Source organism: Macaca fascicularis, chromosome 20, assembly GCF_037993035.2.
Source record: "Macaca fascicularis isolate 582-1 chromosome 20, T2T-MFA8v1.1".
Taxonomy (NCBI): domain Eukaryota; kingdom Metazoa; phylum Chordata; class Mammalia; order Primates; family Cercopithecidae; genus Macaca; species Macaca fascicularis.
Window position 1 is genome coordinate 65,515,995 of NC_088394.1, and position 60,948 is coordinate 65,576,942.

At 41.8% G+C, this 60,948-nt stretch overlaps 1 protein-coding gene across 2 annotated transcripts; it reads left to right on the forward strand.

Annotated features, from left to right (window-relative positions):
- The first annotated feature begins 19,014 nt into the window (after positions 1–19,014).
- Positions 19,015–60,037, forward strand: CYB5B (cytochrome b5 type B). Of its 2 annotated transcripts, XM_045383007.2 has the most exons (5): positions 19,015–19,254; positions 43,112–43,240; positions 44,075–44,104; positions 54,982–55,010; positions 58,653–60,037. In XM_045383007.2, exons 1-5 carry the CDS (start codon positions 19,081–19,083, stop codon positions 58,741–58,743), a joined length of 453 nt encoding a protein of 150 aa, XP_045238942.1. In that variant the 5' UTR covers positions 19,015–19,080; the 3' UTR covers positions 58,744–60,037. The 2 variants fall into 2 exon arrangements, with proteins under 2 accessions (XP_045238942.1, XP_045238943.1); XM_045383008.2 differs by lacking the exon at positions 54,982–55,010.
- The last annotated feature ends 911 nt before the right edge of the window (positions 60,038–60,948 follow it).

Here is a 60,948-nt window from a genome sequence, read left to right on the forward strand (position 1 = left end):
TCATTCGGTGTGGAGGGCCATCAACTACCATAATGCTCCAGCCTCCTCTTCAGTCCTTACTCCTGCACATAGGGAAAAGGAGAGCATTAGGAGAAACTGGGCATGAGTTGCCGTGTCTTCCTCTTCCTGGTATCTGAGGATCAAGAAGGGAGCACAAATTCTCTCCTTCCACATGGGAGGGTGCTCCGGTCCACTACTGCTTGGGACTGATGGGATAGTCTGTCTTATTAGGATACAAGGACACACTCAACCACATTCTCCAGCCTATAGCCTTTATCAGAAGATTATCCATCTTCTGACTTTTTTTGCCCTCTCAATTGACTTAGAGCCTGAGTAGGGAGGAAGTGTGAGATACATACATACATATATATATGTGTGTGTGTGTGTGTATATATTTTTTTTTTTTTTGAGACAGTGTCTCAGTCTGTCACCCAGGCTGGAGTAAAGTGGAGCCATCTTGGCTCACTGCAACCTCCACTTCCAGGGTTCAGGTGATCTTCCTGCCTCAGCCTTCCAAGTAGCTGGGACTACAGGCGTGCGCCACCACGTCTGGCTAACTTTTGTATTTTTAGTAGAGATGGGGTTTTGCCATGTTGGCCAGACTGAGTCTGCTATTTATTGAATCCCTTCTCAAAAGTTACCAAGAACCACCGACTTAGAGGATTAGGGACCTATAGATTCATCCTCTCACCTCTCCCCTTCCTTGCTGTGTTCCCAGCCCCAGGAGAAGAAGCTGTTCTCCTTGGGAATCCACAGAGATAGTGGAGTGCTAGAAGTAGCCTCAGAGGGAAATTACGAGAAAGGCAGAAAAGTTAGATTTACTTACAACTGCAGGTGAGAGGAAATGGATTATATCACATGGAGCGGGGCGGGGAACGACGGAGCAGTGATTTAATAGTGGACTTCATCAGAACCACGTGCAGGGTGTGGCATCCCTGGTATTTTTCCACAGCCTCACCCTGACCGGGACCACAGTCACATCTGTCCCCCATCTCACCCAACCCACTTGTATCCTTTTACGCCCACTTCTTGGAAAATAGATTGTTCCACTTCCACAAAGAGAAGCAGGAGTTTGGTGCATACACACCAGCTTAAATAACACAGTATTTTATTATTAATTTTTCATTATAAAAATAATATACAATCTTTGAAATAACTAAACAAAGATATAGAGAAGCATAGAAAAGTATAAAGATGAAAGTTAAAGTGAGCTCCAAGCCCTCAACTCTGAGATAGCTATTGTTAACCTTTGAGTTTATTACTGTTCAGCCTTTTTCCTATACATATTTTAAAATTTCTTCATATTCCTTAAAAATTTTATAAAAGTAGCTCAAATAATATAGAAGCACATGATGTAGAAGACGAAAATGGTTTATTCTGCTATTTCTCCTAATATTATGATGTAGTTACATTATTACATGGAATTTTTGTTGTTGTCACCACATCCTTTTCTCTTTCCTGGCCTCAGGAATGGTTGAAATACTGGCACACACGTCTGGGCGAGGTGGCTCATGCCTGTAATACCAGCACTTTGGGAGGCCGAGGTGGGAGGTGCTTGAGCTCAGGAGTTAAAGACCAGCCTCGGCAGCACAGTGAAACCCCATTACTACAAAAAATACAAAAAATTAGCCAGGTGTGTGGGTTCGTGTCCATAGTCCCAGCTATTCAGGAGGCTGAGGTAGGAGGATGGCTTGAGCCTGGGAGGTGGAGGTTGCCGTGAGTTGAGATCATGCCACTATACTTGCACTCCAGCCTGGGAGACAGAGACAGACCCTCTGTCAAAAAAAAAAAAAAAAAAAAAAAAAAAAGAAAAGAAAAGAAAAGAGAAAAGAAAAGAAAAGAAAGAAATGGCACTCATGTGAGAAGAAGGTACTCATATTGTGACATCCATTGTAGAGTTGAGGAACTGAGGCTCCCAGACTCAGCCACAGCAACACCCCACTCTTGGTTGGGTGGCCAGGATCCCTGGGGACAGGAACAATTTCCTTACTTAATAGGCAGCTTGGTTAAGAAAAGGCAGTAAGAGGCTGGGTGCGGTAGCTCATGGCTGTAATCCCAGCACTTTGAGAGGCCGAGGCAAGCGGCCGGGCGCGGTGGCTCAAGCCTGTAATCCCAGCACTTTGGGAGGCCGAGACGGGCGGATCACGAGGTCAGGAGATCGAGACCATCCTGGCTAACACGGTGAAACCCCGTCTCTACTAAAAAACACACACACAAAAAAACTAGCCGGGCGAGGTGGTGGGCGCCTGTAGTCCCAGCTACTCGGGAGGCTGAGGCCGGAGAATGGCGTAAACCCGGGAGGCGGAGCTTGCAGTGAGCTGAGATCGGCCACTGCACTCCAGCCTGGGTGACAGAGCGAGACTCCGTCTCAAAAAAAAAAAAAAAAGAGAGGCCGAGGCGGGCGGATCACAAGGTCAGGAGATCGAGAACATCCTGGCCAATATGGTGAAACCCCATCTCCACTAAAAATACAAAAATTAGCTGGGCATGGTGGCGCGTGCCTGTAATCCCAGCTACACGGGAGGCTGAGGCAGGAGAATCGCTTGTACCAGGGAGTTGAAGGTTGCAGTAAGCTGAGATCATGCCACTGCACTCCAGCCTGGTGACAGAGCAAGACTCCGTCTCAAAAAAAAAAAAAAGAAAAGAAAAAAAGAAAAGAAAAGAAAGAAAGAAAAGGTGATAAGAGAAGTGGCTTCCATAAGCCGGGGCCCTTGGCCTTTCTTTCTCTACCAGAAATACCCATCACATTTACCCATACTCACACTGGCCTCTCCAATTCAAAGGATTTGATTCTGGGAACATACAGCTGCAAGTGAACAAAGAGTCAAGGGAAAGTTCTTTATCAACAGAAGAATTATTTTATTCAACGTGTTTCCGTACAGAATTTGGGACAATATGGGGAAAGAATGAGAAGAAATAAAAGGCCAGTTACTTAGGCCACTTTTAATGAATCACCCCTCAATGTCATTAACCATCCTTAGTCAGGAAAAGCTTGAGTTTTTCCATGCCAAGAAAAACAGAGGGCAGGAAGAAACAAATTACGACCTTGTTTGTGTTTTGTGTCTCAACTGTTTGATTTATAGGACTTGATCCAGTGATTATGGATGAAAGAAAATATCCCAGTGTCCCAAACCTAACCTGAACTTAACCGGGGGTGAGTCTCATGTCCACTGCTCAAGTTAGCACAAAGTTAAAATGCTTTAAGAAGAAAGCATCGAGGTTTGGAGCTGCCTGTAGGCATTCTCAACCCAGCGGCAAGGCCAAATTCCTTTCCCACACTCCGACTTCAAAAAAACTCTGTTTAGAAGCTTTACCCCTTTTTCCTTATCCCAGAAGCTGAGCATTTATCTGTTTAGCAGATAGTTATCAAGCACCTACTGTGTGCAATGCATGACGTTGGACAGAGGACACAGAAAGCATACAGATCAATCAACACACAAATCAGAAAACGTCATGTAGGCTGGGTGCGGTGGCTCATGCCTATAATCCCAGCACTTTGGGAGGCCGAAGTGGGAGGATCACTTGAGGTGAGGAGTTTGAGACCAGCCTGGTCAACATGATGAAACCCCATCTCTACAAAAAATACAAAAATTATCCGAGCATGGTGGCAGGTGCCTGTGAAACTAGTTACTCGGGAGACTGAGGCAGGAGAATCGCTTGAACCTGGGAGGCAGAGGTTGCAATGAACTGAGATTATGCCACTGCACTCTAGCCTGGGCAACAGAGTGAGACTCCATCTCAAACAAAAAAAAGAAAAAGAAAAGACAAAGAAAAAGAAAAAAAGAAAGTGTCATGTAGCCATGAGCAAATGGAGAATAAAGAAAACAGAATGATGTGTTAGAGAGACACTGGGTAACCACTTAGGAGGAAGTGGTGAGCCATGATCTTAGGAAGGCAATGACATTTAAACTGACATTAGAATAAGGTCTGTATGTGAAGCAGGGGTTGGGGAGACCATTCCGGCAGAGGGAAAATCCTCCAAGACAGGCCTGTGCTTGACATATAGAAATTAAGCTATCCTGAGGCCGGGTGTGGTGGTTCATACCTGTCATCACAGCACTTTGGGAGGCTGAGGTAGGCGGATCACCCAAGAATTCAAGACCAGCCTGACCAACATGGTGAAACCCGGGCATGGTGGTACACGCCTGTAATCCCAGTTACTCAGGAGGCTGAGGCAGGAGAATTGCTTGAACCCAGAAGGCAGAGGTTGCGGTGAGCCGAGATCATGCCATTGTACTCCAGCCTGGGCAACGAGAGCAAAACTCCATCTCAAAAAATAAATAAACAAAAATAAAAAGAAATTAAGCCATTTTGGAGACACATATGCTGGCTACTGACAGCCACTCATGTCAGGCTCAGCGTAAGGGTGCAGGTGTCCTCACTTTCTGAAGGAGCTGTGCCCACCTTGACCAGAGCCCCGTGGGGCTCCACTGTACTCAAGGGATGGAGGGCTGCCCCTGACGCCCCAGCGTGGCTCACCATCCCAACACCCCTTGATAGCTGCTTGAATATTGCATTTTTATCCACCACCCAGGCCTTCTATCTTAAGCTGGTGTCTTGGAAGTTTGAAAGAAATGGAAGAAAAGGAGCGACATGACCGATTCTGTTTGGTGCTCCTACCTTGAGGCCTGGTTGGCATTTTCCGAGAGGAAAATACAGCAAAATTGTATTTTTTTTGGAGGAGGGTGGACGGGAGAGAGTGAGAAAAAGGAAATAAGGCTTCACATTTTCTATGATTTTCTAAAACTCTGCACGTTGACAGTGGTGGCGAAATAAACTAATCCCAAAGTTGTTTTTCTTTTTTTTTTTTTTGAGACGGAGTCTCGGCGCCCGGGCTGGAGTGCAGTGGCCGGATCTCAGCTCACTGCAAGCTCCGCCTCCCGGGTTTACGCCATTCTCCTGCCTCAGCCTCCCGAATAGCTGGGACTACAGGCGCCCGCCACCTCGCCCGGCTAGTTTTTTTTTGTATTTTTTTAGTAGAGACGGGGTTTCACCGTGTTAGCCAGGATGGTCTCGATTTCCTGACCTCGTGATCCGCCCGCCTCGGCCTCCCAAAGTGCTGGGATTACAGGCTTGAGCCACCGCGCCCGGCCCCAAAGTTGTTTTTCTATTGAGAAGAAAGTGGAGGTGGATTTCAACCTTTTCTCCCAGGGACAAAGTATAAAACACGGACACTAGAGAACAAGGTGAACCTCAGAAATCCTGAGAAGACTGCGAAGCTTACTTTCTTCCTCAGAAGGGAAGAGGGGGATGTTTCTAGCCCTCCCTGGAACCGAAAATGAAAAACACGAGTTGTGTGCGTTGAAAAGGAGACAAGGCCGTATCTGAATCATCGGCGTTACAATAGTGTGAACGTCATTATGGCAGCACTTCAAACAAAAGGCTATGAAGCTGTTGCGCAGAACTGCAGGTGCCATCGTGCTCACTAACGGTATGTGCTCCATGGGTATGGGCTTCAGCGGTATGGAAGCACTGAAGATGCTTCTCGAAACGCTGCACTGGATCTGTGCTCCAGAGTGGGACGGGGCCTGCTACAACCTTGACTCGAAACACAAGATGCCTGAGTGGATTGGGGGCGGGAGTGAGCTCCAGAAGTTAATTGCTTTTTCTTTTTCTTTTCCTTTTTTTTTTTTTTTTTTTTTGAGACAGGGTCTTGCTGTGTTGCTCAGGCTGGAGTGCAGAGGCATGAACACAGCTCACTGCAGCCTCAACCTCCTGGGTTCAAGTGATCTCAAGCAATCCTCCTGCCTCAGCCTCCTGAGTAGCTGGGACCATAGGCAACTGCCACATGCTTGGCTAATTTTTGAACTTTTTTGGGGTAGAGACGGGGTCTTATCATATTGCCCAGGCTGGTCTCGAACTCCTGGCCTCAAGTAATCCTCCTGCCTCAGCCTCCCAAAGTGCTGAGATTACAGGGGTAAGCCACCACACCAGCCAGGACATTTCTGAAACATTATTTGCAAGGAAAGGACTGTGACTTCCTGCTGGTGGTACCAGAAAAGGCGGAGACTCACCAGAGTTGGGGGATTGGTGTGTAACACGTTTCCGCCCAACCTCTCCCTTGCCTTGGCCCCTTCAGTCCTCTGTGATATGCTGGGTCCTCTACAGTGAGTGGTTTGCCTGTGCCACTTCCCCAAACAACTCATCACAACTCATCAGGTTTTTTCCCTTTGGATCTGACAGTGCAAAAGGTTAGATGTGTAGACTGTTACAGTCAGGCGCGGTGGCTCCCACCTGTAATCCCAGAACTTTGGGAGGCCGAGGTTACAAAGACCACTCAGTGTTTTGCTCCTGGTAAAGGAAGGTAGGCGCTCTGTGCACTCAAGACCAGTGTTCACAAACCCTTGTTTTGTTTTTTGTTTTTTTGTTTGGAGACAAGGTCTCGCTCTGTTGCCCAGGCTGGAGTGCAGTGTCGTGAACATGGCTCACTGCACCCTCAACCTCTTGGGCTCAAGCAATCTTCCTGCCACAGTTCCCGAAGGAGCTGGGCCCACTGGCGTGTGCCACCGCATTCAGCTAATTTTAAAAATGTTTGAAGAGATGGGATCTCTCTATGTTGCCCAGACTGGTCTCAAACTCCTGAGCTCAGGCGATCCTCCTGCCTCGGCCTCCCAAAGTGTTGGGATTACAGGTGTGAGTGACCGCACTTGGCCTAATTTTTTGTATTTAGTAGAGACGGGGTTTCACCATGTTGGTCAGGCTGGTCTCGAACTCCTGACCTCAGGTGATTCACTCACTTTGGCTTCCCAAAGTGCTGGGATTACAGGCATGAGCCACTGTGCCTGGCCAAAAAATGATATCTTAATAAAGCGATTTTTTTAAAGTACAGTAAATGACTAGGCGTGGTGGCTCATGCCTGTAATCCCAAGACTTTGGGAGGGTGAGGTCAGGAGTTAGAGACCAGCCTGACCAACATGGTGAAACCCGGTCTCTGCTAAAAATACAAAAGTTAGCCAGGCGTGGTGGTGTGTGCCTGTAGTACCAGTTACTTGGGAGGCTGAGGCAGGATAGAGATCCGCTTGAGGCTGGGAGGCAGAGGTCGCAGTGAGCCAAGACTGAGCCATTGCACTCTAGCCTGGGCGACAGTGTAAGACTCTGTCTCAAAAATAAAATAAAATAAAATAAAATAAAATAAAATAAAATAAAATAAAATGTAAAAGTTAATTTAATCACCATGGAGCTTTCTTGCTACTCATCCTTAACAGACTAGAAAAAGGCCATTGGCCAAAGACAACTGATGCATTTGGAGGACAAAACCAACCTACAGGAAACTTTGTGTTTATAGAAACATTACGACTTATCAAAGTGGCCTTTGCCCAACAGACTGTAGTAAAAATAGTGACAGTCATCTAATCTATGTGCTAGATTGTCTTTAACAAAAAGAATCTGGCCAGGCGCTGTGTCTCATGCCTGTAATCCCAGCACTTTGGAAGGCTGAGGCAGGAGGATTGCTTAAGCCTAGAAGTTTGAGACCAGCCTGGGCAACATAGGGAGACTCTGTCTCTACTAAAAATAAAAGAAATTAGCCGGGCATGGTGGCACATGCCTGTAGACCTAGCTACTTGGGAGGCTGAGGCAGGAGAATAACTTGAACCCAGGAGTTTGAGGTTCCAGTGAGCTATGACCATGCCAATGCACTCCAGGGCAAGAGACGGAGACCCTGTCTCAAAAAAAAAAAAAAAAAAAAAAGCCGGGTGCAGTGGCTCACGCCTGTAATCCCAGCACTTTGGGAGGCTGAAGTGGGTGGATCATGAGGTCAAGAGATCAAGACCATCCTGGCCAACATGGTGAAATCCCGTCTCTACTAAAAATGCAAAAATTACCTGGGCATGGTGGGGCACACCTGTAGTCCCAGCGACTCGGGAGGCTAAGGCTGGAGAATCGCTTGAACCTGGGAGGCAGAGATTGCAGTGAGCTGAGATCTTGGCATTGCACTCCAGCCTGGGCGACAGAGCAAGACCACGACTAAAAGGAAAAAAAACAAGAAGAATAAAAAAAGTAAAAAGAATCCCTTATATTATAAAGAGCTTCACAATTTTAAAGTCTTTTCACATCCATTTACTCAGTGGCTCTGCACCTGACAGGGATTGCAGCCTTTTAATATTTTTAAATCACTCTCCTTCCTCCTCTTCATGACTTTTCTATAACATCAAATACAGACTTCTAACACTATATCTAGGTTTCGTTTGTGATTTTAACAGCTTTATTGAGATATAACTCACATACTATACAATTCACCCATTTATCTCGTAAAATTGAATATTTTTAGTATAGTCACAGGGTTGTGCAATCATTATTACAATTTAATTTAATTTTATTATTTTGATACATAATAATTATGAATATTTATGAGATTCAATTTAATTTTAGAACATATTCATCTTTCCCAAAAGAAAACTCTTACCCACTAGCAGTCACTCCCCATTTCTCCCCAACTCTCTCTGTCCTAGGCAACCACTAAATCTACTTTCTTTTTCTAGAGATGTGCCTGTTTTAGAAATTTCCTATAAATAAAATTGTATAGAATATGATCTTTTGTAACTGGCTTATTTCACGTAGCATGATGTTTTCACCATGTTTTAGCATGTTATTTTTGTTGCTGAATACTATTCCATGTTTCTTTTTGTTTTTTGTTTTTTGTTTTGAGACGGAGTCTCGCTCTGTTGCCCAGGCTGGAGTGCAGTGGCGTGATCTTGGCTCACTGCAAGCTCCGCCTCCCAAGTTCACGCCTTTCTCCTGCCTCAGCCTCCCGAGTAGCTGGGACCACAGGTGCCCGCCACCGTGCCTGGCTAATTTTTTGTATTTTTAGTAAGATGGGCTAATTTTTGCTATTTTTAGTAGAGACGGGGTTTCACCATGTTAGCCAGGATGATCTCCATCTCCTGACCTCGTGATCCGCCTGCCTTGGCCTCCCAAAGTGCTGGGATTACAGGCGTGAGCCACTGCACCTGGCCTACTATTCCATTTTAAGGATACAACCATATTTTATTTATCCATGCATTAATTGATGGACATTTACATTGTTTCCACTTTTTGGCTATTATGAATAATGCTGCTAGGAATATTTGTGAGCCAGTTTTTTTTGTTTGTTTGTTTGTTTTTTGAGTCGGAATTTTGCTCTGTCACCCAGGCTGGCCAACATAGTGAGATCAGGAGTTGAGACCATCCTGGCCAACACAGTGAAATGCCACCTATACTAAAAATACAAAAATTAGGTGGGCGTGGTGGAGTGTGCCTGTAATCCCAGCTACTTGGGAGGCTGGGGCAGGAGAGTTGTTTGAACCTGGGAGGCCAAGGTTGCAGTGAGCTGAGACTGCATTCAACCTTAGCGACAGAGACTCTGTCTCAAAAAAATATATATAATAATAAATTAAAATAATAAACTAATAAAATGATATTGAGCCTGTAATCCCAGCACTTTGAGAGGCCAAGGCAGGCAGATCACTTGAGGCAAGGAGTTAGAGATCAGCCTGGCCAACATGGTGAAATCCCATCTCTACTAAAATTACAAAAATCAGCCGGGCATGGTGACTTGTGTCCGTAATCCCTGCTACTTGGGAGGCTGAGGCAGAAGCATCACTTGAACCTGGGAGGTGAAGGTTGCAGTGAGCCAAGATCGTGCCACTGCACTCCAGACTGGGTGATGGGGTGAGACTCTGTCTCGGTAAATAAATAAATAAATAAATAAATCGAATGAACTTGAAGAAAAATTTTAAGCGAATAAAGCAACAAATAAAACAATAAAACTTATCTATAATAAGCTATGCTTTATATAAAAAGGGAAGGGCTGTGGAAGGGATAAACAAAATACAAGTGAATTGTATTTATTACCTATTAAAAATAAAGTAGCAAACACTGGAAGGAAGAACAGCGAATGTTCTGAAGCCAGGAAAACCAACCCAGGGTGGAAAGCATCCTTGCCAATGGCTGTTTGCATCAGCCTATAGCTTCTTTCACTCCTAGAAGCTGGGCTGGGCTGGTGAGGGTCGGGCCTCACTGATATAAGACTGACAAGATGTTCTTGGGTGAAACTCCAGAAGAGGCCACCTAACGGGCCAGGAAGATCTGGCTGACTTGAGAGTGGGATCTACACCAGAATGCTGACAACCAAACACCCTCTGAGGCTATACCCTGGAGGATATAGGTTCCTAACTTTGCAAGGAAGTCTAACTTTCCTGAAGCCTCCCAAACACTGGATGACTCAGGCCTGGCCCTGGGAAGGGAAAGAGTGTTGGAGTGTTGGAGTGTGACAGCTTTAGAAGTTTGTCTTCCCTCTGGCAGGGGCAAAGAGTAGGTTGCCAGGGAACATAATATCTTGAGAAGGGCAAGAAAGATTGGAGGGCCATCTCATTGTATTTCATTCCTGGAAGAGGAAAAGGGAACATTCCTCTCCGCTGCCACCTCAAAAGGGTAAGAGAACACAGGGCATGCCTGATGACTGCAGAAACTGGGACAGCAACCTTGCTTCTTGCTCTGTTCTCAAAGAGCATGCACAATGTTTGCCTTGACCATTTCCTGTTTATACAAAAGCAGTAAAATGAGCTTACAAGGTAAATAACAACTCCAGGCCAAGCACGGTGGCTCATGCCTGTAATCCCAGCACTTTGGGAGGCCGAGGAGGGCGGATCACGAGGTCAGAAGATCGAGACCATCCTGGCTAACATGGTGAAACCCCATCTCTACTAAAAACACAAAAATATTAGCCAGTCATAGTGGTGGGCACCTGTAGTCCCAGCTACTTGGGAGGTTGAAGCAGAATGGCGTGAACCCGGGAGGCAGAGCTTGCAGTGAGCCGAGATTGTGCCACTGCACTCCAGCCTGGGGGACAGAGCAAGACCCCGTCTCAAAAAATAAATAAATAAATAAATAAAATAAAATAAATAAAAATAACAACTCCAGTGGAGCAGTGTCTCACATGCTAAGGTAGTGTTATCTGAGATAAATTACAGAATACACACTGATTATCATCCAGCCTGGGGAGAGGATTTTCTAACTTGTAAAAACAGCAATAGTAAAATGTTCATGTTAAAATTGTTTTATATGGTAAGTGCCATCTTCCTTGTGATTTTCCTTAAGAACTGGGTTTCATTTTTCAGCATCTAGAAAGAATAGCTCCCTAAATAGCCAGCATTTACTGGTGACTCTCTGTGATAGGCAGTGTGCTAAGAATTTTGTTTAATTCTCATGTCGCCATAATGCTTTACTGTAGCTACCCAGTAAATTTTTGTCAAAGAGCTTGAAAAAAATCTATCAAAGACCTTCAAGAAGAGAAAATTACAGACCAATACTCTTCATGAATATAAATGCAAAGATCCTTTTAAAATATTAGCAAATTGAATTCAATAAACAAGATTAGCATCATAACCAAAGTGGGATTTATCTCAGGAATGCAAAGATGGTTAAGTTTTTTTTTTTTTTGAGATGGAGTTGAAGGGGTGGCCTGCCCCTCCAAACCTGTGGGCGGTTCTTGTTAGGTGGAACAAGAGACTTGAGAAAAGAAATGAGACACAAAGTATAGAGAAAGAAAAAGTGGGCCCAGGGGACCGGTGCTCAGCATTCAGAGGACCCGCGCTGGCACTGGTCTCTGAGTTCCCTCAGTATTTATTGATCATTATCTTTACCATCTTAGAAAAGGCAAGTGGCAGGATAATAGGATCATCATAGGGAGAAGGTTAGCAGTAAGACATATGAATAAAGATCTCTGACATGAAGAAGTTTAAGGAAAAGTGCTGTGCCTTGATATGCACATGCAAACATCTCCATAAACCTTTTTAGTGCATAAAGAGCAGTATTGCCGCTAGCATGTCTCACCTTCAGCCCTAAGGCAGTTTTTTCCCATCTCAGTAAATAGAACATACAATCGGGTTTTACATCAAGATGTTCCATTGCCCAGGGATGGGCAGGAGACAGATGCTTTTCTCTATCTCAACTGCCAAGAGGCCTTCTTTCCTCTATTACTAGTTCTCCTCAGCACAGACCCTTCATGGGTGTCAGGCTGGGGGATGATCAGGTCTTTCCCTTCCCACGAGGCCATATTTCAGACTATCACGCGGGGAAAAACCTTGGACAATACCTAGCTTTCCTAGGCAGAGGTCCCTGCGACCTTCCGCAGTGTATGTGTCCCTGGGTACTTGAGATTAAGAGAACGGTGATGACTTTTCACAAGCATACTGCCTTCAGGCACTTGTTTAAAAAAGCACACCCTGCACAACCCAAATCCGTTAAACCTTGAGTCACCACAGCACATGTCTCTTGCAAGGACAGGGTTGGGGGTAGGGTCACAGATTAACAGCATCTCAAACACAGAACAAAATGGAGTCTCTTATGTCTACTTCTTTCTATATAGACACAGTAACAGTCTGATCTCTCTTTTCCCCACAGGAGTCTTGCTCTGTCACCCAGGCTGGAGTGCAATGGTACGATCTCAGCTCACTGCAACCTCCGCCTCTCAGGTTCAAGCGATTCTCCTGCCTCAGCCTCCCAAGTAGCTGGGACTACAGGTGCATGCCATCACGCCCGGCTAATTTTTTGTATTTTTAGTAGAGACGGGGTTTCACCGTGTTAGTCAGGATGGTCTTGATCTCCTGACCTCATGATCCGCCCACTTCAGCCTCCCAAAGTGTTGGGATTACAGGTGTGAGTCACCAAATGCGGCCAGATGGTTAAGTTTTTGAAAACCACTCAGTGTAGTTCACCATATTAACAAAATAAAGGAGAAAAAGAACATGATCATTCTGATAGATGTATAAAAATTATTCAACAGGCCAGGCACTGTGGCTCATGCCTATAATCCTAGCACTTTGGGAGGCTGAGGTGGGTGTATCACATGAGCTCACGAGTTTGAGGCCAGCCTGGGCGACATGGCAAAACCGTGTCTCTACAAAAAATACAAAAATTAGCCGGGTGTGGTGGTGTCAGCCTGTGGTCTCAGCTACTTGGGAGGTTGAGGTGGAAGGGTTGCTTACTAGCCCAGGAGGTCGAGACGGCAGTGAGCCATGATCATGCCACTGCACTTCAGCCTGGGCCACAGAGCAAAATCCTGTCTCAACAACAATAACAACCAAAAAAAAAAAAAAAAAAACAGAGAGAAAAATATTCAACAGGATTCAACACCCTTTCTTAATAAAAACAAAATAAAAATAAAACAAACTCAGGAAACTAGATCCTCAAGATCCTCAAGCTGATAAAAGGCATCTACTGAAAAATTATATTTAATTGTGAAAGACAGAATGCTTTCCTCCTAAGATTAGGAACAAGACAGGGATGCTCACTTCACCATTTCTATTCAACACTGTACCGAAAGTCCTAGCCAGTGCAATAACACAAGGAAAAAAGCGGCATACAGATCGGGAAGAAAGGTGGAAGCAAAGCTGTCTCTATTAGCAGTTGACATAATTATTACATAGACAATTCTAAGAAATCCACAAAATAATTACAGGAATTATAAGTGAATTTGGCAAGGTATAGGATACTAAGTCAATGTACAAAATCAATTATATTTATCTAGACTGGCAGCAAAGAATTGGAAAATGAAGTAATTTCATTTATAGGGGCATTAAAAAACAAAATATTTAGAAATAAATTTAACAAAAGAAACTAAAGATATCTACATTGAAAACAAATTTTAAAAAACTGAAATAAATGGTTTATGAAATGTAAGGTTTTTAAGATGCCTTTTTTCTGTAAATTCATCTATAGGCCCTTTTGTAAAAATTTTTTTTTTTTTTTTTTTTTTGAGACGGAGTCTCACTCTGTCGCCCAGGTTGGAGTGCAGTGGCGCTATCTCGGCTCACTGCAAGCTCCGCCTCCCGGGTTTACGCCATTCTCCTGCCTCAGCCTCCCGAGTAGCTGGGACTACAGGCGCCCGCCACCTCGCCCGGCTAATTTTTTTGTATTTTTAGTAGAGACGGGGTTTCATTGTGTTAGCCAGGATGGTCTCGATCTCCTGACCTCGTGATCCGCCCGTCTCGGCCTCCCAAAGTGCTGGGACCACAGGCTTGAGCCACCGCTCCCGGCCTAAAAATTAAGAAGCTGACTTTTTTTTAGAAATAGGGTCTCACTGTGCCACCCAGGCTGGAGTGCAGTGGCACAATCATAGCTCACTGTAGCCTACAACTTCTGGGTTCAAGCAATCCTCCTGCCTCAGCCTCCCAAGGAGCTAGGACCATAGGCGCCCACCATCATGCACAGTTAATTTTTACATTTTTTAAAGAGATGAGGTCTTGCAGGCCAGGCGCGGTATCTCACACTTGTAATCCCAGCACTTTGGGAGGCCGAGGTAGGCGGATTGCTTGAGATCAGGAGTTCAAGACCAGCCTGGCCAACATGGTGAAACCCTGTCTCTACTAAAAATACAAAGAAATTAGCTGGGAATGGTGGCAGGTGCCTGTAATCCCAGCTACTCGGGAGGCTGAGTCAGGAGAATTGCTTGAACCCGGAAGGTGGAGGTTGTAGTGAGCCGAGATCACACCACTGAGCTCTAGCCTGGGTGACAGACCAAGACTCCGTCTCAAAAAAAAAAAAAAAAAAAAAAGATGAGGTCTTGTTATGTTGTCCAGGTTGGTCTTGAACTCCAGAGCTCAAGCAATCCTTGTGCCTCAGCCTCAAAAGTGCTGGGATTACAGGCATGAGACACAGTGCCTAGCAAAAAAATAATAACCTTTATTTTTATAATAATTTTAATTTATAGAAAAGTTGCAAAAATAGTACAGTGAGTTTCTGTATACTCACTCAATTTCCCATAATGATAACACTTTACATTACCATAATATGTTTGTCAAAAGTAAGAAGTCAACACTGGTACCTTACTGTTTTATTTGGATTTCGCTAGTTTTTCCCTAGTGCCGTTTTTCTGTTCTAGGATCCAGTCCAGGATACTACACTGCATGTAATTGTCATGTCTCCTTAGTTTACTTGAGTCTGTGACAATTTCTCAATCTTTCCTTTTTTTTTTTTTTTTTTTAATGAGCTTGACAGTTTTGAGGAGTACTGGTCAGGCATTACGTAGAATGTCCCTCAGTTTGGGTTTACCTGATGTTTTCCCATGCTTGAACTATGGTTACGGGTTTTGTGGAAGAATGCCACAGTGGCAACATGCCCTTTTCATCACATCACACCAGGTGCTGTCAACACGATTTATTATGGAGAGGTTTTAATTTGATCACTTGGTCAATAAGCTGATTTTATTTTATTTTATTTTATTTTATTTTTTTTGAGACAGAGTCTCGCTCTGTCGCCCAGCCTGGAGTGCAGTGGCCGGATCTCAGCTCACTGCAAGCTCCGCCTCCTGGGTTCACGCCATTCTCCTGCTTCAGGCTCCCGAGTAGCTGGGACTACAGGCGCCCGCCACCTCACCCGACTAGTTTTTTGTATTTTTTAGTAGAGACGGGGTTTCACCGTGTTAGCCAGGATGGTCTCGATCTCCTGACCTCGTGATCCACCCGTCTTGGCCTCCCAAAGTGCTGGGATTACAGGCTTGAGCCACCGCGCCCGGCCGAATAAGCTGATTTTAAATAGTATGTGGGGCCAGGCACAGTGGCTCATGCCTGTAATCCCAGCACTTTAGGAGGCTGAGGTGGGTGGATCACCTGAGGACAGGAGTTTGAGACCAGCCTGGGCAGCATGGTGAAACCCCCTCTCTATTAAAAATACAAAAATTAGCCAAGCATGGTGGTGGGGGCCTGTAATCCCAGCTACTCGGGAGGCTGAGACAGGAGAATCTTTTGAACCTGGGAGGTGTAGGTTGCAGTGAGCTGAGATTGCACCATTGCACTCCAATCTGGGTGATGAGAGTGAAAAAAAAAAAAAAAAAGTATGTGGAAATACAAAGAATGTAGAATAGCGAAAATAATTTTCAAAAGTTAAGAGCAAAGCCTTAAGACTTATATTACCTGATTTAATGCCTTATGACAAAGTTACAGTAATCAAGACTGTGGAACTGGCATAAGGATAAACAAATAAGTCATTGGAACAGAATAGAAAGTTCAGAAAGAGAACCACACTTAAATAATCAATCAATTTTCGACAGAGACAGGAAAACAATTCAAGGGGGAATTGTGTTTTCATCAGATGGTGTCGGAACAAGTGGGTAGTGGGTATCTGCATGGAAAAAAAGAGGCTAAGAAACCTGCCCAAGGTCACCAAGTCTGTGAGTGGTAGGGACAGGTATTCCAAGCCAGACTTTCCGGCTAACATGTGCTATAAATTGTGAATATAAATTTATAAACAAAACATTTAGGTCACAATAATTTTTCAGTGTAAAATTCAATTTGAGGCTATACTATTTAAAAATGTCAATGTCATGAAAGCAAAAGCAAAGTTAAGGAAATGTTCCAGATTAAAGGAGACTCAAGAGACTTTGCTAAGCGCAATACATGATCCTCAACCGGATCTTGGATCATACAGACACACTAACATTCCACAAAGGACATGAATGCAATAATGGAAAATAATATGGAGAGTATGTTAGAGAATAGTTTTGTGTGAATGTTAAATTCTCTGAATTTGAAAATCATACTGCAGTTATGTAACAATATGTTCTTATTTTTAGAAGATACACGTAGAATTATTTGGCTGTAAAGGGTGGGTGATGTCTGAAATAGTTCAGCACTATTAACAAAAACGATAAAAATATATGTGGAAAAAAATAAAATATTGAAAAATGTTAACAATTGGTAAACCGAAGCTAAAAGTATACGGTCATTCATTGTGTTATTCTTGTAACTTACTTGTTAGAAATTCTAAAAAAAACATTTCAAATAAAATGTTACATGTATATATCACTTAAGTGCTAGACTTTGTAATTTTTTATTTTTTATTTTTATTTATTTGTCTTTTTGAGACAGGGTTTCGCTGTGTCATCCAGGCTGGAGTGCAGTGGTGTGATCACACCTCACTGCAGCCTCGACTTCCCAGACTCAATCCATCCTCAGATCTCAGCCTCTCAAATATCTGGGATTATAATTGCGTGCCACCATGCCTAGATAATTTTTGTATTTTTTGAAGAGACAAGAGCATCACTAATTGCCCAAAGTGGTCTTGAACTCCTGGGCTTAAGCGATCTGTCCACCTCGGCCTCCCAAAGTGCTGGAATTACGGGACTTGAGCAGCCGCATTCAGCCTGTAAATGTTTTTATTTCTTTCAGAGATTTTGTTTCTTATGTTATCTCTCTACTCCCAATGCCTATCCTAAGACTTGTAACAGTAAATAGTAAATGTCTGGAATAAATGTAAATATTTGAATCTGGAGTTTGTGGAGGATCCTAAGAATCTTGTGAGATTGTTCTCATCGTGTCAGTCTAACTAGGGAAGTAAATTCTGTAAAGTTAAAATTTATAGATGTAGCAGGTTTCCAAAAATAGTAATATGCTTTCTTAGGTACTACAAAGGAATGGAACCATTGGAGCTCAGAACGGCAGGAGAAGTTTGAAAATAGAAGAAACTGAAGAGGAACTTGAAAAGCCAGTAGGCATTGAAAGGAAGAGGAGTGCTTGGGACAGCAATTGCGGGTAGAGCGTGCAGTATCCCATGTTTCTACCACCATTCAGAATGTGATTTTCGAACGAATTCTGTGATGATCAGGATCAATCTGCACTATTTTCATCTCTACGTGATCTGAAATAAACTTGGTGGACCTGGAATGACCACAGATGTGGTTTTAAACCAGCAAGTTTTGGAGTCAGGGCTGGTGCAACAGGCTTACAAAGGGAATGGTGGAAAATATGATATGTTAGTGAAAGAGGTTGCGAATGGATTGTGGAGACCCCTGAATGGTAGACTGAGAGAGTGACAAGATGAAAATGACATTATAGGAAGAGCAATCTGTCAGTTATAATGGCAGTTAAAAAGTGGCTCACAACACTGCACCTTAACCAAACTTGGAATTCCAAAGTGCTGGGACCTCTATTGGAGAGCAGTTAAGTTCAGTTCTATTTTAGATCACGTAGAGACTAAAATAGTTCAGATTGATCCTGATCATCACAGAATTCGTTTGAAAATCGGATTCGGAATGGTGGTAGAAACATGGGATACGTGGCACGCTCTACCCCCAACTGGTGTCCCAAGGACTCGGGACAGCAATTGCCTTTCTAATTGGCTACCCTGTTTAGCGATTACTATGCACCAAGCGCTTTACAGGCACTCTCATTAAAATAGGCAAACCGAGCCAGGCGCAGTGGCTCACCCCTGTAATCCCAGCCCTTTGAGAGGCCTAGGCGGGCGGATCACCTGAGGTCAGGAGTTCAAGACCAGCCTGGCCAACATGGTGAAACCCCGTCTCTAGTAAAAATACAAAAATTAGCCGGGCGTGGTGGCGGGTGCCTGTAATTCCAGCTACTCGGGAGGCTGAGACAGGAGAGTCGCTTGAACCTGGGAGGCGGAGGTTGCAGTGAGTCAAGATCGCACCACTGCACTCCAGCCTGGATGACAGAGCGAGACCCTGTCTCAAAAAAAAAAAAAAAAAAAAAAAAAAGAAAAGAAAAGGAAAGAAAAGGCAAACCCATTTGTTAAGAGAGAGCTTATGAAGCCCATTTTACTGATGGGGAAACTGAGGAGAGACGGGATTGGCCAGATCACGACCTGGAGGCAGCAAAGACGTAAAATCACGGTTGGGATACAAGCTGTGCCGGTAGTGTAGGAGAAACGAGCTTCCTGAGACTCAGGAGAAAGCCACAGCGATGGGAAGGGAAGCGGAACACTGAGACCCTAAAAGCCCACAGGCTGAGCGAAGGGGAACCTCTCCTGAGGTGACAGCTGTCAGCACATCTCTTTTCGGCGCCAGTCCAAAAATTGCGGTATCTGATTGGCGAGGTTGGAGGGGCTGAACGACCCTAATTGGTTAGTTCGACCTCGAACCAGACTTTCACCTGGAGGATCTGGCGAGGAGTGGGCGGGACTTCTAACTGAGTCGCTCGTTTCATTGGTGAAAAGAAAACGAACCAGGCACTATTCGGAAGCGTGATTGGCTGTTGCTAGGAACCGTCTCAAGGCCTTATGGGCCCTGGTTACGGAAGCCGAGGAAGGCTGAGAGCGGTCTCTCCAGGAAAGTAGTCGCGGAATCTCAGTTAGCGGTGGAGAGGCGGTATGTCCGGTTCAATGGCGACTGCGGAAGCTAGCGGTAGCGATGGGAAAGGGCAGGAAGTCGAGACCTCAGTCACCTATTACCGATTGGAGGAGGTGGCAAAGCGCAACTCCTTGAAGGAACTGTGGCTTGTGATCCATGGGCGAGTCTACGATGTCACCCGCTTCCTCAACGAGGTGGGGCCTGGGAGGTGGGAGGCCTCTGGAGCTGCTGGGGCGAGGGGTGAAAAGGCTGTGTGGAGGGTATGTGGGAAGGAAGGGAGGCTTGGCTGGGGGCGATAAGGCGTACGAAAGGGATCACGACCCTCAGAAGGAAACTGGGGTGGGATTGGGGGGAGGGCTTTAGTTTGCATGCATTTCCAGTCAGCTCCGAGTTCTGGTGCCTTATGTAATATCATGTATTACTTATGTGTCGAGCACTTGCTGTGTGCTCAGCTAAACTCTAAGCCATCATTATCTTTATTTTACAGAAAGGGAAACTGAGGCTCACAGGTTGAGAACTCTCAAGACCATGCAGTTAACGGCCTAGATCCGTTGAACCTAGGTCTGAAGTGCACCCACATCTGTGCTTTTCCAGTGTGCCTTCTGAAGTAATACCGTTTTTGGTTTTTGTCTTCTAGAGTAGAAGCTGAGATTTCTCTCCACACGCTCCCCCATCTTGATTATGCCTCCATTGTCTTTTTTTTCCCCCTAATCTGAGTTGACCTTGAGGCCAGAAATTCATAAATCAACCTTTTTTTTTTTTTTTTGTCATTGGCTCATGTTTTGTCATTTTTCTTAAATATTCAAGGCTGTTTTATTTAATCTTCAAGCCTGTTGCATTAGATCTCATTTTAAAAATTATCTTTGAGATCATGGTGCAACTAATTTTTTTTTTTTAATTAAGGAAAGAGGATAGACTTAAAAATTTAAACTAACTTTATTGAGGTGTAATGTACATACGTAAATTGTGCCTATCTAAAATGTACATTTTGCTGAGTTTTGAAAAATGTATTCATCCATGTTAAGACATAAACCATTTCCATCACTCTAAAAAGCTTCCTTTCCCTTTGCAGTCATTCTCTCCCAACCCTAGGCAACTAGTGATATGCAACCACTAAAGATTGGTTTGAAGCTTTGTGTGTGTGTGTGTGTGTGTGTGCGTGCGTGTGTGTGAGATCATTTTATTTTGAGCAATAGATTAATGACTTGTGAAAGTTCACTTCTATTTCTCTGAAGCAAATATACTAGTGAAATATTTTTTCGATTAATTTGGGGCCTAAAAGAGAAATCTCTGCATCCTGACTTTTAATTCTAAAAACTTTTAAAATGTAAAAGTTTCCCCCAAAGAACATTATTTTTAATAAATCTTAATAGTGAACAATAACTTAACAAACTCAGAATTTAGTAACTTCTTGCATTTGTATGGTGTATGGCATTTTATGCTTTTATTTATTATTTTTTTTTGAGACGGAGTCTCGCTCTGTCGCCCAGGCTGGAGTGCAGTGGCCGGATCTCAGCTCACTGCAAGCTCCGCCTCCCGGGTTCACGCCATTCTCCTGCCTCAGCCTCCCGAATAGCTGAGACTACAGGCGCCCGCCACCTCGCCCGGCTAGCTTTTTGTATTTTTTAGTAGAGACGGGGTTTCACCCTGTTAGCCAGGATGGTCTCGATCTTCTGACCTCGTGATCCGCCCGTCTCGGCCTCCCAAAGTGCTGGGATTACAGGCTTGAGCCACCGCGCCCGGCCAGCATTTTATGCTTTTAAAAGTGCTTTCCGGCCGGGTGCTGTGGGTCACCCCTGTAATCCCAGCACTTTGGGAGGTCGAGACGGGCGGATCACGAGGTCAGGAGATCGAGACCATCCTGGCTAACACGGTGAAACCCCGTCTCTACTAAAAATACAAAATACTAGCCGGGAGTGATGGCGGGCGCCTGTAGTCCCAGCTACTTGGGAGGCTGAGGCAGGAGAATGGCGGGAACCCGGGACGCGGAGCTTTCAGTGAGCTGAGATCTGAGATCACGCCACTGCACCCCACTGCACTCCAGCCTGAGACTCTGTAGTCCCAGCTACTTGGGAGGCTGAGGCAGGAAAATCACTTGAACCAGGGAGGCGGAGGTTGCAGTGAGCCAAGATCGCGCCATTGCACTCCAGTCTGGGCGACAGAGTCAGACTCCAAAAAAAAAAAAGGGGGGGGGGCTTTCCCATTATTTCATCTTCAGAACAACTAGTCCAGGGTGACTTGGATAGTGGTGATTTTTATTTTAACAGAGGTACGAGTAATAGGTTCAGAGAGACCCTGGTCATACAATCAATTAGTAGCAAATTTGACAGATCCCTTGATTTCTCTTGTCTGCATAGCATTACTTCAAAATTCTAGCCTTAGCTATGACTTCTGGTATTTGCTTCATAATAAGTTTCCTGCTAAAGCATGGTTCATAATGGGTAGAAAATCAAGTTTTTTGGCCGGGCGCAGTGACTCATGCCTGTAATCCCAGCACTTTTGGAGGCAGAGGCGGGCAGATCACCTGAGGTCAGGAGTTCGAGACCAGTCTGACCAACATGGTGAAACCTCATCTCAGCTAAAACTACAAAATAAAGCCAGGCGTGGTGGCACCTGTGATCCCAGCTACTTGGGAGGCTGAGGTAGGAGAATCGCTTGAACCTGGGAGGCAGAGGCTGCAGTGAGTTGAGATGGTGCTGCTGCACTCCAACCTGGGTGATAGGGTGAGACTGTCTCAAAAAAAGAGGAAAAAAAAAGATAATCATGTTTTTCATTTGTGGTTTTATTTCCCCCCATTTTTTTTCTTGATTGATTCAGAATAGATGGTGAGCTTGGAGGGAACACTCAGCCCTTACAGAGAGCATTAATTCAGTCTCAAGTAATAGTTGTACCTGTTTCTTTTTTTTTTTCCTCTGTGAAGATTCCAGAAGTAACTAACCTGTTTCAACCACATGCTGATATAGCCAGAGACATCACTAATGTGCCAAGGTTTCTCTTGGAGCTTAAGCCGCAGATCTTTACCTGCACTTTTGTTTTTTTTTTTTGTTTTGTTTTTTGAGACAAGGTCTTACTTTCACCCAGGCTGGAGTGCGGCTCCCTGCAGCCTCAGTCTCCTGGGGTCAAGTGATCCTTCTATTTCAACCTCCCGAATAGTTAGGAAAAGGTATGCACCACCACACCTGGCTAATTTTTTAAATTTTTTGTAGATTTGGGGTCCCACTATGTTGCCCAGTGTGGTCTGAAACTCCTGGGCTCAAGGGATCCTCCTGCCTGGGCCTCCCAAAGTGCTGAGATTACAGGTGTGAGCCACTGTCTCAGCCTAATTAGCTATTCTTATTTAATCTATTCTGTTTTCTTGTTCATTCCAAGCCTACTCATTCATTCACTTATTCAAATATTTATTAAGCCTTTACTATTTTCCAGACACTGTTCTAGGTGCTGGGGATTTAGTAGCGAATAAACAGCTATGCCTTCATGGAGATTACATGGCACAGGAGGCAGACAATAAGAATAAATAACTAAAATATATACTGTGTTAGGTAGTGGTGAGCACTAAGAAGAAAAATAATACAGAGGACTGGACATGCTGGCTCACACCTGTAATCCCAGCACTTTGGGAGGCTGAGGTGGGTGGATCATGAGGTCGGGATCCAGAGCATCCTGGCCAACATGGTGAAACCCCATCTCTACTAAAAATACAAAAATTAGCTGGGCGTGGTGGCATGTGCCTGTAGTCCTACCTACTCGGGAGGCTGAGGCAGGAGAATCACTTGAACCCAGAAGGTGGAGGTTGCAGTGAGCCGAGATTGTGGCACTGCACTGTAGCCTGGTGATACAGCGAGACTCCATCACACACACAAAAAATAATACAGGGAAGAGGACTGTGGAATGTGTATGTGGTGTGAGGAGGAGGGTTTGAAATTTTAGCAATGGTGGCAAGATAACTTTATGAAGATGACTAAGTAAAAGCCAGGAGCAAAGTGAGGGAGCTAGCCATGAGGATATCTGTAGGAAGAGCATTCCTGGCAGAGGAAACAAGTTCAAAGGCCTTAAGATGGGAGGATGTCTGCTGTGTTTGAGGAACAGTGAGGGAGGCCACAGTGGTTGGATAGTTGCAGATGAGATCAGAATGATCAGGGGAGGGCAGATCACATGCAACTTTCTTTTAGGAAGGACTTTGGCTTTTATTTTGAAATGGGAAATCACTGGAGCAGAAGAGTGACATGATGTGACTTAATGGCTTAATGGGATCATTCTGACTACATTGTTGTGAAAGACTGAAGGAAGAGTGTGTCTGGAGTTGGTTCCTTCTGGTGGGTTCTTGGTCTCGCTGACTTCAAGAATGAAGCCACGGACCTTCACGGTGAGTTGTTACAGCTCTTAAAAGTGGCACGGACCCAAAGAGTGAGCAGCAGCAAGATTTATTGTGAAAAGTGAAAGAACAAAGCTTCCATAGTATATAAGGGGACCCCAGCAGGTTGCTACTGCTGGCTGGGGTGGCCAGCTTTTATTCCCTTATTTGTCCCCACCCACATCCTGCTGATTGGTCCATTTTACAGAGGGCTAATTGGTTCATTTTTTACACAGTGCTGATTGGTGCATTTACAATTCTTTAGCTAGACACAGTGTTGATTGGTGTGTTTTTATAGAGTGCTGATTGGTACATTTACAATCCTTTAGCTAGACACAGAGCGCAGATTGGTCTGTTTACAATCCTCTAGCTAGACAAAGAAAAGTTCTCCAAGTCCCCATTTGACCCAGGAAGTCCAGCTGGTTTCACCTTCTCAAGAGGACAAGGGCAGAATTGAGGAGCCCGGTTAGGAGGCTGTTTTAGTAATTAGGCAAGAGATAGTGGGTTGGACCAGAACAAGTGTCAGATTTTGGATGTGTTGTGATGGAAGAGCCAATAGGATTTAATGGTGTGCCAGATTTGGGGAATGAAAGAAAAAGGAGTCAATGATAACACCAAAGTGTTTGGCTTATGAGTCTTCAAGAATTGGGTTGCTATTAGATGAGAGAGGGAAGACTTACATTGATGTTCATCCTTCTTTTTCCACTCTGATGTCACTTTGGGGCCCCTCCTTTAGCAAGGGGTTGCTAATCTAAGTGTCCTGTGTCTGTAGGTTACCATTTTTTTTGATTGATGACTGGTTAGTGTGATACTGGAGTTTGAATGTGGTAGTTTAGAATTGGTAATATAATTGAATTATCTTTCCCTAGCAGATTAATTTTGCATTGTTTGAATCAGTGCATTCATGAGTTGTTGAAATCATGAATGAAAGTAGTGCATGTCATTATCTTTCCACTATGTAGTAGTTTAGAAAAATCACATAAAAATGGTTATAATATTTTATGACATTGAATAGAAAATATCAAAGTGCATCTCTCTTATCAAGGGTAAAATTTTGTGAAACTTTGTTCAGTTATATATAATGTCTTTTTTTTTTTTTCTTTTTGGAGACAGTCTGGCTCTGTTGTCCAGGCTTGAGTGCAGTGGTGCCATCTTGGCTCACTGCAACCTCTGCCTCCTGGGCTCAAGCAATCCTCCCCCCTCAGCCTCCCGGGTAGCTGGGACTACAGGCATGTATTACCACACCCAGCTAATATTTTTTGTATTTTTTTTTTGTAGAGATGGAGTTTCATCATGTTGCCCAGACTGGTTTCAAACTCTGGGCTCAAGTGATCCTCCTGCCTTGGCCTTCCAAAGTGTTGGGATTACAGGCATGAGCCACTGTGCCTGGCCTATAATGTCTCATGTATATGGTATTTACTGGATTGCAGTGTAAAATTATTTTCTTACTGGGTATTACAAGTGAAAATTTGGAAGCCATTGACTTGTGTATAAATAACCATTTGTCAAAAGAGTAACTTGAAATAACATTGTGATATTTTTAAACTTTTTTTTTTTTTTTTTGAAATGGAGTTTCGCTCTTGTCACCCAGGCTTCTGTGCAATGGCATGATCTCGGCTTACTGCAACCTCCGCCTCGCAGATTCAAGCAATTCTCATGCTTCAGCCTCCTGAGTAGCTGAGATTACAGGTGCATGCCACCACGCCCGGCTAATTTTTCTATTTTTAGTAGAGATGGGGTTTCGCCATATTGGCCAGGCGGGTCTTGAACTCCTGACCTCTGGTGATCCACCTACTTTGGCCTCCCAAAGTGCTGAGATTACAGGCGTGAGCCACCATGCCCAGCCCTATTTTAAAACTTTATATGCGTATTTATTTATTTATTTTAAGATGGAGTCTTGCTTTGTCGCCCAGGCTGGAGTGCAGTAGCATTACCTTGGTTCACTGCAACCTCTGCTTCCTGGGTTCAAGTGATTCTCCTGCCTCAGCCTCTGGAGTAGCTGGCACTACAGGTGCCTCCCACCACATCTGGCTAATTTTTATGAGATGGGGTTTCACCATGTTGGGTAGGCTGGTCTCGAACTCCTGACCTCAAGTGATCTGCCTACCTCGGCCTCCCAAAGTGCTGAGATTACAGGTATGAGCCACAGCACCAGCCTATATATGTTTTTAGAAACTGTCACCATAAATGAGAATATTACTTTAGGACCCATCTTGTGAATGGGATAACATTTTATTAACCCAACAAATATTTGTTAAGTTCTGTGTAGTAGTAGGCCCTGGTGGTGTATAAAAATAAACATGGAACCCCAGCCTGGGTGACAGAGTGAGATTCTGTCTTAAAAACAAAACAAAGCTGAGTGCAGTGGCTGACACCTGTAATCCCAGCACTTTGGTAAGCCAAGGTGGACAGATCACTTGAGCTCAGGAGTTTGAGACCAGCCTAGGCAACATGGTGAAACCCCATCTCTACAAAAAATACGAAAATTAGACGATCATGGTGGCATGAGCCTGTAGTCCCAGCCACTCAGGAGGCTGGGGTGGGAGAATAGCTTGAGGCCAGGACATCGAGGCTGCAGTGAGCCGAGATAGCACCACTGCACTCCAGCCTGGGTGACAGCGAGACCCTGTCTCAAAACAAACAAACAAAACCAAAAAATCCCATGATACTGCCTTCTTGAAGCTACCATTCTAGAGGAGTCAAAACAAAAACAGACAGATGAAATAATTTTAAATCATGGCACTTTTATGAAGAAAACAAATGAGAAAGAAAAATCAGGAAAGATTTAATTTAATAAGAGTGATCTGGGAAAGCCTCTGTGAGAAGATAATTTTTAATTGAGCTGATGGTCATGAACCTGATTTGGAAAGAATACAGAAAAGAGCATTCCAGCAGCATTTGAAGTCAAGCAAGAGTTTGGCACATTAGTGGGACTGAAAGAAGCTATGTCTATAGTGAATGAAGGACAAGAATGGCCAGAGAGCTAGGCAGGAGCCAGGACATGCAAGGTCTGGTAGGTAGTTTGGATCAGATCCAAAAGATAATAGAAAACCACTGACATGTTTTAAGATGAGGGATGGCATTGGAGCAATTTACAGACTGTCCCTGACTTACTATGGCTTGACTTAAAATATTTTGACTTTACCATGGTGTGAAAGTGACATGTTAGTACCCATACAACCATTCTGTTTTTCACTTTCAGTATGGTATTCAATAAATTACATGAAATATTCAATACTTTATTATAAGTTAGGCTTCATGTTAGATGATTTTGCCCAACTGTAGGTGAACGTAAGTGTTCTGAACACATTTAAGTTAGGCTAGGCTAAACTCTTTCAATCCCAATAATTTGACTACATCTTCCGTGCATATACTTATATGTACAAACATGTATATACTTATATATACAAATATGTACAAATATATACAGAAATAGAGTCATAGTATTCTGTTAGTTGATTTGCCCTAGTAGTCGTCATAGTATTTATTGGGTGCTTATTATTCTAAGTGCTTTACATGTAATTTCTCTTTTAAGCCTCCCAAAAACCCATTTTAGAGATGAGAAAACAGGAGCAGAGGAGGAACTTTCACAGTCATAAAGTTAGGTGACACAGGTGAGGTTTGAACTCCAGCACTGTGACCCTATAGCCTGTACTCTACTCTTTTTTTCTTTTTTCTTTTTTTTTTTTTTTTTTGAGACAGTCTTGCTCCATCACCCAGGCTGGAGTGCAATGGTGTGATCTCGGCTCACTGCAACCTCCACCTCTTGGGTTCAAGCAATTCTCCCTGCCTCAGCCTCCCGAGTAGCCAGGATTACAGGCACCTGCCACCATGCCCGGCTAATTTTTGTATTTTTTTCTTTTTTTATTATACTTTTAAGTTCTAGGGTACATGTGCACAACGTGCAGGTTTGTTACATATGTATACATGTGCCATGTTGGTGTGCTGCACCCTTTAACTCGTCATTTACATTAGGTATATCTCCTAATGCTATCCCTGTCCCCTCTCCCCACTCCATGACAGGCCCTGGTGTGTGATGTTCCCCTTGGGTTTTGCCACGTTGGCCAGGCTGGTCTCGAACTCCTGACCTCAGTTGATCTGCCCGCCTCAGCCTCCCAAAGTGCTGGGATTACAGGCCTGAGCCACCACACCCGGCCTATGGCCTGTACTCTTAACCATACCCTAGGATCTGCGTCAATGTTTTTCATGGCTGCAGAGTATGGAATTAGTTCTGTTTTATAGCTTTGTTCACATTTTAGATATAATTTGGAAGGATTGGGAATGTGGTATAGGGAGTTAAAACAGTTACCCCTTTCCTGGAACCTAGGTAATTTTTTCATTTCTTAAGTACATCAAACAGGTATATAGTGAAAAGCCACCTTCCCCTCTGCCCAGGTTCACCGCCTCCTAAAGTTAACTACCGCTGTTTGTGTACCATTGTTTGTGTAGTTTCTTTTTGCGTATACAAGGCAAGGTGAATATAGTTTCTCTTTTTTTACACAAAAGATAACATACTATGCACACTGATCTGTGTCTTGCCTTTTTCACTTAACTGTGTATCTCAGGGATCTTTCCATAGCAATAACTGGCATCCCTCCTCCTCCTTCACCACAGCTGCATAGGATTTATTGTATGGATCATAATTTATTTAAGCAGTAGTCTATTGATAAACATTTGGGTTTATCAATATTTTGCTGTCACTTTTTCTCTAAATTGACTTAATTGAAATCAAATGTAGGGACAATAAAATGTACAGATTTTGACTGTAGAATTCAGTGAGTTTTGACAAATGTCTCATCTGTATAATCACCGTCACAATCAATATACGGTCATGGATCACTTCACAATGAGGGTACATTCTGAGAACTGCATCATTAGTTGATTTTATCCCATTGTGAACATCATAGAGTGTATTTACACAAACCTAGGTGGTGTAGCCTACTGCACACCTAAGCTGTATGGTATAGTCTCATGTTCCTAGGCTACAAACCTGTACAAACCTGTAGGCAGTTGTGACATAGTAACAAGTATTTGTGCATCTAAACATAGAAAATGTGCAATAAAAATATGGTATTATAATCTTATGGGACCACCATCATATATGTGGTCCATTGTTGACCATATTGTGTGGCACATGACTGTATAGAACATTTCTACCAGTGTTGTCCCCATACACATTGATTTTATTTCTAACACTATAGTATGTACTCTTCTGTCTAGCTTCTTTTGCTTAGTATATCTGTGAGATTCATCTATTTTTTCTGTATTATCAGTGATTTGTAACTTCTGATTTCATTGTGTGAACATGCCAAAATTTGTTTATCCATTTACCTGTTGATTGACATTTTTGTTGTCTCCAGTTTGGGGCTACTATGAATAAAGCTGCTAGGAACTGTCATGTACAAATCTTCGTGTGGGGCCGTATGATTTTATTCCTCCTGGGCAAATACCTAGTAGTAAAATTGCTAGGAGTGAGATTACTAGGTTATGTGTCTGTTTAACTTTTTAAGCAACTGCCAGAGCATTTCCCAAAGTGTTTATATCATTTTATACTCCCACCACAATGTAGGTTTTCCAGTTTCTTCACATCTGCATTGACACATTGTATTTGTCAGTTATCTTACTTTTAGCCATTCTAATGGGTGTGTGGTGGGCCAGGCGCTGTGGCTCATGCCTGTAATCCCAGCCCTTTGGGAGGCCGAGGTGGACAGATCACGAGGTCAGGAGATTGAGACCAGCCTGGCCAACTTAGTGAAACCCCGTCTCTTCTAAAAATACAAAATTAGCCACGTGTGGTGGCGCATGCCTGTAATCCCAGCTACTTGGGAGGCTGAGGCAGGAGTATCGCTTGAACCTGGGAGGTGGAGGTTGCAGTGAGCCGAGATCGCGCCACTGCACTTCAGCCTGGAAGACAGAGCAAGACTTCGTCTAAAAAAATAAAAAAAGCAATTGTAATGGGTGTGTAATGGTATATAATTGTGGTTTTAACTTGCATTTTCCTGATGACTAATGATGTTGTATCTTTCCATGGGCTTATGGGCCATTTATATATGCCTTTTTATGAAGTATCTGTTTGGTCTTGCCCTTTTTAAAATTGGGTTGTTTGTTATTTTTGACTTGAAAGCGTTTTTTTTTTTTTAGTAGCTGGGTGTTAGCTTTGGGGTCCAAGTGTCTGGTTGAGCTTTCTATTTTACCACTTAATAGTTGTAGAACCTTATAAAGGGCTCTGTAAAGGCCCTTTTCCCTCTGTAAAATGGAGATAATAGCACATACTTCACAGGGTAGTTGTGGTTGTGACAAGTAATTTAAATAATGCATATATAGATTTACTATGGCATATTACCTGGCTTAAAGAGCTCAGTAAGTGTTAGTGATTATTTTGTTTTTAATACAAAATTGCATTGTTTCCTGCAGCATCTTTTGAGTACCAAGCGGCAAGTGCTTTGAAGGATTGGAAGATAAATTAGATGACTTGGATTTGCAGGGAAGATCTGTGCCCAAGCAATTGTTGTGTGAGGTATAGAGTGGCCTTGCCTTAAGACTGCTGGGAATGCAGGCTCTATTTGGTACAATCCTAGGGTATTTCTTGAAAGCTTTGGAGTTTGACTAATAATTCCTACTGGATTTCTCCAAGGCTGGTCAAAAGAAAGTGGATTGTTGCCTGGCCATTGGAATTAACATTATAATTAAATTAATTAATTTATTTATTTTTGAGATGGAGTCTCACTGTGTCTCCCAGGCTGGAGTGCACTGGCGCGGTCTCTTTACAACCTTTGCCTCCTGGGTTCAAGCAATTCTCCTGCCTCGGCCTCCCGAGTAGCTGGGATTGCAGGTACCCAGCACCACGCCTGGCTAATTTTTTGTGTTTTTAACAGAGACAGGGTTTCACCATGTTGGTCAGGCTGGTCTCAAACTCCTGACCTCAGGTGATCCTCCCAGGTCAGCCTCCCAAATGCTGGGATTACAGGAGTGAGCCACCGTGCCCAGCCTCACATTATAATTTTATAGAAAGAATGCTCTCTGCCAAGAGTGGTTCCAAGTGGTTCTAGGGAAGGTGAGAAATAAGATGAGGCAGAATTTATTTATTTTTATTTATTTATTTATTTATTTTTTGAGATGGAGTCTTGCTCTGTTGCCCAGGCTAGAGTGCAGTGGCACGATCTCAGCTGACTGCAAGCTCCGCCTCCCGGGTTCACGCCATTCTCCTGCCTCAGCTTCCGGAGTAGCTGGGACTACAGGCGCCCGCCACCACACCCGGCTAATTTTTTGTATTTTTAATAGAGACGGGGTTTCACCGTGTTAGCCAGGATGGTCTCGATCTCCTGACCTCGTGATCTGCCCACCTTGGCCTCCCAAAGTGCTGGGATTATAGGCGTGAGCCACTACGCCTGGCCGAGGAGGCAGAATTTAACCTCTACCACTGCCCAGGTGAGGTGACCTGATCAAGGAATCTATTTTCATTTATGTATTCATTTTGCCCAGGGGCATGGCATGCACTTTAACAGTGTTAAAGTACAAAGCAAATCCTAGAACACACAAGTGTGTGTTCGCACTTGTGAGCTGTGTGTGTGCTCACTCCCTAGCTCCCATTATGTTCCAGGCACCATGCTGTGTTCTAAAACAGCCATGAATGGGACAGATGTGGTCTCTGTTCCCAATGGAGTTTATCTAGTCTGATGGAGAAGAAAGATATTAAATAAATAATTGCAATTGTGATACATAAATACCATGAAGAAACCTATGGCATTGTGAGAATCAGTGCAGTGGGACCCCATCTGGTGGGGATAAGGATGTCAACTTATGTTTGGATCTGCAGACCTGTACTTCAGACCCTGCCAAGGTTACACCATTCCTGGCAGCCAGTTGGTTTGCCTCTCTTAGGTGACAGCCTTTTCTTATCAGGCTCATTCTAACCCAAACGCAAACACCTGTAGACCTGCACCATTTCCTCCTGTTCACCCCCCAGGTCTGTTATCTTTCTCTGCCCTGCAGACTGTTTTTTAGGAAGTAGTTTTTGTCCTCTCCAAAATTTTAACATCCATGTTTTATTTTGATGAGGTAACGTGTTTGGCTAGAGGAACCCCCTTTTCATCACCAGGCCTAATTTTGCACTTCCTCAATCTTAATGTTTGTAGATTTAATTTTCCAAGTCAGGTGGTCTCTAGTATATCTCCATTGTTATATTTTTATTACATCACTATGGAATTTCCACCCACAGAGAATTTGTGTAATTTTTTTTCCAACAAGATTTTTATTCTGTAGCTGCCATTCTTCACATTCTCCTCTTTTCTGCCCGTCAGTCCCCTATTTCCATAGAATTAGTAATCTGGAAGTATTATTTTCCATAAGGAATTTGTCCTCTTTCTCTGTTGAAACAGATTTTCTGTCTGCGTTCCAATAGTACTTAGTAAAGTAAATGAACTTAAGGAAAAGTCAATAATAGATTTCCCCTATTCCTATCACATATTCTTGGGACAGTTGAACTGGATAAAATTTTTCACAAGAAGACATTGCGAAATTTCCTTTGTAGCTGTAAAGTATTTCACTTTATTATTATTGCTCGACTTAGATAGAAATGAATAGATCACAATCATTGTTTTGTCTCTTTTGGCAGTTTATAATCTCGTCGGCAGTATAGTTTATTTGAAACATTTCATTTGTAATATTGTGTAATTGCATACATAATATTAAGTAGACAAAGAGTCCATTAGTGTTAAAGTACAAGGCTATTCAGGTTAGAAGAATGTTTTTTGCAAGTTCACGCGAGGTTTAAATACAAAGCAAATCCTAGAAGAAAATGGGAAATATCTACTGTCTTACTAGGTTTACTTAATAAAAAGTAGGGAGGAATTTTTGAGTGTCTAGTGGATTTGAATAGTATAGACAGCTAATCTAGACTACTGAGCATAAAACCTCTTACATCTGTCTTGTTACGATTCAGACAAAAGCACATTTTTAGTTTATATTAATTGTAGATATATAAACCTAACTTTACTCTCTCTTTTATTGTGGTGAAATATAGATAACAAAATTTGCCATTTTAACCATTTTTAATTGTATAATTCAGTGGCGTTAATTATGTTTACACTGTTATGCAGTCATCACCACCATCTATTTCCAAAATTTTTTCATTACCATCCCAAACAGAAACTCTAACCATCAAGCCATAACTCCGTATTCCTCTCCCCAAACTCAAGCTAATGTCTAATCTACTTTCTGTCTCTATTGAATTTGCCTTTTCTAGGTACCCCATATAAATGGAGTCATATAATATTTGTCATTTTGTATTTGGCTTCTTTCACTTAGCATAATGTGTTTTGTTTTATTTTTATTTGTAAAATATATATAACATAAAATTTACCATTTTATTAATTGTTAAGTGTACAGTTCAGTGGCATTAAGTACATTCACATTGCTGTGCAGTCATCACTACCACCTATCTCCAGAATTTTTCATTACTCCAACCTGAAACTCTGTACCTATAAGTCCCTATTTCCCCCTCTTCCAAGCCTCTGGTAATCACAGTTCTAGTTTTTGTTTCTATCAATTTGACTACTCTAGGATATAAATGGAATCAACACTATTTGTCCTGTTGTATCTGGCTTATTTTACTTAGCATAATGTCTTCAAGGTTCATTCATGTTGTAGTATCAGAATTTCATTCATTTTTAAGGCTGAATAATGTATATACCACATTTTGTGTATCTATTCATCTGTTTATAGGCATGGGGTTGTCTACCATTTGGCTGTTGTGAACAATGCTACAGTGAACATTGGTGTACAAGTATCTGTGTGAATCTGTTTTTAATTCATTTGGACATATCTAAGAGTGGAATTGTTGGGTCATATGGAAATTCTGTGTTTGGCTTTTTGAGGAACCTCCAAACTATTTCCCACAGCAGCTGCACTATTTTATATTCCCACCAGCAATATACAAAGATACCATTTTTTGATTTTTTTTTTTTTTTTGAGACGGAGTCTCACTCTGTCCCCCTTGCTGGAGTGCAGTGGCCGGATCTCAGCTCACTGCAAGCTCCGCCTCCCGGGTTCAGGCCATTCTCCTGCCTCAGCCTCCGGAGTAGCTGGGACTACAGGCGCCCGCCACCTCGCCCGGCTAGTTTTTTTGTATTTTTTAGTAGAGACGGGGTTTCACCGTGTTAGCCAGGATGGTCTCGATCTCCTGACCTCGTGATCCACCCGTCTCGGCCTCCCAAAGTGCTGGGATTACAGGCTTGAGCCACCGCGCCCGGCCGATTTTTTTTTTTTTTTTTTTTTTTTTGAGACGGAGTCTCGCTCTGTCACCCAGGCTGGAGTGCAGTGGCCGGATCTCAGCTCACTGCAAGCTCCGCCTCCCGGGTTTACGCCATTCTCCTGCCTCAGCCTCCTGAGTAGCTGGGACTACAGGCGCCCACCACCTCGCCCGGCTAGTTTTTTGTATTTTTTAGTAGAGACGGGGTTTCACCATATTAGCCAGGATGGTCTCGATCTCCTGACCTCGTGATCCGCCCGTCTCGGCCTCCCAAAGTGCTGGGATTACAGGCTTGAGCCACCGCGCCCGGCCGCCCGGCCGATTTTTGTTTTTTTAATTGTAGCCATCCTAGCAGGTGTAAAGTGGTGTCTCGTTATGGTTTGATTTTCATTTCTTTTTTTTGGTTTGGGGAGTCCCTTTCTGACAGAATTCATTTCCTTAATGACTACTGATATTGCACATCTTTTCATCTTATTGGTCATTTGTATATTTTCTTTGGAAAAATGTCTACTAGAGTTCTTTGCCTTTTTTAAAATTTGGATGTGAGAAGGAGAGAGCGAGAGAGCTCTTTCTCTGCCCACTTTTTTTTTTTCTTTTTTTCTTTTTTTTTTTTTTGAGACGGAGTCTCGCTCTGCCACCCAGGCTGGAGTGCAGTGGCACGATCTCGGCTCACTGCAAGCTCCGCCTCCGGGGTTCACGCCATTCTCCTGCCTCAGCCTCCCGAGTAGCTGGGACTACAGGCGCCCGCCACCAGGCCCGGCTAATTTTTTGTATTTTTAGTAGAGACGGTTTCACCGTGTTAGCCAGGATGGTCTCGATCTCCTGACCTCGTGATCTGCCCGCCTCGGCCTCCCAAAGTGCTGGGATTACAGGTGTGTGAGCCACCGCGCCCGGCTCTCTGCCCACTTTTAAATTGGAGTGTCTTTATTGTTAGGTTACAGTTCTTTATATATTCTGGATATTAATTCTTGATCAGATATATGATTTGTAAATATTTTCTCACATTCTGTAGATTGTCTTTTTACTCTTAATGTCTTTTGATGCTCAAAAGTTTTTATTTTGATGGAGTCCAATTTATCTGTTTTTTGTTGTTGTTTCCCATGCTTTTGGTATCATATCTAAGAACCCATTGCCAATCTCAAGGTCATGAACATTTACCCTTATGTTTTCTCTGAGAGTTTTATGATTTTAGCTTTTATATTTAGGTTATTGATCCATTTTGAGTTAATTTTTGTAATATGGTGTGGGATAGGGGTTCAACTTCTTTCCTTTGCATGTGGAAATCCAGTTTCCCAGCATCATTTGTTGAAAAGACTGTTCTTTCCTCCACTGAATCGACTTGGCATCCTTGTGAAAAATCAACTGAGAGCTCGATCTTGGCTCACTGCAACCTCTGCCTCCTGGGTTCAAGCGATTCTCCTGCCTCAGCCTCCTGAAGAGCTGTGACTACAGGTGCCCACCACCACACCTAGCTAATTTTTTTTTTTTTTTTTGAGACGGAGTCTCGCTCTGTCACCCAGGCTGGAGTGCTGTGGCCGGATCTCAGCTCACTGCAAGCTCCGCCTCCCGGGTTCACGCCATTCTCCTGCCTCAGCCTCCCGAGTAGCTGGGACTACAGGCGCCCGCCACCTCACCCGGCTAGTTTTTTGTATTTTTTTTTAGTAGAGATGGGTTTCACCGTGTTAGCCAGGATGGTCTCGATCTCCTGACCTCGTGATCCGCCCGTCTCGGCCTCCCAAAGTGCTGGGATTACAGGCTTGAGCCACCGCGCCCGGCCAAGCTAATTTTGATATTTTTAGTAGAGATGGGGTTTCACTGTATTGGCCAAGATGGTCTGGAACTCCTGACCTCATGATCCGCCCGCCTTGGCCTCCCAAAGTGCTGGGATTACAGTCGTGAGCCACCGCGCCCAGCCTATTTCTATTTTTAATTGTATTTTACTTAAAAGTTTATATTATGGTAAAAACAGCATGACATCTACCATCTTTTTTGTTTTGTTTTGTTTTTGTTTTTTTGAGGCAGTCTCACTCTGTCACCCAGGCTGGAGTGCAGTGGCGTGATCTCTCCTCACTGTAACCTCCGCCTCCTGGGTTCAAGTGATTTTCCTGCCTCAGCCTCCTGAGTAGCTGGAATTACAGGTGCAGGCCACCACACCAAGCTGATTTTTGTATTTTCAGTAGAGATGAGGTTTCGCCATGTTGGCCAGGCTGGTCTCAAACTCCCAACCTCAAGTGATCTACCTGCCTCAGCCTCCCCAAGTGCTGGATTACAGGTGTGAGCCGAAATCTACCATCTTAAACATTTGTTTGTTTTAAACACACGGTCTTGCTCTGTCACTCAGGCTCGAGTGCAGTTGTGTGATCATAGCTCATTGCAGCCCCGAACTCCTGGGCTCAAGCAGTTTTTCTGCCTCAGCCTGCCAAGTAGCTGGGACTACAGGTGTGCACCATCATACCTGGCCAATTTTTTTTCTTTATTTTTAATATAGATAGGGGTCTTGCTGTGTTGCCCAGGCTGGTCTTCAACCCCTGGCCTCTACTGATCCTCCTGCCTCAGCCTCCCAAAGTCCTGGGATTATAGGCCTGAGCCACTGCACCTGGCCTATCTTAAACATTTTTAAGTGTACAGTTCAATTGTTTTGAATTTTGAATATTGAATATTGTTGTGAATCAGGTTCTTCAGAACTTTTACATCTTGCAAAAATGAGACTATAGACATTAAACAAATTCCCATTTTTTTCCTTTCCCCAGGGCCTGGCAGTCACATTCTACTTTGTGTTTCTACGAATTTGATTACTTTACATACTGCCTATATTTTTGAGATTTAGCCATAAGATGTCACTGTAGTAAGTGAGCACACTTGTATAACCACCATCTGGTTCTCCCTCATCCCCAGAGGTACCCACTGTATTACCATAACAGCATAGATTCATTTTGCCTGTGTTTGAACTTTTTATAAATGGAAATTTCACAGTGTATATTCTTTTGTGTCTGGTTTCTTCAGTTCAACATATTGCATTCTCATGTGTTGTGTATGTGGCAGTGGTTCATTCTTTTTTATTGCAGGTTAGGATTCCATTGTATGATTATATCTCAATTTATACATAGTCTGCTGTAGACGTTTGGGCTATTTCCAGTTTGGGACTGTAATGAATAATGCAGCTATGGCCTGTGTGTTGTGTGTGTGTGTGTGTGTGTAAATATGTATATCTGTTACACATTTGAGTATATATTTAGGGGATCTCGTTTGATTTTTTGTTTATTTTTTTTAAAGAGATAGCGTCTCACTTGTTGTCCAGGATGGTCATGAACTCCCAGGCTCAAGCAATCCTCCCACCTTGACCTCCCAAAGTGCTGGGATTACAAGCATTAGCTGCCGTGCCTGGCCTTCATTTGGTTTCTTTTTTAATGGAAATTTTTATTGAGATAATTGTAAATTCATATGTAGTTGTAAGAAATGATAGAGATCCTTTGTACTCTTCTCCCATTTGTAACATTTTGCAAGACTTTAGTACTATATCACAACCAGGATATTGACATCAATACAGTCCACAGATACTCTGATTTCCCAGTTTTACTTCTCTTTTTTTTTTTTTTTTTTTGAGCTGGAGTCTTGTTCTGTTGTCCAGACTGGGGTGCAGTGGCACGATCTCAGCTCACTGCAACCTCTGCCTCCCAGGTTCAAGTGATTCTCCTGCCTCAGCCTCCTGAGTAGCTGGGACTACAGGCACATGCCACTATGTACAGTTAATTTTTTGTGTTTTTAGTAGAGACGGGGTTTCACCATGTTGGCCAGGATGGTCTCGATCTCTTGACCTTGTGATCCGCCCACCTCGGCCTCCCAAAGTGCTGGGATTACAGGCATGAGCCACCACGACCGGCCTTGCTTCTCTTTGGTTTGTTTCTTAAAGAGAAAGCGAGGTGGTTTAATTTGTAGTCAAGAGTCACTTCTTTCTTGATTACAGTGCTCATTATACAAATTTCATCTACCCATTGGTACAGAAATGGTACCCTGCCACTTCCCTGGACATTTATTCCAGACAGAAAAATTCCTGTACAACCCCCACCTATATGTCTGCCAGCAGTTGATCTCTTTGCCTTCTTAAAAAGTTATGTAAACTCTTATCTAGAATATTTGGGGTTTTTAGTTCAACTGAATGGACATATACAGTATAGAAACTAAATTTTTTTTCAGGGGGTTTGATAATATTCTCAACTCTAGATCAAGAACTTCCCATTACTTAACCTGTCTTTGATGGTCCTGAAAGTTCCCTAGATGGGAAATAGATCTAGCAGTATGTCAGGGTCACTAATTTTCCCTGGATAGTATTAATATATATAGAAGGTTTGCTACGTCTCCTGGCCCTGGATAATCTGTCTGAAAAGAGTTTGTGTGAATGAAGTTTTCACATATTTGCTCTTCATGTCATCCTGTAGGCTCAAAATGAACAATACAGGGAGATTCATTTTGCTTATCTATAGTTTCTAAATTTTTGATAATGAAAATTATTATTTTTGTAAAGAAAGTTATAAAAATACTAACACAATTAAATATAAAAATGCAGGGTGCTTGGATCCTAAGAAAATAGGAGCTTACTGTGATTAAAAGTCAGACTGCATATAATAATTAGTTATAATTAATAATGCTTTTTTTTTTTTTTTTTTTTTGAGAGAGAGTCTTGTTCTGTTGTCCAGGCTGGAGTGCAATGGTGCAGTCTCGGCTCACAGCAAGCTCCGCCTCCTGGGTTCTTGCCATTCTTCTGCCTCAGCCTCCTGAGTAGCTGGGACTACAAGTGCCTGCCACCACACCTGACTAATTTTTTGTATTTTTAGTAGTAACGGGGTTTCACCGTGTTAGCCAGATGGTCTCGATCTCCTGACCTCGTGATCCGCCCACCTCGGCCTCCCAAAATGCTGGGATTACAGGCGTGAGCCACCGCACCCAGCCCTTTTTTTTTTGGTTTCCATGAAATCTTTCAGAAAATAATAATGCTTTTTCAAAGATTGAATTTTTGGTAAATGTTTATATTTTGGCTAGCTTAAGTTTTCCCCTTTCTCTGCTTTTCATTTCTAGAGTCACCAGAAGGAAAATGTAAAACATTTTTAAAATGGCTCTTTGCCTGTAAATCATCCAGCACACACCCTTCATTTTTTCTAGTTTCAGGCATAAAGGGAAACCTGGCTCAGATAAGAATGGTCCTTGCTGTATGCTGAGAGGCTCATATATCTTTCTTTTTAAGTTATTATTTTTTATTTTTTAATATTTATGTATTGTATTTTTAATTTTTTTAGACACAGGGTCTCGTTCCGTTGCCCAGGCTGCAGTGCAGTGGCGCCACAGCCTTGAATTCCTTGGCTCCTGGGTGATCCTCCTAATTCCGCTTCCTGAGTAGCCAGGACTACAGGCCACCATGCCTGGATAATTTTTAAATTAAAAAATTTTTTTTTTGTGGAGAACGGGGTCTTGCTTGGTTGCCCAGGTTGGTCTTGAATTCTTGGCCTCAAGCAGTCATCCCGCCTTGGCCTCCCAAAGTGTTGGGATTACAGGTGTGAACCATTGTGCCTAGCTATCTTTTTTTTTTTTCTTTTTTTTAATTCTGAGAGGCTCTAGCTCAAACACAAGTTAGCAGGTTAAAGGCTACTCCAAGTTCTGGCAGAGCTAATCTTTACTGCTTGGTCTTCAAAAAATAGAGGTTTGTAACTCTTTATTTATTTATTTATTTATTTTGTGACAGAGCTTCACTCTGTTGCCCAGGCTGGAGTGCAATGGCGCGATCGTGGCTCACTAGCAACCTTCACCTCCCAGGTTCAAGTGGTTTTCCGGAATAGTTGGGATTACAGGGTGCCAGCATGCCCAGCTAATTTTTGTACTTTTAGTAGAGACAGGGTTTCACCACATTGGCCGGACTGGTCTCAGACTCCTGGCCTCAAGTGATCTGTCCTCTTCAGCCTCCCAAAGTGCTGGGATTATAGGCGTGAGCCATGGCACTTGGTCTTGTAACTCCTTTTTGGACTTCCTTCAAAGTGAAGGTCTTTGCCCATGAGCTCTTTGACATCATCTGGTGTCCACTGGTAATGCGTCAGCTCCAAAACTTTCTACTTTGTCTTGGAAGATTTGCTGGTGTCTGTGGGCATGGGCATGGCTGCTCTGGTTATTTGCTCCTGCCTCATTTCTTATTGGTCAATTGCCATTATCTTGGCCCAGAATCACAGTAAATTCTCTGAAGCCCAAATATGTTGAGGAAATACCAGGATACAGAGCTCATTCAGGGTGGATCTAATGTGAGTAGTTTGATAACTTGCTGCAGGATAGGCTTAAAACCAGAGGGTCGGCTGGGCGCAGTGTAATCCCAGCACTTTAGGAGGCCAAGGCGGGTGGATCACCTGAGGTCAGGAGTTTGAGACCAGCCTGGCCAATGCGGTGAAACCCTGTCTCTACTAAAAACACAAAAATTAGCCGGGCATGGTGGCAGGCACCTGTAATCCCAGCTACTTGGGAGGCTGAGGCAGGAGAATCGCTTGAACTTGGGAGGCGGAGGTTGCAGTGAGCCGAGATGGTGCCATTGTATTCCAGCCTGGGCGACAGAGCTAGACTCCATCTCAAAACAAACAAACAAACAAACAACAACAGAAAACAGAGGGTCAGTGGAAATAGGACCTTGGTTGCAACAATGCCTGAATATGTCATGTTGACCCATTCACAAGTAATCATAGGGATGACATTTGTTATATTTCCTTTCATCATGCCTGAGAGCATAGTGGGAGGAAGTGGTGATATTTTTATCCTCTGGGTTGTCGATGTAATATTCTCATGTCAAGAAAATACTTTTTGGGAATGTAATTTCCATTTTCACTGAAGGCTCTGCTTCAAATTAGGACTTAACTGTTCAGAAACTTGCTCCTGGGTGAGCTTCTTGTTGCTCTGTACCAGGGTGAACATGTAGTGGCAGATCATGTCTGAGAAGAAGGAGATGATAAATATGGGCAGGACCATCCAGTGGCTGATGCTGGAGTTGAACAGTAGCTCCTTCACTGAGAGCTGGTCTGGCTTCTCCTGGGGTGCTGGGGCTCTTTGAGTTCTCCTTGATGCCTTCTCATGCTCCCTCAGCCTGGGTATTATCTTGACTTAAGACTGGCCAGGACCCTGCTACAGCCTTGGGCCTAGTGCACTGATTTCAGCTCCTCCAGCTGGGCTGCCAGTGGCCCACAGCAGCCCTCTATCCATTTGATTTTCACTCACTATGTCTGGAGACTATGGAGTTCTAAACAGAAACCAAGAGCTCCCTGACATCTTTTTGCTTGTTCTAAGCCATCTCTATTAAGATCACATTTTAGAGTGAAAGTTATTAAACCAAAGAATTTTGTTTGATCACTCTGACCCCCACGTGCTTCAGTGAAAAAAAAAGCAGGCTATAAAACATTATGTACTATATGAATTCACTTTGTGAGAACACAAAAGACTTCTATTTATTACTGCCTACCACACAAAATAATAAGGATTCAATAAAACATTGTAGACTAATGGCTGAAATGATTGAAAGAATACACAGGAAATGAAATTTTATGCACCAAATTGTTAACTGGACTTATTTCTGTTCCAGGACTCTAGTTGATCATTCTTTTTTCCAGATTTACCACAGTGAATATATAATTTTTACTTGATATTTTTAAAAAGTGTTGTGATTTCTCTTTTTTATAAGTGGCGAGAGATTGATGAAAGTGAAAGTACTTTCTAGAAAGAACTGTGTAGCAAGTCATAAATTTAGTCATTCCCTGAAATGCCGTAATCTACTACAGAGCTTTGTTGTCCTTTTACTTTGAAAGGCAACACAATAGTTGGGATGTGTCAAAATGAAAAAATATCGTTCATAGTTTAGATATATAGAACAAATTGGGACATAATTCCAGAACTGATGACTTAGTTCCACAACAAAGAACACACCACACCTGAGAGTTTCAGATATAATAACAAATGAATGGTGGCTGTCTTACTCTTGCTTTAAAATAGCATTCTTAAATACTAGGATGTGAGACCCACTCATTGGGTGGAGACCTTTTAGGAGATAAAAATAGAAGTTATCCTTATCCTCAGGGAGCTCATTGGCTAGTGACTGTGACTGGGAAGTAACATTTACAGTTTATTTATTTTTTATTTTATTTTATTTTATTTTTTGAGATGGAGTCTCGCTCTGTCGCCTAGGCTGGAGTGCAGTGCCTCCAGCGTGGGCAACAAGAGTGAAACTCCGTCTCAAAAAACAAACAAACAAAACACAATTTCAGAAGAGTATGTGGTTAAGTCTTCCTTCCACCCTATCTCCCAGCCACTAGGTTCTTTCACCATTTCTAGAGATATTTTATGCAGGGGTATAAATATGCATATATGTATCTATATTTAAAAATCGTAGATGGTGTTATATTATGCTCTTCTGGAGTACAAAGTGTTCTATATGCTTATCTCATTTAATATGTACAATAGTTGTCAAGACAGGTACTCTTACTAACATTTCCATTTTACAAGTAAGGAACCAAAGACATCTCAATTTCTTAATAACTTGTGCAGGGTCACATAGCTGATAGTTATAGAATCTGCTTCCTGAGGCACTACTTTATATAGTTAACTTATCTATTTCTTCACTATTTTGAGTCAGAGTCTCGCTCTTTTGCCCAGGCTGGAGTGCAGTGGCGTGATCTTGGCGCACTGCAACCTCCCCCTCCCAGGTTTAAGCAATTCTCCTACCTCGGCCTCCTGAGTAGCTGGGACTACAGGCACCCGCCACCACCATGCCTGGCACTTTTTGTATTTTTAGTACAGACAGGGTTTCACCAAGTTGACCAGGCTGGTCTCGAACTCCTGACCTCAAGTGATCAGCCCGTCTTGGCCTCCCTAAGTGCTGGGATTACAGGCATGAGCCACCACGCCTGGCCTAGTTAACTTTTTAATTTGAAACAATTTCAAGTTACAGAAAAGTTGCAAGAATATAATAAAGAATTGCATATACCCTTTGCCTGGAGTCCTCAGTCAGGTTTCTGCAGTTATCTTAATAATATTGGCAAAAGGAACCAACCTAGGATTGCACATTGTTCCCAGTTGTTATGTCTCTCTAGCCTCCTTCAATCTGGAACAATTTCTTCACTCTTTCTTTTACTTTCTCATGATGGTGGTATCTTTAGAGATCACAGGCCAGACCTGTCCAGAGAGATTTTGTAGAATATTTCTAAATTTGTGGTTGTCCTAAGTGTCCTCACAGTAATCCCCATATTATGCATTTTTGACCACAGTATCACAGAAGTTATGCTATGTTCTTCCCATTGCCTCTTACCGGGCAGCACACAGTGTCAATTTGTTCTATTATTTCTAATAAAGGGAGAAAGGAAGAAAGGGGTATGGGAAAGTAACTTGTTGGTTTGCTTTTTAGAGAACCCTCAGTTCAGTAAATATATTTTCCTTGTAGCACCCTGGAGGAGAAGAGGTTCTGCTGGAACAAGCTGGTGTAGATGCAAGTGAAAGCTTTGAAGATGTAGGACACTCCTCTGATGCCAGAGAAATGCTAAAGCAGTACTATATTGGTGATATCCATCCGGTAAGAACTATCAGTCCTAGCAACCCTTATGCAGAGAAAACTACTCAATAGCTGCAGAACAGGATGAAGAAATGAATTATTGGCCGGGTGTGGTGGCTCACACCTGTCATCCCAGTACTTTGGGAGGCCAAGGCAGGTGGATCACTTGAGGTCAGGAGTTCGAGACCAACCTGGCCAACATGGTGAAACCCTGCCTCTACTAAAAAATACAAAAATTAGCCGGGTGTGGTGGGGCACCCTTGTAATTCCATCTACTTGGGAAGCTGAGGCATGAGAATTGCTTGAACCTGGGAGGCAGAGGTTGAAGTGTGCCAAGATTGCACCACTGCACTCCAGCCTGGGCGATAGAGCAAGACTCTGTCTCAAAAAAAAAAAAAAAAAAAAAGATGGAAATTCATTCAACCTAGCCATCAGGCTAAATTTTCTCCAAAATTATCCAGTCTTATTGTGTTAGGATATAGCTTCTTTGCCAGGTAGCACATGTAGTATCTCTAAAAAGCTAAGGGAACTGATTGTGGATTATTTTTATGTGTTGATTTATTATTGTAACGCAGTTAATAATACCTCTACCTAAAATAGTGGTTTGCTTGTTTTTGCAAGCTCCTTGCTAACGGTAGTAATTATGGACTTTTAAAACTGTCTGTATATACCATGCTAACAAGGGACCGTGATATGCTCAGAGTAGGGGTATCTTTCTATGATCCTCAAGTCTCCCAGGGAATTCACTATCACCAGAATATAGTCTTATATTCCAAAGTTAGAAACAAGCATATAATGAGAATTCATTTGGATATGTCTTAAAATATTATTTGTTTTCCTTTTTTTTTTTAACAGAGTGACCTTAAACCTGAAAATGGTAGTAAGGTAAGAAGTCATCGGTTTGTCTTCTGTGCTTATATTTCTGTTTATTCAAGTAGAACTGCTTTTTGAAACATTTTTTCTTAACAAGAGAAGTTACAAAGTATTTCCTTTTTCCCCAAGCAAAAATCCTATTTTTCAGGAATTTGGACTTGGTGTCATCTCAGGAAAAAAAGAATAGCTGAGTCTTGAACAGCAGGAAACATTTTGCTAATGCTTCTATATGCTTTTTTTAAAAAAAAAAAAACTGAAACTCAGCCGGGCATGGTGGCTCACATCTGTAATCCCAGCACTTTGGGGGGCCGAGGTGGGCAGATCACAAGGTCAGGAGATTGAGACCATGGTGAAACCCCGTCTCTACTAAAAATACAAAAAATGAGCTGGGCGCTGTGGCAGGTGCCTATAGTCCCAGCCACTCAGGAGGCTGAGGCAGGAGAATGGCATGAACCCGGTAGGTGGAGCTTGCAGTGAGCCGAGATTGCGCCACTGCACTCCAGCCTGGGCGACAGAGCGAGACTCCGTCTCAAAAAAAAAAAAAAAACCAAAAAAACCCTGAAACTCCAAAGCTATGCCTTGTGTGGTTTTGAAAGACATTAGTTTATGGGTTCAGTTATAGAAAAATACCTTACTTTTACATTATGTAGAACAAATGATAATAATTGTTTCTGTGTTGGAAAAAAATAATTTCAAAGTTGTTTTGTTTCTTATAGTTTATCTTCTTTATCTGTAACACAGAGGCCTTTCTGTACTTATTTTCCAAATTTAATTCTTTTATCCTGTAGGCTCAAATAGGCTCACACCCTTCCCGGTTACTTAGTAATACAGCGAAAACAAAAGACTAAGTATTTGAGTGTTTGAAAACTTTAATGTGTACTGCATTGCATACCAGGAAGAAAATATGGAACCATTTTCTGCCTCCCACATGCTAGGTGGTTCATTTCCCTTCTTCCCTAACACTTTTCCTTAATTTCTGTCCTTCAGATAGCTGTTACACAGCACTCTAATTTAAAGGGACAGCAGTTTAGGTGCCACCTAGAACATAGGAAAGTGATGCTGCCTTCCTCCCCTTTTTCTCCTCCTTGCTGCTTGCTTCCCATTCCTCATTGAGCTGGAATTACTGAATAGGTTTGACACAGCAATTAAAGTTGGCCTAGACACAAGAATTCTATTAACTCAAGAGATTGCTTGCTTAACAGTGTCTGCCATCTGTTGCCCTGCAATCCAGAGTGTTTGTGTAAAGTAACTCTTCCATCTTGCTAGACTGCTACTCTGAACTATTGAATTGTTTCTGAAGGGGGAATGAAATGGTTCTTAAAACACTTTGTAACAACTGTTGGTTGTTTGTCCTCTCCTCCTAACACATGTATTATCCATTCTTGAATCCTTTAAAAAAAAATATTAAATAGTTCAAAACAGTATTCTGTAAAAAGTTTCCTCCTATCTCCAGCTCTCAGTGTCTTAGTTCCCCTTCCCTGGAGGTAAGCAGCCATCATTTTTTGTTGTTGCTTACTCTTAATAACTTGTGTTATTATGGTAAAATTTGAACTACGCATGGCCTTGATATGTATATCGAACATGTCCAGAAAATACCACTCTCAGAGGTCAACATCTGATTCAAGGGATATAGGAGCCATAACACATTTCTGCACAGCAACTATGAGAGCATCTTTTATATTAAAACAATAGAAAAAATATGCTTGCAATTACAATGTCTAGAAGTCTACAAATTGCTTCTTGTTGCTGTTTTTCTTTCTTGGTAGTATAGTTAGGACCATTCTTAGGAATGCAGAACAATGTTCCCCAAATTCTGTTCTTGCATCACCTCCATTGGAATCCCTTGGCATGTACATGAAAATATATAGGAAATGTTTATTTCTTGGGCTTCCACTCGTACTGATTTGGAATCTCTGGAGATGGGGTTTAGGAATTTGCAGTTTAAGTAATCTAGGTGATAAGTAGGTAGCTAAGCCCAAACTTTTTGCTGAATGATATGCCCATCTTTTCATTTGAAAACTTAGGAAAATTTAATTCTCTTCAGTGATAAGCATTGTCTGCCTTCTATAGGCCAAAGAATTAGAAATTTCTCAGTTGAATTAAAACTATTGAGCCATCCAGGTGCAGTGGCTCACGCCTGTAATCCCTACACTTTGGGAGGCTGAGATGGGAGGATCGCTTGAGCCCAGCAGTTGAAGACCAGCCTGGGCAACATGGTGAAACCCTGTCTCTATTTTTAAAAAATCATAAAATTAGCTGTGCATGGTAATGTGTGCCTCCAGTCCCAGCTACTGGGGAGGCTGAGGCTGGCGGATAGCTTGAGCCCAGGAATTTGAGGCTGCAGTATGCCATGGTAACACCATTGCACTTCCATCTGGGTCACACAGCATGACCCCATCTCAAACAAAACAAAACAAAACAAAAAAACCAAAACAACTATTGAACCTTAGATTTTTTTGTAAGAAATATAGAAAAAGCATTTAAGCTCACCGAGTTCTGTAATAATTTAGAAGTCTCCAAATGTAGTTTAGCCCCTATCTGGGTTAAAAAGTGACTAAAGGCAGTGTTTTCAATCCAGTTTTCCTCATGTCACTGTACTCAAGGGCCATGTCTTCATCAAGTAAAGAGTCTGGCTATTGTGTCTCTAGTCACTCTGCTCTACTTTAGGCAGATCAGGCAAGAAAGGCCTTTTGGAACATTTTCAAGACCACCTACTTAGGTTTTTATAGAGCGAATATTCCAACCTGACTTCAGTTCCAGGAATAAATTCTTGATCTCTCACATTTATTTCTTACAGAGGTTTAAATAGGCACTTGGTGTCTAGGATGTAGCTGTCTCTTTTCTTCATATTTTATCTCTGGTTTAACCATTCATCATTAAGAAATGGAAGTGGAGTTCATTTCATTGGTTACCTTCCTTTCTCTTGGTTCAGGGTTTCTGAATTTTTATGAAGAAGTGATTTTTAAAAGTCGAATTAAAGGTATCTTCAGCCTATGGAGGGGAGTTTTCATTTCCATTTTCCTTCTTCTCCTTTCCTCTATTTCTACCTGTCTCCTCTCCCACCTCCACAACCCCATATCTACTTCCTGTCTGAACCGCACCTTCCCTACTGCCCCCCAAGAAACACTCAAAACGTTGCTATTCCAGTGTATAAGTCAGTAACCATTCCCTAATTCTTTTAGAAAACACCTTTCATACTACTTTTATAACAGAGGTAAATAATTAATGGTCACCATTGTTTTATTGTTTGTTAGATGGATAGTACCTGAGTTGAAAGCCCAGAATTATTATACTAAAAACCTAAAGACTTAAAAACTTAAAGATCTATCAACAGATTTTTGTTTTACCTGCTTCAATCAAAAATAACTAACTAGAATTAAAAACCATTTGTCTTTGTGAATCTCTTCCTTGCTGGATTAGCCCTCATGCTGAGAGCCGTCAATCTTCTACTTATATTTGACTTAACATTTTTCTGGTCTGTTTTTGGTTATGGAAACTCACCTTAGAAACAGACTTAGTGCTCTCTGTGCCAGTTTGCCTGCCTGCTTGCCTGCTCTTTAGCAGGTAACCTATAAATATTCGTGGTCTGTGAATTCTCTCTTTTGATGATGTATTTACTTCTTGGTTAGCTGTTTTATCACTTAATCTGCCATCAGTTCAAGAGATAAAGTGCATACAAATCCTAACCTGACTAAAAAAGTGGGCACCATTTCATTCATTTATTCAATAGATATTATCTAGATAATAGTTCAACTGCTTTACTAGTCAAATCTTGTAGTCAAATAGGTCTAGTAACTTGACCAGTTCCCCATTACATTTTTTTTGAATGAGTAGTTTAAAATGTACTTGGTAAAAAAAAAATTTTTTTTTTTTTTTTTTTTTGAGACGGAGTCTCGCTCTGTCGCCCAGCCCAGGCTGGAGTGCAGTGGCGCGATCTCGGCTCACTGCAAGCTCCGCCTCCCGGGTTCACGCCATTCTCCTGCCTCAGCCTCCCGAGTAGCTGGGACTACAGGCGTCCGCCACATCGCCCGGCTAGTTTTTTTGTATTTTTTTTTTTAGTAGAGACGGGGTTTCACCATGTTAGCCAGGATGGTCTCGATCTGCTGACCTCGTGATCCACCCGTCTCGGCCTCCCAAAGTGCTGGGATTACAGGCTTGAGCCACCACGCCCGGCCAAAAAAAAAATTTTAATAGTTCGCAAGTATACTATAAAAAATGTTGACCAGGCGCGGTGGCTCACGCCTTCAATCCCATCACTTTGGGAGGCTGAGGCAGGCGGATCACGAGGTCAGGAGATCAAGACCATCCTGGCTAACATGGTGAAACCCCGTCTCTACCAAGAATACAAAAAAATTAGCTGGGCGTGGTGGCGATCACCTGTAGTCCCAGCTACTCGGGAGGCTGAGGCAGGAGAATGGCGTGAACCCAGGAGGTGGAGCTTGCAGTGAGCAGAGATCACGCCACTGCACTCCAGCCTGGCGAGAGAGCGAGACTCTGTCTCAAAAAAAAAAAAAGATCTTTCTCATTTTTTAAGTAGATATTTAGTATTCCATAGATGAAAGTGTTGATGTGATGACATTTGCTTTCAAAGGATTTGATCTGTTTTTTAAAACAAATAAAATTGTCTCCATAGAGGCTTAACGTGTTTTTTAAACTTCATTTTTAACTTAAGAAGCTTAACTTTTGGAATCTGGTAAATTTTACATGTTAGAAGCAGTCTATTAATTGCATTTAAAGTTATATTTTTTTCTCCCAGATGCTACTGAATTTTATTATACATACAGTTTTCTGTTATATAATGTATTATGTAACATACAGTTTACCTCTTTTATGGGAGAGAAACTAAAAAGAATATATTGTTTATAATTATGAAATATAGTTGATTATATTAAATTAAAATGTTTATTTTTAAGAATTATTTAATATCCCTTCCATACCTACTACCTAATTTATTAAAGTTTGGAATGGGATCCTGATGTCCTTTAGACAAGCAGTGATTGCTATTTACCAAAGAATTTTGTCTGGTTATTTCCTGATTTCCTGTGCGTTGTGTTGGGTTGTTTTGTTTTGTTTTGTTTTGTTTTGTTTTTGGTGGGGAAAACGGAGTGTTGCTCTCTCACCCAGGTTGAAATGCAGTGGCGCGATCTCGGCTCTGCAACCTCTGCCTCCTGGGTTCAAGCGATTCTCCTCCTGCCTCAGCCTTCTGAGTACCTGGGATTACAGGCGCCCACCACCACGCCTGGCTAATTTTTGTATTTTTAGTAGAGACGGGGTTTCACCATGTTGGCCAGGCTGGTCTCGAACTCCTGACCTCAGGTGATCCGCCTGCCTTGGCCTCCCAAAGTGCTGGGATTACAGGCGTGAGCCACCAGCTACTGCGCTTGGCTTATTTCCTGTTTTTGTATAACACTTACACTTTGTAACATAATCTTTTGAAAGAAATCGTAGAATGTGATGACAAAATTACTCTTAAAAGACAAAATACCCTTTGCTGAGAGTTCTCAAGGACTAATGTCTTCTATTGGTAAAGCTCTACTTAGAAATGATGTATAGTTTTGCAAAACAAGGGATCAGAAGGGCAAGGAAACATTCTTTTCAAATCAGTCCTCCAATGTTAAATTTTTCACTTCTTAAGTCCCAATAGAGATCATCCTGTGAATGTGTTAGTTTTTTTTTCTTGAGCGAGGTGTTACATATTTTATCACAATGAGTTCTTAAGAGAGTTTATAGCAATTTGTTTTAGGAGCTGTTTTTCTATCTTTGAATTTTGCCATATCTACAGGGAATTTTTTTAATATAACCATTCGACTCTAGGATTACATGCCTTGCAAGGCAGTAATTGTTAAATTATATTCATATCCAGAAAGAAATGGTTCTTATTGACTTGTATATTTTAGTATATTGGAGCTTGATGAGAAGGCTGTCCTCAAGATCCATACCACATGACTGTGTCATAGTTGGGACTATAAAATGCTGAAATCATATACCTTCAATACTCAAACATTTTAGGTGGTAAAATGAACCTAATGTTAAAATTCATATAGTGGTAGCTCATACTGTAAGGTCCATGGTATTATGGGGGGAAAATCCTTTCCAGTTTAGAATTTGAAGCCAGAAGTTCCCAACTTGTTTTTCATAAGTTACTGGCTACAGAGATACCAAAGTGTTCCAAATTCAAAGCTACACAATCTCTACCAGGCCACCTAAATACCCATTAAATTTGCCAAAGGTGTCCTGTGGCTTAAAATCTGCTTTTTCCATGGCCGGGCGCGGTGGCTCACGCCTGTAATCCCAGCACTTTGGAAGGCCGAGGCGGGCGGATCACAAGGTCAGGAGATCGAGACCATGGTGAAACCCCGTCTCTACTAAAAATAGAAAAAAATTAGCCGGGCGCAGTGGCGGGCGCCTGTAGTCCCAGCTACTCGGGAGGCTGAGGCCGGAGAATGGCGTGAACCCGGGAGGCGGAGCTTGCAGTGAGCCGAGATTGCGCCACTGCACTCCAGCCTGGGTGACAGAGCAAGACTCCGTCTCAAAAAAAAAAAAAAAAAAAAAATCTGCTTTTTCCAATTTTAACTACTTAGAATCCTCTTGGAATAGCAATGTGGGAATTAAAACATAAGGTCTATATATATACCTCATATTTTCCTTTTAAGCTTTTGAAAGCCTAAATGTAAGCTATATAGGTTGAAGGTATAACGCCCTGTTTTTTTTTTGTTTTGTTTTGTTTTGTTTTTTGTTTTTTGTTTTTGAGACGGAGTGTCGCTCTGTTGCCCAGGCTGGAGTGCAGTGGCGTGATCTCGGCTCACTGCAACCTCTGCCTCTCGGGTTCAAGCTATTCTCCTGCCTCGGCCTCCCTGCCACCATGCCCAGCTAATTTTTTTGTATTTTTAGTAGAGATGGGGTTTCACTGTGTTAGCCAGGATGGTCTCGATCTCCTGACCTCGTGATCCGCCTGTCTTGACCTCCCAAAGTGCTGGGATTACAGGCATGAGCCACTGTGCCCGGCTGCCCTGTCTGTCTTAATGCATCATAATCATGATTCTGGTTCATTCTTTCCTACATTTCTGTCCTGATGACAAAGTATACTCCATTCCTTAAGTGTGTGCTCTTCTGTCATGTTTTCTCATAAACAAAGTTCATCGTGAAATCCACCCCCATTGACCCCCACATCCTTTCCATGTAGTTGCCAGTTGTGACATTTCTTTGTCATTCTCTCTCTTTTTTTTTTTTTTTTTTTTTGAGTGGAATCTCACTCTGTCACCAGGCTGGAGTGCAGTGGCCCTATCTCGGCTTGCTGCAACCTCTGCCTCCTGGGTTCAAGCAATTCTCCTGCCTCAGCCTCCTGAGTAGCTGGGATTACAGGCATGCGCTGCCACACCCAGCTAATTTTTGTATTTTTGGTAAAGACGGGGTTTCACCATGTTGGCCAGGACGATCTCAATCTCCTGACCTCATGATCCGCCCACGTTGGCCTCCCAAAGTGCTGGGATCACAGGCGTGAGCCACAACGCCCGGCCTCTTTGTCATTCTCTTAATCTTAGCAAATTGGGTCAATGCTTATGGTGCACTGACGCGATACTCTCAGATGAATATCTGGGAAATCACTCCTTTATGTAGCTGGTGGAAGAGAGAAAAATCTACCTATGGTAGTGCTTCTTCATCTTCCTAGACGTGAGAGAATGGTGTTTTCTTCTCTCTACCCTTTGGAAGCCTGCTCCTCTAGGTTTTGCCACAATCTCCTTGGCTTAGGAAATTGTGTTGAGATAATTGAATATGACTTTAGAATTCACATTTATTTGATCTGAGCCTTTCATTTTACAAATTAGGAAACTGATTTATAACATTGGGCTTGAAGATATTAGATATAATTTTAGTTATGAGCAGCTTTATAAAAATTCTATTAAGGTATTACAAAATATTTCCTTTTTCCCTAAAAAGTCTGTCTTTAGTGTTTATATGTATATAAATATACTTATTTATTTATTTATTTTTGAGACAGGATTTTGCTCTGTCCCCCAGGCTGGAGTACAGTGGCACAATCCTAGCTCACTACAACCTTGAACTCCTGGGCTCAGGCGATCCTCCTGCCTCAGCCTTCCCGAAGTGTTGGGATTACAGGTGTGAACCAAGTGCCTAGCCCTTACTTATTTATTTTAGTGGGGAAGAAAAGCCTTAATGAACCTTGAACTTGAGGAACCAGTTTTATTTAAATAGTTAATTTCCATGAGTTTTGAGCTAAAGTCAGAGTAGACTTAACAGCAATTTTTTTTTAGAACCTATAATACCAAAAGTCACAGCAATTTTGTTGTTTGCCAGTGTATTCTAAGCTTTTTGAAGAAAAAGAAGCATGCATATTAATTGCTTGGTAGGGGTTATGCTGGAAGAACTGTGGATTTGATTCGCTCTTGTAACTAAAGTCATAGTATTGCAATTATTACTTTCCATGCCAAAGGTTGAGAGCATTAAAATCTGGGCATGGACATAACCGGGTAGATATGCCTCAATACCTGAAGGGATAGATTAAAGTCAACTATAAACTGTACGAATTTCCCTTAAGCATCCATTAGATTTAGCCCAGTGCTTAACTGTGGAAATGAAGATTGGGGGGAGCCGTGCCTAGGGAAGGGAGGTTATGTGTTAATAGAACTTTTTTTCATTTCAGTTTAAAAATAACCGATTTGGCTTATTTCCAAATTTGACTGAGCGTCTTGGCTGCTAAGAGCTGTGCCTTCAACATCTCTTTGATTATTATGTATTTGATTAAAAGTGGGGTCACTATGGTTTGCATCTACTTGGCTGTCAGTATCCTAGAAGGGAGTGTATGCCTCTTTCTCTTTTCTTTCCTTTAATGAGTTAGACAACTTGGTCTTTTTTTTTTTTTCGGCCCCAGGGATGGATTGATCTTAAAACAGGCACATTTTGCAGTACTTAGTTCAAAGAACACCATATGTTTTAAATTATTTATTGTTTAGAAATTTTTACGTTTCAGCATAGTACAGTTTTGGCTGTCTCTGTTCTCTTTCTTCAGTTGCTTATTACCTTTTTCTAAGGCTCACCTTACTTAGCAGACATCCAGGGCTTTTGATCGTAAAAGAGGCTAAAAGCTTTGAAATCTAGAGAATCTGTTTATATGAAGTATATGATTTTTACTCTAATTATAGATTAAGCATCATAATACATATATTATGCTGTGATGCTCTCATATAAGCCTTTCAAATTATCCCTTTTAAAAATAGTAACTACATTTTTTGTCTATAAATCATTGGTATTTATGTAGCTAAAGCATAAAAGACCATGAACATTTTCTTGATGGAATTCAATTATTTCTCAGCTGCTGTGGTGGAATATTTATTTTAAAAGGCAACATTATAAATTAACTTGATGCACACACTACCATCGCTACCACTCCCACCTTCTGAATCTGTAAAGTAGATAGTAACATTTGTTGTATTTTTCAAAGACTGACCTGTAACTCATTTTAATTAATTAGATCCTTACTAGACTAGCTGAAATGTCCCAGATAACAATAATCATTAAAATCTTAAAGAAGTATAGTAGTATGTTAGTATGGTTTCTTTAAAACCTTTCATTTGACATTTTTCTTGTCTACAGGCTAATTTCTTTCAGGTTTGGGGCATGTATTCATTTGCATGGCAGTGTTTTGGATATGTGAAATTAAAACTCATTTCATGGACTGCTCTAAAGTATATATTCCAATGTGATTGGAAATTCTTGGAGATTATTGAAAACGGTGGTTAAGCAGAGCTAATATTCCATGTTCATACCCAAATAAATGCCCATTTTTGGGCAGCAGTAACCTATGCTAAAAGTGTTATTGTCCTCTGGCAGTAAGTTAGCAGGCCTTTTGTACTATACAGCTGATTAATGGAATCAGTACCTCATTTGATACTTACTTAAATTGAGTAAAAAATTTTAATAACAACCTTATTGTGATACAATTCACATACCATACAGTTCACCTATTTAAACTGTACAAGTCAGTGGTTTTTAGTGTATTTACAAAGCTGTGCAGTCTATTTGAGAACAATTTCCTCACTCCAGGAAGGAACCCCATACTCATTAGCAGTCGTTTTCCACTTCCCCACAACTCGTCCTCCTCATGCCAGCCCGAGGCAACCACTGATCTACTTCTACCTCTATTGATTGTCCTATTCTGAACACTTTATAAAGCAGATTTATATAATATGTAGTCTTTTGTGTCTGCTTTCTTTCACTTAGTATAATGCTCTGAAGGTTGTAGCAGATATCAATACTTCAGTACCTTTTATTGCTAAGATTTATATTTTAAGGTTATTTTGTCATTTTCTTTCCTTTGACTCCGTTTTTTCTCTTTTCATTGTGAAATCAATTCTAAGGTCTTCCTTCATAATTATTATGATTTCAAAGAGTGAACCAGTATATTTTTGTGATCTACAAAGCAATCATCTATATGATCTAGAGGATTTCACAGTTGATCTACGTGTTAGAAGAGCTTTTTGGGCTTTAAAAAAGGTTTTTAGAAAGTATGATGTTAGCTACTGCCAGTGGCAAGCCCAGCTGAACCAGGCACATCATCATGACCACAAAGTAGTCCATTTCAATGTAGTTTGTATTATTAACATTTTTTAACATCTAAAAAAGTTTAGGTCATTTCTATGCTTTCATTAGTGATTCTTCAGTAGGAAGGAACCTAGCAAAGTGCCAGTATGTTATCAGAAATAAAATTCCCAGTCCATCCATTGCTTATATATTTGTAAACACCAAAATGCATGAAAAGTGAAGTTCTGGTATCAGTTACAGGGTTTATGTAGCTATTCAAGAAAATGTATATGTGCTATGTTAATCTTGTTTCTTTTTGTTTGTTATTTTTGAATATGTGTCATTTTCAGGACCCTTCAAAACATGATACATGCAAAAGGTTAGTATCCCCTTAACAGATTTCCTTATGTTCAAAGTAATGTCTAGCAAGAGACTCTTCCGTAAGTATATGTATGTAACATAACTTACGAGTGCAGCTTGACAACTAATTCTTTTTTGGCCCAAATCACTGCAAATTCAGTTGTTCCTTGACATTAGCAAAATTAACTTTTATAGTTTTAGCCATTTTGAATAATCTAAAAGGTTCATGCCTTGAGTAATTTTTTAATCTTATTGTGACACAAATTGGAATCACACTCAGTAAGAGGCCAGTATGCATGGACAGGTAGCTACTAGTGGGTCAGCCTTCAGTCTCTGCAGTTCAAACCAGCTACACTATTCTACTTAAAACTTAATCTCATTTACTTCTCACAACCATTCTGTAAGATAGGTGCTATTATTACATTTTACAGAAGAAAAAAACACTACAGTCATATTTAGGAATTTGGATTTTCTCAGGTTTACTTACAATATATTCCTTGGCATTAATATTAGTAATTCATTAGTATTAGCTCTGAAAGTTATAAATTGCCTTCCCTTAAGTGCCTCTATCTAAAATGACTGTGGAATCCTTGGCCTGTACAATATATTTGTGGAGATTATATAGAGCTAGCCATTCTATCTTTTGGACATCTCAGGGTATTTCAGAGAAAGAAAATATGTCTTTCTTTTCCCATAAAATATCAGATCTATTATTTGAGGTAATGGACAGAGTATAAAAAAGTACAAACTATTAGTAAATTTAGTTTCCTTAATATTGAGGGCTTAGGGTCAACAAAATGCTGCATAAAATTTTGAAAATACAAGCCACAAAATTGCAGATTTTAAACATAAAACTTATGCTTATGCAGGGCGGGGTGCAGTGGCTCACGCCTGTAATCCCAGCACTTTGGGAGGCTGAGGCGGGTGGATCATGAGGTCAGGAGTTCAAGACCAGCCTGGACAACATGTTGAAACCCCATCTCTACTAAAAATACAAAATTAGCTGGGCATGGTGGTGCGTGCCTATAGTCCCAACTATTTGGGAGGCCAAGGCAGGAGAATTGCTTGAACCTGGGAGGCGGAGGTTGCAGTGAGCCAAGATCGTGCCATTGCACTCCAGCCTGGGCAACAAGAATGAAACTCCATCTCAAAAAAAAAACAAAAAACAAAAAACAACACCTTATGCTTATGCTATAAAACTTAGACTTATGCTAAACATAAAACTGATTAAGAATTATCAGGCAGAAGATATAAAGAATCCCTACAAATCAGTTTTCTGAAACCTCAGTAGAATATGAGAAAAAGGGCTGGGCACAGTGGCTCATGCCTGTAATCCCAGTACTTTGGGAGGCCGAGGCGGGTGGATCACGAGGTCAGAAGATCGAGACCATCCTGGTAACACGGTGAAACCCCGTCTCTTCTAAAAATACAAAAAATTAGCCGGGCGTTGTGGTGGGCGCCTGTAGTCCCAGCTACTTGGGAGGCTGAGACGGGAGAATGGCGTGAACCCAGGAGGCGGAGCTTGCAGTGAGCCGAGATGGCGCCACCGCACTCCAGCCTGGGCGATGAGCAAGACTCCATCTCAAAAAAAAAAAAAAAAAAAAAAAGAATATGAGAAAAAGATTTAAACACTTTACAGAAAAGGAAACACAAATGTAAACATATGGAAATGAGGTTAAATCTCATTCATCATTAGTGATATGTGAATTAAAATCATAGGTATATTTCATACCTAACCAGATTGATAAAAAATTAAAAATTTTGTAAATAAGAGTTGGTTGGAAAGTTTATCCCCCAACTCTTAAAAACACTCCTAGGGTAATGTAAATGAGTATAATCAGTTTGGAAAGCAGGTTGGCATTATCTAGTAAATTTGACAGGATGAATTAACTTTTGACCCAGCAATTCCATTTCTAATGATATACTTGATAGAAATGTGTGCACAAGTACACCCAGAAATATGTACAAGAATGTTCACAGCAGCATTATTCGAGATATTCAAACATCAGAAACCCCTAATAAATTGTGGTATATCCATACAATGGAACACTACAAAACAATAAAAATAAATGAATCACAAACATGTAGTAATCTGGATGAATCTCCAAGAAGAAAAGTCTGTGTTAGGACAGGAAGTTATTGTTGAACCTGAATCTCCTGTGATGCAGTATAAAGGTGTTTCGTCTGGTTCTCTCCTCAGTCGCAGTTAAGTATTAGGAAAAATTATGTGAGTATTGGTGTCAACCATTCTCAGTCTTTTGTACTAAAGAAATTATCTGGCCAGGCACGGTGGCTCATGCCTGTAATCCCAGCACTTTGGGAGGCCTAGGCGGGCGGATCCACCGGCTGAGGCAGGAGAATGGCGTGAACCCAGGAGGCGGAGCTTGCAGTGAGCCGAGATCGCGCCATTGCACTCCAGCCTGGGCGATAGAGCGAGACTCCATCTCAAAAAAAAAAAAAAAAAAAAAAGGCAAATTTTCTTCTTCAGGGTTTTCTTAAGGATCCTACTTTTGGATTCTTTAGGCTTTTGTGGTTGCTCTTCAAGGAGTCTGAATTCATTACTCTTATCAGGAGATTACTTCAGAGTTCCCAGTGCATATTGCTGTTATACATGCCATATTGCTTGGTATTTTAAACAAAGCTGCCTGGCTAACATTCCAAACTAGTCCAGCGTAGCTTTCTGCCATACGTAAGCATACAGAGTGCTAGGCATGTTTAGGCAGAGAATCATTTTTCTTATGAACTTCAGCTCGTTTTATTGACTTCAAAACCTTTTAATACCAAGACTCATATGTTTTAAGTAGAGGGGCAGCCGGGTCATTTGGATCATGGAAGAATTATACTTTAAAACTAGTGTGCTAATAAGTTCTATTAAAGAATTATTATGTTAAGGAGAATGATGACTGTTCTGAAGCTCCTAAGGAAAGGCTCTTGCAGTACTTTTGAAGCTGCCATTTGCTTTACCCTATTAGAACTGTATATACTTTTTGTGTATGTGTATCCTTATTAGTGTCCAAACTTAACTAGGGATTAAGAAGAGGGGTTTGGAATCACACTGTCCAACTCCCTTACTAGCTTTGGGATTTGGGGTGCAAAGCTTATGTTTCTCTTGTATGAGATGAGAATAATAGCCCTATTTCATAGGGTGTTGTAAGGATTAAATCTTTAAAATACATATGAAGTAGATAGGATATTTCTGGTAGTTATATTAGATATGATTACTTCCAAATTTATATTGGGATGGATTTTTTTAATACATATATGAAATGTCACTTACATAATGGTGTTTTTTCCTGTTTAAAAATGTTAATTGCAGAATACGTGAAAAGCAAAAGCACAGAGAAGACAATGTGAGAGTATCCATAATCCCTAACTCAGAAATAACCACTATATGACTTTGTAGAAACACATATAAAGGCATGGAAAGGCATCTTATTTGATATCATACTATTGGTTGTTTTTAACCTTTTAAAAAATTACTTTGTAATTTTGTCACTCCAATCCAAATATTTTTTCCCCAACTACTTTGTGATAAAAGCAGTTAAATTTCCCAAAGTAAATAAAAACTCCTCGCCCATATAAAAACATGTGAAAGCTGAAAGATAGTGAACATTTGTCTTAAAATATTAACAGTTTTATTGCTTTCTCCCCCTCCTCCTAGTTGCTGGTCATACTGGATTTTACCCATCATAGGCGCTGTTCTCTTAGGTTTCCTGTACCGCTACTACACATCGGAAAGCAAATCCTCCTGAGGAGGCCTTGCTGAAGTTGGAAAGTGCATCCATTTTGGGGTGAAAACTAGAGACTTGCTTGGGGGCTGCAGAAGTGCCCTCTCCTTGAATCCTGCCAGTTGCATTCTTCCCCCTTGGAGCCAAGACGATTGGCCAGACATCCACCTCAGATCTGGGACCAGTGTTCTCCATCTCTCAGAGCCTTACTCCCAAAGTACCTGCTCACTGTTCTGTGTCAAATGATTGCCGGTGTTTCCTCTCTTCACTGGTTTCCATGAGTACCCTTATATTTCAAAACTTCCTGTTCATAAGTTATAGTGACATTGCTCTTTCGTAAAAATGCCTGCTTTCCAATACTTTGATTGCACATTAGACATTCTTAACAGGGCGGCAGTCTAGTGTTGAAACTTTTATTTTTTCATTTTTCTTTTAAGTAAATTTTTAAAAAAATTTCTGATTTAGGGCTGGGTGCGGTGGCTCAGGCCTGTAATCCTAGCACTTTGGGAGGCCAAGGTGAGAAGATCGTTTGAGGCCAAGAGTTTGAGACCAGCCTGGGCAACATAGCGAGACTCTTATCTGTTTAAAAAAAAAAAAAAATTTGATTTAATTCTGTTATTTATCATAAGGGGTTTAATTCCTGAAGTAAAGGTATGCACCTATTAAACTTAAAACTGCCAAATGAGTTTTGTTCCTTTTATGTGCATGATAAAGCTACAAGGAATGGTGTGGCCACTTCCTCCTCCCTTTCAAGCTAGGGCAGCAGGTAGCTCTTTACACCCCCTGAGCCCAGCCCCTTCCCAAGTGGTGCTGGACAAAAAAACTACATGGCCCTTTTATGTCTTGGGGCTGGAAAGGGAGGGATGAATTGGGGTGATAGAACCCTGGTGAATTCAGAGTTATCTTTCTTTAGAAAAATATTGAAAAACACTACTTCAGGATAGGAGTTTAGAAAAAGCACCAAAGCTTTCACTTTGGTTTGGCACCAGTTTCTAACCATCTGTTTTTTCTACCCTAGTTATCTTTTATTGGTAAAATATAAATGTATAATTATGTCTGTAGAGCTTTACCAAGGATTTTCCCTCCTATTTTGTTTGTTGATTAGCAAATTTTTGATTCTCCATTTTCCAAAAGTGAAAGACTCCAGCATGGCCTTCTGTTTGCCCCGAGTAAAGTAACTTCCATAGAAAATGGTATTTGAAAGTGAGAGTTCATGACAAGAGCCCGTTTTCCATTTCTTCTGTATTTTACCTCCATGACTCCAACTTGTGGGTTTGTTCTGTTTTTCCATGAGAATAAAATACTGGCAGTTTTTTTCTCTGATGTGTGTTCATTGAGAAGTAGGTTACTAGAATTATGTTACTGTGTCTTATTGGTTCAGTGATGATTTCTCTGGCATATTAGACTTTTATTTTTTTCCCCATAGAAGCACCTGAGGAAATAAATAGTACACTGGCTGTTTTCTGCCAGCAACTGTGGTAATTTTTCTCCCTGTCCTTTGAGAATTGCTAGTCTGCTTCTGAGCCATTGTCATATCCGGCAGGGAGCAGCTTGGTTCAAGAAGGACCATAGAGGCTGCTCAGCATCTCCTCCCTCCCTCCCAGCTTGCCAGGGATTTGATGAGACAGGAAACTGCCCAGCAAACCAGGGACTGCCCATGCAAACTATTTAAGAAAAAGTTCAACCCAGGTCTTGTATCCTGTGATTTAGCAGTTGAATGAATACAGAATTCATCAAAATAATATTAACCTTGTACTTGCACACTTGGATATATTTGGGAGTAATTTTAGGAGATTTCTGGCTGAGTTTTACAAAATGTCAGGGATATGGGTTTAGTAAAACTTTTATCTTTAGAAAAATGTTCGTATGCATTATAAGATGCTACTTTTAAGACAATATTGATAAAAACCTTGGTTATTATTTAACAACAGTGGTATGACTTGATGCTTCTCTATTTAAAGGCAAGGAAGGATTGGTATATGATTGCCTGTAATAAATAAATTACGTGATTATTGGAGTACGTTGGGGTAAAAGTAAAGAACAGTGGAGTATTGAGGAGCTTGAAATGGAACATTCAATCTAAAGCCAAGCCTGAAGATAACTTGAATCAGTTGTAAAAGTGTGTTGGCAATGTCCAAAATTGAATGAAAAACATCTGGCTTATAAGCAATGTTAGAGAACTACCATCTTAAGTAAAATTGGTGTTTTTGTTATTTTTAAGGTAAATGC

Coding starts and splice junctions, on each gene's coding strand:
- CYB5B (XM_045383007.2), top strand. CDS start 19,081: ATGTCCGGTTCAATGGCGACTGCGGAAGCTAGCGGTAGCGATGGGAAA. Junction 43,241..44,074: donor ATATTGGTGATATCCATCCG/GTAAGAACTATC, acceptor TTTTTTTAACAG/AGTGACCTTAAACCTGAAAA. Junction 55,011..58,652: donor AAACATGATACATGCAAAAG/GTTAGTATCCCC, acceptor CCCTCCTCCTAG/TTGCTGGTCATACTGGATTT.